Genomic DNA, 66663 nt, shown 5'->3' with positions numbered 1-66663 from the left:
TCCTCGTCTAAAGCACGAGTGGCCTTCATGTTTCCTCTCCCTCCATCTGCCCTCCAGAAGGTGACTAACTTAGACATCTTTGAGGCTTGAGAGGCATCATTTACTTCAGGCCGTGACGAGCCCGAGCAACAAAGAGGACAAAAAGACAGAGGGAAGGAGGGAGGTGTGTTAGGCATACCAGAGAGAGGAGAATAGAGGGAAGCTGAAGTCCCCCCGGCTCGCTCCAGGGTGGGGAGCGTTCCCCTGCTGCCGCATTCTCTCTCTCTCTTTCTCTTTCTAGCTCTGGGATTCATTAACCATGGAGATCAGGAACCCGAAGCCCACTGGAGGGAGGGGGAAAAGGAAAGAGGATGGGTGCTGAGAGACAGGAATGAAATGGATTTCTTTTTTTTTCTCTCCTAGTACATCTAGTTACCTTCCTACCTCCCATATTAGCAGTATATTAGAGGCCTGCAACCACTGGTGCAGATTCAGGGGGGTGGTGGGGGACACTTTTTCAAATTATGCAAGATATTTTGCGGATCGCTTGATGGTTTGTTGAAAAAGTGCATGGCTGAGTTGCAAAGGAGCTGCCAGACATCAATTGTTAACAGTTTAAAACAACATAAATCAAAATAATATTGTTTTAGCTGTATATTCAGTAATGACAAAAAGAAAGAACCTGCTCTCGAACCGTTTTACTGTACTACAATCGTTTGTTGACTGATGCCATAACAGTTATTAATAGTCTTCCCTTATTCTTCTTAATTATCATATTAATCATTATTGGAGATGTTTTGCTTAAACATATATAATGTAGACAGTGCCGGTCCTGGACTTCCTAGGCCTCATTTGTCAAAGAAACATTAAACTAAAAAAGGTTTGGGTAGCACTTTCTATGAATGTCACGTTTGTAAGCATCTATAAACACATTCATAACATGTTATAATGCATTCATAAGGCATCATAACCTATGAATGGCTAGAAATATTTAAAAAAATGTGTTACACATTATAGCCATGCTTATTATGCATTATGAATTGTTCACATAATGCATTATAAGTACTGTTCATAACAAATTATAAGAGCTCATAAGCTGTATTTGTCCGCTCTAAGTAAAGTGAAGCGTGCTGTACTAAAGCCTCCTCCAGTGTTCAGAGTGAGGCTTCAAGTTGAAGTATTTACTGAAGAATTTACAGTAACACTTTCTATGAATGTCACATTTGTAAGCATCTATAAACACATTCATAATGTTATAATGCATTCATAAGGCATTATAAACATGGCTATAAATATTTATAAATATGCATTACACGTTATAGCCATGCTTATTCTGCATTATGAATTGTTCACATAATGCATTATAAGTACTGTTCATAACAAATTATAAGAGCTCATAAGTGGTATTTGTCCGCTCTAAGTAAAGTGAAGCGTACTGTACTAAAGCCACCTCCAGTGTTAAGAGTGAGGCTTCAAGTTGAAGTATTTACTGAAGGATTTACTGAAACACTAAAACATTCACAGTAAAGCACATTACAGGCTTCAAATGTCAGAGTTTAAACTAGAGCTGCCATCAGTGTTTTACCCAATGTGGGAAAGTCAATGTACACCACCGTTAGCTTGGTATTTGTCTTTACGCTCTCCAAGCTGGGACTGACTTCTTTGGCACTGACATTATAACATGTTATTAACACTACTTATAATGCATTATATTAACAATTCATAATATATAATAAACATGGCTATAAAGTGTAATTCATTTTTTATAAATGTTTATAATCATGTTTATATAAATGTGTTTATAGATGCTTACAAATGTGAAATTCATAGAAAGTGTTACCGAATTTACTGAAACACTAAAACATACACAATAAAGCACATTACAGGCTTTCAAATGTCAGATTTTGAACTAGTGATGCCATCAGTAGTGTTTTTGTACTTGGTTTGCTGTGATGTAATGTACTGTTTACAGTGAGAGCGCTGGGTAAGTAAAGGACATTGTAGCAATAATTCTAGGCTGGACAGCCTGTTTGGAGCATCTGAATATTCAGGACTGAAGCCCTAAAGATGCAGCCCTAACAGCAACAACAGCAAGATATATAATATAATGCAATATAAGTAGTGTTAATAACATGTTATACTGTCAGTCCCAGCTTGGAGAGTGTAAAGACAAAGTTGATTTACGCCCTGGGATTCCCAGTATTATATACCTCACCGTTCTATGAATGTCATGTTTGTGAACATCTACAAGCACATTTATAACATGTTATTATCTTCCAAACGTGACATTCATAGAAAGTGTTACAGAAGTTTTTTTTGTTTTTTTTTAATCTTGGAAATGTGATTGAGTAAAAGTACAAGTACCTAATTTCAATAATACTCAAGAAAAAGCACAAATCATCCATAACGATCCCGAAGAGTAGTGATGAATCAAAACTACCTGAGTTTTCCACCCCTGCTTTTTAGACAACCTTTGATAGATTTCTAACATTAGTCACTGTTTTCACTGAATGCTTCCATTGAATGTACCTCTTCTTTTTTTTTTATTTATAATTCTCGAAACTCTCATTGTTATTGTTTGCCTGTCCAGTTTTGACCAGAGGAGGACGGCTTCCCTTTTTAAGTCTTGGTTCCTCTCAAGGTTTCTTTCTCATGCTCTTAAAGACACTGTTGTCCTTGGTTTGCTGACTAGGAGTTTGTGCCAAGTTTCTGTAAAGCTGCTTCGTGATAAAATATGTGATTTGTATAAACATATACAAATATATTTTCATTTGTTTAAACATAATCTGATTCAGGTGTCTCAGAGCAGAGAGTGCGCCAAACTGTGTCGGACCTCCATTACTGGTAATGATGATCCCCTGTTCTACGGCCCTGAATACACCACACAACTAACATTCTAACAGATTATGACAAGACTTTAAACTTTCCGAATGCTTTTTGTACTTTTATGGCAATCAGCACTACATTATTATGATTCACATACAAACCCATTTTCAAAAATGTTGGGACACTAAAACGCAAATAAAAACTGAAAGCTGTGATTTACAAATCTACTTCCATCTGTATTTGACGAAAACCAGTATGAAGACAAGATAGATGGTGTTTTAGCTCATCAACTTCATTGTTTTTTGTAAATATTCACTCATCCTGAAATCCATGCCTGCAACATGTTCCAAAAAGTTGGGATACGGGTAAATTAAGACTAGAAATACTGTGAAATATTAAAAAAAAAAAAAAACATTTTAACCAGGCGAAGCAATTATGATTTAGCAATGCTTAAGCTAAACTTCCAAAAATAACTAGTATAAAAATAACATTCCTCAGCCAGGGACTGCAAGCATTTTAGGTATTTCACCCTCTACAGTGCATAATATCATCAAAGGATTCAAGAAATCTCTGCAAAAGCAAAAGGCTGAAAACCACACATGAGTGTCTGTAACTTTTGATCTCATTGACAGCACTGCATTAAAAGCGGGCATGTTATTGTGATGAATATCACCACATGGGCTTGAAAATACTTTGACCAACCGTTACCGATAGACATTGTTCTTCGCTGTATCCACAAATGCAAGTTAAGACTGTACTATGCAAGTGGAAATCATATGTCAACAGCATCCATAAACACCGCCGACTTCTCTGGGCTGAAGCTAATCTGAAATGAACTGATGCACAGTGGAAACTGTGCACTGTGGCCTGACTAGTCAACCTTTCAGACTGTTCATGGAAATACTGGACATTGTGTTCTCCTGACCAAAGAAGAAAAGGACCATCCATGTTACTATCGTAAAGTTCCAAAACCACGGTCTATCATGGTACGGGGGGTATTATCAGGGAACCTGCACATCTGTGGAAGAACCGTTAATGCTGATCACATTTTGGAGCAACATGTGCCTTTTAGACACCGTCTTTTTCAGGGACACCCAACCTTATTTCAACACGACAACACCTAGCCACATTGTCCACATATTACAGCAGCACGGCTGCATATTTAGAGAGTGAGTGTGCTAGACCGGCCTGGCTGCAGTCCAGAACCGTCTCCCATTGAAAAGGTGGGTCTTATTAAGCTCAAAATATGACAACAAAGGCCCTGGATGGTTGCACAGCTGAAGACTTGTATAACAGAACAATGGCAAAAAATTCACTTTCAAAAATTTCAATTGGTGTCTTCATTCCTCAAATGACTGTCAAATGTTCAAAGGAAAGGTAACGTAACACACCTTTTTAACTTTTTTGGAACATTTTGCAGGCATCATATTTGGAATGAGCGTATATTTACAAAAAACAACGAAGCACATAAGGCAAAACATTAAATACTCCGTTTTTGTACCAGTTTCAATTGAATGTTGGCCAAACAGAATTTATTAATCACTGCTTTCTGTTTTATTAGCATTTCACATATTGTCCCAACTGGGTTTGTACTACATAACTTGTAATCTGCTGCTGAACGCACCAAACCTGAACAAGAACATGTGCTCTGCTGTTACTAGGAGACAGCAATAGAAAAAGAAACAAGGCGCTTTCATTGGATATTGACAGTTTGAGCTGCTGAGCAGCAAACATTCCCAGATTACATCCAGATTCCTGCCAAACATGAACGCATTAGAGCCTGTACCCCTCTAACACTTCTCCATTTTTTTGCATTAGCTGTCCACTGCCCTGAAATCTGCAAACTGGACCGAGAATCAGTCTAACCGTGAATCACTATAATCACGTTGGAACTCGTAATGCAATCCCGGCTTCAGCAACATTGTATGAGAAGCATACAAAGCAAGCGGTGGATAGAATAGCGAGGCAGCAGGGAGATGAGCTAACAGCCCATTTGGACTCTGTAAAGCACTCTGCCTCAGACACAGTGTTGCTTGGTTAAAGGTCGGCTCGTATTTCACAGCTCCATTAGAGGCTGCCCGCGTCCCACGCTGCTACCGTTCCACCGTGAGCCCGGGCTCGTCTCGGCCTACAATTACACAGTCAAACTGTCAGAGCGAGCTGCTAGCCTGAGTATCCACAGCTACAGGCAATGCAGCCATTTTGAGAGCAGCACACAGCTCCACGCAGTATCAGCACTGTAGATCATAAACACTGAACGGGGGGGGGGACACAGCGTTGGTCTGTAGCGTTAGAGGCGAATCGTGTTAAAGCATCCTGGTTAGTATGAGGTAAAAAAATATGTGGTGAGCAACGTCACGTACAGAGCATTCTTGTACGTGCACACAAACGCGTACGCACATGTAGATGATTCCCATTTGAACCAAGAGAAGTCTACAGTAATGGCAGATGTTTTGCTGTATTGTTTAAAAGTGATCACTAAGCTATGAATAAATAATAGAAATTGATTACATTTACAGAACTGCGCAAAAGTCCATGTATAAGTTGTTCATTTTTTGGGAGATACTTCTGAGGACATTAGATATGGGTCACATGCATCAATCCAAACTTTCCACAGAATTTCTGCACTTGTTTTAATGAGCTATGAGTGGAAAATTGATTTTGAAATCTATGAATATTAAAGGTTATTCATTTTTTGGGAGATATATCTGAGGATCCACACGTGTGAGCAAAGGTTAAAGAAAAATAAACGAAAAAAACAAGGGTTTTCAAAAATGATCAGAAAATTTGGGACTCTTAACAACCACCTGGAAGACCTGGTAGACGCCAAAACTGCCCCATCAGAGAAACAGCAGTTAAAGCTGTTGTCTTTAAAAATGTAATCAACCTCTAAGACTGAACTTCGAAGATGTGAAAAAATTTCTTTGAAAAACTGAAAAAAAAAGTCACCTGAAAAGACTGGAAGCTGTAATAAAGGCAAAGAGTAACAGAATAAACGCTGAAAATATGGATATAATATTTACTTGTTGAGGCGTCTTTTGAAATATGCTTTCAGGAAAATGAATAACTTGTACTTACTGGACGTTTTGACTGGAAATGAAATAAATGAATGGTGGTCTCTGACTTTTGCACCGTACTGTACATTCAATTTACATCGAACAATGTTTCAAGGTCAAGAAACGTTAAAAAAACAAGGCTAACTTTTTGTGAAATTCAAATCATAATAAAGTGTCTCCTCTTTTACTTCCAAACGCAAGTGTGGTCTGATTTGGAAGTTCACAATCCAAACTTTCCACAGAATTTCTCCACTTTTCAATGAGCTATTAGTGGAAAACTATCAGAGATTGATTTGGATAACTCTGAATATTAAAGGATAAAGAAGTGCTTCTAAGAATTAAACCACCTACAACATTAGCTTTTGAAGTTTGAGTTTTTTTATTTGTTACATTAACTAACATAAATAATTCTTTATGAACAAAAGGCACACAGTTCAAATATAAACAAGGAGAACATATGTACAACTTCTCACAAATTAAGTATGGAAAGTAGATGGCAGCTGAAGGGGGAGGGGCATGAGTCCTAAAAAAATCACAAAAAAAAGGAAAAGGATGTCAAAGCTTCAACGACAGCGTTAAGTCCAAGTGACGGACCACCAGTGTCTCATAGTCCAGAATCCAGAGGCGGAGCCACAGAGCCACGCGCTCTCTGTGAATGCTGGAGATTATGCACCAGTCCGTTTGGAACCGAAGACGGGCATGACCGCCTTCACATTGTTCGGGGACACAAACACACGCGCCGAAAGCGCCGGAGGATGGAAGCTTGGTGGTCCCTCCCACGCAAACCCTCAGAGCTTGTGCCGTACCATCCAAGACTTCTACACAGAGTGTACGAACAGCCACCCTCACCACAGGCCCCAAGACCAGATGCGTCCAGACTCCTTTCCAGTCCTTTCCGATGTCCTCAGATGGCCACGGTGCTGGCCACCTCCTCGTACTGGATAATAAAGTACGGGTAGCTCTGGTCATCGTTAAAAATGACAAAAATCTGTGGGTCCATCCAGTTATCCACACACGAGTCAAAGAGGTCGCTGGAGGGGTCGCGAGGGCAGAGGGGTGGCGGTCGGCGCATGGACGGGTTGCCCACCGTAAACCGGCCCGTCAGCACTTTGGCCAAGAACATGTAGTGGACGCCGCGGGCCGAGCGCTTAGAGAAGTTGTGCGAGTAGACGGCCTTGCGGGCGAAGTAGCTGCCCTGGCCGAACATGGTGGCGTGCTTGCCGCACACGCGTGGGTCAAAGTTGTGTTTGCAGATGCCCTCCACCACGTCCTGCGAGGTGCCGTGGAACAGGTGGCGCTCGTTCAGAAGCCGGTCCATCTCCGACATGCGCCGAGACATGTACTCCTTCTTCCTGTGAGGAGTGGAAAGAAGAGCAGCAAATTAGTCAAACGCTCTCAACTGAAACTCTTAATGCTGATTGCAACTGCAATATAACTTTAGAGGTCTGCTACTTTGCAATTAGAGGTCTGCTGCCCAGATCTGGGGCCAGATAAAACATCGGGTTTCGGGCCGGGCTTGGCTCAGCTCGGGCTCAGATATTTTTTCAAGCAAGTCCTTTTTATGTAATAGATTTGTGTCTATTTAAAGAATCACACTGACGTAAATTTCCATGTGAGCAGGTCTGGGTCAGGTTTGGGTTTCAGGGGTACCAGCTGGGCCTAGTTGGGCCGGGATCCCAAGTCTCCAAGTGCTTAAATTTCATGCCTCTACCTGCCATGCATTTGATGGCACATGATCAAAGACTGCCCTACGTTATTTAAATGTTATACTAAAATATTCTCAGTAAGCTCTGACACTGATCAGGACGCTCAGAGCACACAATAAAAAAGCTACGATTTGTTTAAGGGCTTATTTGCATATTGCTACTTTCTGCAATACCAGTACTGCCAAAGGCAACATCTCAATAACGATTACTAAACCATTTATCATGCAGTCCGACCCTCGAGTGCTTCTGCTCTGCACGTTTCTGTTTTTCCTGCTCCAGCACACCCGCTTCGACTTAGGAAGGGTGTGATAATTAGCTGATTAGTTAGACTGGGTGTGTCAGAGCAGGGAAAACACCAAAATCCTCCAGGATCAGAGCTGGAAACCACTGATATGGCATTACTGAAACAGTATGCAAACTGTCTGAGCCCATGAACAATATGCAAATGGTTGAACTCGATGCACTACTGAAACTGTATTTCCGAAACACAACCGAGATGCACATTATGTTACTGAAAAACCAGAAACATTACTGGAATGACACATCAATGTGAAACCATATTGCTCAAATAAGTTCTCAAAACAGCACCACAGCTGAAACGCTGATTAACAGAAGATGACCTTGTTAGAGATGCTCTGAGATCCTGAATGGTCTCTGAACACTGTACGTGCTTTAGAGCCCCCTAAAATCTCAGGCTTTGTACTTACTAAGCCTTATTATTCAGTAACTACAGGCACTTCAGTGCAAAGATATTCTTAGGCTATAGAAGTGTGCAATAAAACTGGCCATTTAAGGGGTTAAACTAAACAGCTTACATAGTAGTTCATGAGGAAATCACAGTAGTAACAGAATACTGCACCCTCAGATTAATAACTGAGTCATAAAGGCTGATATAATGTCCCACTGCTGTGAGAATAAGCCTACAGTCCACAGAAAAAAACAAAACAAAAAAAAAACAGGCTGCACGCTCAGGGCACCATGCTGAGAGCTGCCCTTGGGGTAGCAGAAAGATCAGAGTGACCAAAGAGTGGGTCATTGCTCTGGGAGCTGTGAGCTCCCACACCCATTCAAACAGTGTTCCATTAGGCTCAGTCTGCTGCCGTATTGTTGCCAGTGGAGGGGGGCGGGGGGGGCGAGTTTGTGCGTGGTTCAGCCAAGCGTGCCGCCATGACTCTGCCTGACCTCTGCTGATCCTGTAGCTACTAGCCAGCCATAGTCTGCCACTGCACTGAGCCGTGTCTCTCTGATTCACACTCTCTCTTACACACACACAGCCGCACTGACCCCGAACGGCCCCCTTGCAGCTCCTGCATTGCCTGCATTAACAACTCTCTCTTTCTGCTCCCCTTCATCTCTCATTCCCTGAACTGCACTGGATTTTTCTGTCGATCACTTTATTTCTTTATCATAAAGCGCCCCGCCTCACGTCAATGGTGCAGAGTCAGAGGCAGCGTACACTCCTGCTGATGTTTACACTTCACACAAAACATGTACCCTCTAATCCACCAGACCTAAGCAAGTTAAACCTGGCCTCTGGAGCAGTGTTGGGGCAGTTACTCAAGAATATAATGGATAACAAATGACTACATCTCTTAAAATGTAATGGGATTGTTTCACTTATTACATCTGGGAAAAAAAAAGTAATCTAATTACTCCTTACTTTACTTCTCCTTTACTCTCTAAAAAACATAAAACTGAACTAACTCCAATGAATTCAGCACTTTATTTAGAAAAAAAAAATAGCCAGTCAAAGTAATCATTTAAAAGGCATGTCATTATTCCCACCAGTTACGCTTGATTAAAATTATTAGCGGCTGTTTGAAAACAGCAACTAGCCAGGACGCAGCTGCCTCCAAATAAAATCTTTGGGAATAAAATGTAATGATTACAGGCTGTTTCTGAGCGAAAAAGGGAGTCGGACCTGAGTTAAGTGAGCTTGGGGATCTCTCTTCTTCAGCAAAAGGATCTTTATCCTTTAGTTTAATGTTGTAGGACTGGTTTGCGGTGTTTACCTCACTCTCACTGTGCTACTTATAATCACAAAGCCGTGGAGTTAGCTGACGCAGGCAGCACACACCCACCAAAATGACACAAAGTGTGGATAATGTACAGAGGAAATGTATATTTTAAATGCACTGCGCTAATTAATAGTTCTCTGTCAGAGACATATGGGTGACTTTTTACTGCAGTAGCCGGGACACTTTTATACCATGGTAGCGGTGTTTGACTTGGCCATAAGCCAAAGACTTGGTACCATAACAGCTGAGTTTGACTTGGCTGGGAGACAAGTGCTTTTCACCGTGAGAGTGGAGTTTCACTAGGCCATGACGGTGATTTTCACCGTGACTTCACTGTGACGTTCACTGTGAACTTTTCACAGTGGAAGCGAAGTCTGATGAGACCGTGAGCCCTGGACTTTGCACCAGGACAGCAGAGTGTGACTAAGCAGCAAGCCGGGTCACTTCTCAGAGTCAGTCTGACTAGGCTGTGAGCCGGGTCACTTTTCACCGTGACAGTGGAGTTTGACTAGGCCGTGAGCCGGGTCACTTTTCATTGTGATGGAGGAGTTTGACTAGGCCATGAACTGGGTCACGTTTCACTGTGACAGTGGAGTTTGACTAGGTCATGAGCTGGGTCCCTTTTCACCGTGACACTGGAATTTCACTAGGCTGTGAGCTGGGTCACTTTTCAGCGTCTCAGTGGAGTCCGAGTAGGCCGTGAGCTGGGCCACTTTTCACCGTGACGGAGAAGTTTGACTAGGCCATGAACTGGGTCACTTTTCACCATCTCAGTGGAGTTTGAGTAGTCCGTGAGCCGGGCCACTTTTCACCGTGACAGAGAAGTTTGACTAGGCCATGAACTGGGTCACCTTTTACTATGACAGTGGAGTTTGAGTAGGTCGTGAGCCGGGTCACTTTTCACCGTGACAGTGGAATCTTGACAAGGCCAGGTTACTTTTCACCATCTCAGTGGAGTTTGACTGGGTAGTGAGCTGGGTAACTTTAATGTGATAAGAATTTAAGCTGCAAACTGTTACACTACTTTGTTGCAGGAAAAGTAATTACATTACTGTTCTGCATTACTTTATGCCATGTTACCCTCCAACACTGCTCTAGAGACGTCACACACGTCTGCATAAGCTACCTGAAGCTGCAGCATGAGCTCACCGAACACACACAAACATGCACACCCTCCACAGTGAGTCAGCAGCAGCCCACCTCTCTGCCACCTTTACCCCTCAGCCCGTGTTTCCATGACGATGGCATATTAAAGAACAACAACAGCATGGTCCCTTGCACACGGGCAGCTCTTCCTCCCACATGCACACACACAAACAAATGCACACATATATATATATGTATATGTATATATATATATACATATATATATATATATATATATATATATATATACACACACACACCACAGCGTGACTCCTAGCACCTTTTCCTCCCCCACAAACTTCCTCTGAGCATGTTCCACATTTCACACACGCCTCTGAAGTTCATCTCTCACACACCTGCTACGTGCACGCACCTGTTTCCGTCCTACAACAAGTCAGCAAGGACCGTTACCGTGGTTTATGCCAAAGGTAGGCAAAGAAAGTAACCTTACAGTCATCTCACACCCACACTGATGACAACTTTAGGGCCTGTACAGGGGATGTAGGAGCTTAAAGCACCCAGCGGGAACCGCTAGCTCTGTCTCACGAGCTCATGCCTTCACCAACACGGCGCTTAGAGCAGTACTATTATATGCTTTAGTAGGTGCAGTTTTTAAGCACTTGGTCTGGCCTGTCGTGTTGCAACAATTTAATACTGGCTCTTCAATATCAGTCTGTTTTCAATATTTTGTTCCAGTGAACATTCTTTGATTTTAAACGCTTTTAAATCACACAGATTTGGGCAGTTGAGCACCTGAAAGGGGGAATTCCACAGATTTTTCAAAATGTCTGCATAATTAAATAGTTAAGATGTAAACAGAGTCATTTAGAGTGGTTTGGTGTAGAGAAACTTACAGACTCGAAATTGTTCACTCTGGTGGTGATGAGAACCAGACTTGCATGGCATTTTAATACCTCTAAAAGCTCCCTCACTGAAAGTTATTAGATTAAATGGTTAAATACGCTGCATGACGCCTGAAACATTGCTTTATGATAGTTGTGCAACAAGCTTTTGGCCTAAAATGTACTTTTTAAATCCATTCATGGTGGAGAGTTGGACATTTTAAGGCAACACGTCACCCATGAAAAGACACAGAAGGCACGTGTAGGTTAGCTGGCCATTTTGGATAGTAAATAAAATGGCCATATTTGCACTGTAGACATCATAACCCATAACCCAAGTGTTCTTATCATCACTACTGCAGAGAAATCTAGAGAGTTGCTAAGTTTCTCTATTAACCATTTCACATCAAACCACTCAGAATGACTCTGTTTACATCTCAACGTATGATTTATGCAGGAATTTTGAAAAAATGATGAAATTCCCATTACAGAATTACAAAATAGCATGTATACAGAATTTAACCACGCTAAACTACTGTGACTAGCCACTAGAGTGAAAGGTCATGCTGCACGTTAGCATGACGTCACAGCATTGTTTGCTTGGCCTGTCCATTTAGGAACACATCAAAACCTTTAAAAGCAAAGTCATGGTCATTATAGAGCCATAATCACTGGAAGCACTTTTTCCTTACCTCTTGTATTTCTCCCAGAGAAAGGGGTTCTGGACGCGGAGGATCTTTAGGATGCGGAATTTGGTCTCAGACACTGTTTTGTGGAAGAGGTTGTAGACGGTGCGGTAGCTGCGGTCGTCGCGGGAGACGGGCACCTGCATGTAGTCCTGGTCCGGGCTCATGGGGACCCAGGTCTCGGGGAACGGCCGGGGTGAGGAGGTCGACGTGAGGGAGAGCGGCTGCGGTCCGGAAACCTCCAGAGCGTAGACGCCACCTAGCGTTCTGCAGATGAGAACGAAAGATAAAATTTACCAGATTGTTTAGCACATAATTTATTTATTACTTACAGAATGTTAAATTACACAAAACAACATGACCTAGAAACCTCGATCTAGTTAAATAGATACAAATATATAAATTGAGGACAAATAATAAGTGCAGCTCTTTTAAAATAAGCAAATACAAAAAGGGCAGAGCTAAAAAAATGAAGTGCAAATGAGTGCAGAATGATGCGACCATAGGCACTATCTGAGGAGACCATATTTACTGCACAATAAAATAATATTTCTTATATTTACAACTGTAAAGCCAAATATTTTAAGTCAAATTTTGTAGAGTCAATATGCAAGAAAACCATGTCCAGTCAATGAAGTGGCCATAAAGACGCTTAAAATACAATGGTGTTTCATAGCATGTCAGAGGCAAAGTGCTCCCAACTGCAACAAGGATGTTGCTTTCTAACTAATCAGCAAAACTGTACTAAATCCAGACATAACTGTGGAACTCAAAGCAGCTGGACTTCGAAGCAGATCTGTAGAGCTAAAAGTGGATGAGAGAGGAGCCAAAGCAGCTGAGAGTCTTTGCAGAGCAGGTGGGATGGGGGTCAGGCTTAACTGTTCTCTCTGTGTGACGCTGTGTCTTTTTTAGATTCCAGCCAGGTAGACGTGATTGCTTCAGTCAGCGTGACTATCTCCTGAGTCATCCTCTACCTGAGTTCTGCTGAGCCCTGCCCCACTCTCTTTCTCTCTCTCTCCGTCTTTCTCGATCTCTCTCTGCCTCTCCCTTTCTCTCTCTCTTGCCTGCGCCGTGCCGACTGCCGTTCCTAGCATTGCAGAGGATTTATTTCCCATATGTTTCTCAGAAGCTCCCAGTAAGAATGAGGAAATGGAGCGGTGGTAGAAGGAGGGAACAGAAAAGGGCAGAATATGGGTATATTACTGTTTTGTGCATGACTATGCATGTGTATGTGAGCCAGGGAGAGATTTATGCCGCTTGCTGAGCAGTAACTGGACCGGTGTGGGCAGACGTGCAGCCAAGCTGCCACTCAGCCTAATGGCTTCCAACTCTGAGCTCAGGACAGCTTGTTCCTGCCACAGCGGGAGCCTCCAGCTGCGAGACCCAAAGCTGTTCACACCTAGTCCAGACCATGAAGCCACGCGCAGGGGGACGCAACCAACCCTGACCTCCGCAGCACTGGAGGTAACACACTGGAGGAACGCACTTAAGGAAAGATCCAGTAAGACGAAATGAATACATTTTGAGGGAAAAGCTTGGCAAAATGTTTTATTTCCGAACAAAATTCCCCTTTTCCAATCACCAAAGACTCCTGGTGTCTGAGGCTTCTTTTGCACTACGAGGCTAATGTAGCTAACAAGTAGTAGAAGTTAAAGCACACAGAATAGCACTGTGCCAACACTGTGCCTAAACCATCACACACTTGCCTCAAACTGCACTGAGATGTTCAGTATCTCTAATAGACTTGCTTATGTGGTTTCTGACACTGTACGACACACTGTTATCTATAAACATGGACAAAAGTACATTGCATGGCTGAAAACAGTAGTGACAGCCATCCTGAAGCCTGTATTTTTTAGATAACAGTGTCTCAGAAACAACATAAGCCGGTCTATTTGAGATTACTTGAAGGGGAATTCCACCGATTGCTCATAATTTCCGCATGATTAAATGGCATAAACAAAGTCATTCAGAGCGGTTTGATGTGAAATGCTCCGTCTGTTCAAACTGGCGGTGATGGGAGCCACAAGTCTGACATGTTTAATCCTTTTAAAAGCTCCCTTACAGAAAGTTATTACATGAGATGATTACGAACAAGATGCCAAGATTTCGGAGACATTTTTTAGGAAGGCTTCGGCCTAAATTGTGCATTTTTATTCATTTTTTATATCCATTCATGGCAGAGAGCTAAAACAGCACTCAAAGAAAACCTGATTTACCACAATTTTACCACTATTATTATCTGATATAAAAACTCTGACACTGGCGGTTTTGGGTAGTAAATAAAATGGCACACAACCCTCGGTTCCCATCACTCAACCAGACGTTTTATATAAAAAAAATTGGTGATATTACCCTTTAACAGTGCTAATTAGTGTGGGATATGTCTTAGCTAAATCAGCCCCACAGATTCAGTGCAGGGGAATATTGTATAAATCTTAATGCTTTCATCAAACTACTTTTTAAAACTAGTTCTAGGATGTGGTGTAACATGCATGCGTGCACAACCACACTACAGACACTGGACAGAGCTGGGATAGTTTGGTCCGAAACAGAATTAAGTCCATGAAAAAATACACTATACCATTCAGTAATTAAAAGAGGGAGGCTGGTCATAAGATACACTTCCTGCGCAGGCCGGAGGAGCTCAGGAACAGATGCAGCAGGAAGAAGAAAAATGCAAAAGACGCCTGAAGTGAAAACGTCTGGCCCAAAAAGCCCCACTTCCCAAACAGTCACGTTTCTCTCATTCACCCAGCTCCACCAGTCTGGAACCAATTTACGCTTTTCTCCTCTCCTCGTTTCTTCCTTTTTTCGCATCTGCTGCTTTCTGTCCGTTTCGCTCTCTGCCAAACGAGAGCCGGGGTGTGTCTCCAGCCGGCAGCGCCAGCAGGACAGGGCAGGTACGCATGAACGGCAAGTACGAACAGTACTCGGACACATCGGTCAGACGGAGACTCTTCAAACGATCACACTCAGCGAGGGGTCTGGCAAGCATGAGCCATTTGCTTTTATCTGCTCTGGAGAGGGGAAGACAGCTGCCGTACTTTCACCGCTAAAGGTGACTGGCATTATAAAGCGAAAGTGAGAAGTTCATTTGTCAAACAGTTTTGGATGTGGTTTGGATGAATCAGTACAAAAAGGGTTCGTTTTCCTCCCCATGCTTTCACCACTGAGGTAATGAGGGGGAGTTTTACTCAAAGGTAGTGAAGCCTCAAAGAAATGAGCTGAAATTCATCCTCAGCTAAATCTGGACAATCTCCATATAAACAATCACAGCTGCATCAAACCTGCCTAGAAGAAAAAAAAAACAGTTTCTTAAATATACAAGACTGTCGATTCTACTTAGAGCGAGTGAGTGATTGTGTACGACTGCTTGTGTTTATTATGGGATGTGCTGGGAGCCTTTTTTTGGGCCGGGTTTCCACGGATACTCACTGCAAGTACGACGAGAGCCTGACGGAGGACATGAAGAGAGGCCGTTTCTTGATCTGGCGGCGGAAGCCGAAGACGGCGTTCTGCTGGAAGCCCTCGCGGATGTTCAGGATGTACTGGTTCTGTAGCGTGATGAAGCGCACCTCCTTCAGGCCCCGCCCACTCGCCTCCTCGATCAGACGCACCACCGGCTACGGGACAGAGGGAGAGAGGAGAAAGAAACGAGTTAGATACAAAGAGAGACAGAGACAAACAGACAGGGAGAATAAGCACGGCAGCGGAACAGAGCGAGAAAAGAAACGAGATCGAAAAACATCCGACGGAATGAGAGCGAGAGCGGCGCTGAGAGAAGGAACGGCGCATTCGCACAGTTCTCGCGCTCCCACTTGCTTCATCTGGAGTGCGAGTCAGACTGCATCCATCGCTGGAGATTTGGGAAAGGAAATAAATAGCTTTATTTCGAAAAGGAACACTTATGCAACGGTCTGATTTCAGATGGCTGCGTGTGGGCAGAACAGAGCGTTTCCTCTGGTGTGTGTGTGCATGTGTGAGAGCCAGTTCTCACACACACACATAGACATATTCACATCACCCCCCCCGCCAGCCCCTGAAAATGTGGCAGAATATCCCTAATCGCCAAATGGTTTCGCAAACATTCAGGCAAACTTTGGTTCTGGACTCAATTAATACTGATTCTCCATTTAAAATCCTTTGTCAACCAACTTGGAAAGCTCAATAAATGACTTTGCGCTACTTTGATTGTTTCAACAGCTGACATTTACACTTCTCGAAGGTTTGCCTAACACGGTGTGCAGTCGCTGAACGTGAATGGGAGTGCGGTTAGTATATTAGCTTTCCCAAATTGTTCTCCAAGTTTGTGTTTCTGAGTACACCATTTATCTGAGATGTAATACAGGGAGATTCGCTCGAAAGAGGCCCCGAATATTCTAATAACTCTCTCTAGGACGAAGCAATCTGAACGAAACAACATTCAATGTGCTTCTCAGTATATGGAGCTTCGAACAAACTGGGATGCCTCTGCGTCGGGGTGATGAGGTAGGCGCCGGACAGCTGTCGTGACGTTTAACCTCCGTTTGCAGCTTCCGGGTGCATAACCCCAACCCTTTCATGTGTCTGGCAGAAAACGGAGATCACTTATAGCATCGCATGTAATGCAATCGATTACACATACGTCAAGGTATGTAGTGTATTCTTTGGTTCAGATTGCTTCATCCTAACGGGAGTTACCACAGAATATTCGGGGCCTCTTTCAAGTGAATCTCCCTGTATTTCGTAAGTGTGGCTTGTGGAGGACGTTCAGCATCTCACCTCTGAGTACTCCCTCCAGCCAAAGTTGTCTCTGCAGTAATACTTCCACACTGTGAGGCAGCTAGGGGCGGGGTTTGTGCTGGAGGACGTGGCTCCGGAGCTGGACGCCGTGGACAGACGCCTGACGAGGTCAAACTCCAGGTCACAAACCCTCATGGCACTGAAGTCTAGCATGAACACTCGACTCCTGCGTATGAGACAAAAAACACGGTCAGTTCAGACTCTCCCATAGGTCTTTTAGCAGACATACAGAAACAACATTTCACTGGTAGATGTTAAACTCAGTTTCAGCTTTTCTGGTTGGTTTCTCTGACTCGGTGTGTAAAGTGTGAGAGAAGGACAGACCAAGTCCCTTGGGCAGAGAAAGTAAGGCTGACCCCACTGACTGCTCCCCTCCTCCCCCCAAATACACACAGCCACACATCCCTGAGCTTTTTAGGTCACGTCCTGGGCCAGACAGCCCACTCTAATAACAGTCTTATCGATCACACTCACTCTCAAACACAAAGAGGATTAGGGGTCAAGGGTTAAAAGTCTGACCAGAGCTGCCAGCTCAAAGCCAGAGCCGATCAACGGGAACACATGCATGCCTGTTCTTCATTCATGACTGCTGGTCAGGTCAGAAGAGGAAGCCTCTCTTTTTTACGGTTTCTGTAATATAGCGCATATATATATCTCTATGTAAATCATATTCAGTGAGTTCTGCTAAAAAGGCATTAATAGGAAAACAGATAGAACTGCTGGCAAACCACACAGACCCAGTACACCCTAACCCTGCATTCACACTGGTAGTGGTGCGATGCAACGAAGCGGCCGGAGGACGTTCGATTTCAATGAGAGCTGGCGATTTCCGGCGACAGGAGGCGGCGCGAACGTTGGTGATGCAACAAAGTTAAGTGGAGTTTAACTTTATGCAAATAAGGAGCGAAGCGATGTGGCAATAACCAATAGGAATTGAGCATTGAGCAGCATAGTACGCACTTTGCCACTGTCAAATGGTACGCTCCGTTTTTGGTTCCTAGATAATTGTTCCTACCACAGGTGGAATAATGGCTGCGGTGCCTTCGTCGAAAATGGACAGTAATCACAAAGAACAAATAGCGTTTTCCGCGCAAACTGACTGCACAGAATCGGGGATTCAATAAAAATAAGCACACCAGCGATTTTTTACCAGGATTTTTATTTCTAGCGGGAATGCATCTGATTTGTGCTTGGTGTCAGTGAAACTATGGCAACCAACGGTCCGCTCGAGTTCAGAAACGCCCACAGGCGATGAGCGATCTGGATGACAAGAGCCAGAAAGTCGTTGCCAGTGTGAACGTGGGGTAAAGCAGAGATATCTGACCCAGCTCTTGAGAATATCCAGCACATCTACACTTCAGTTTGACAAGGTAACCAAAAGCTGCCCATAGCACATTCACGCCACTCTGAAACATGTGGTCAGTAACAAACCCACTGTCCAAGTCCTGCAGTGATGCAAACCCGAACTCAAAAACTGAAATAGTAGTAACTCATGATTATAGTACGTGGCAGAGAGAGTGAGAGAACGGTCAGACAATGGGCAGGGGTGTCCAATCTTCTCCGCAAATGGCCGGTGTGGAAGCTGGTTTTCTATCCAGCAACGTGATCAACTGTTTGAAGACCGAGACCAACAGATTTAACGAGCAGAACCACAGAACGAAGTGCAGCCCCTTTGAGGACCAGACTGCAATACAGCATGAACCATGCCAGGCCGAGAGAGGTAGAACAAGAGAAGGAGAGAGAGAGCAGGAGAGATAGAGAGCGAGTTAAAGCATGGCAGACGTTGACAGGAAGGGTGGACAATGAATGGACAAAAAAACCCCTCACCAACCAACAAACACACAGACCGAGCAGGAGCTAGACTAAACAGAAGAGAGACTCTGAACGACCAAACAAATAAGGCAAGATAATTAAACAGTGACAGAATCATTCTGGGCACCAGCTCGGCGCTCGGACTAAAGCTGGATGGAAGGCAGCCGCGCAGCCGTATAGCCAAGAGTGGCAGCGAATCTAGCTTTGGACGAGCACAACTGCTGCAATGAAATCCGATTACATCAGGTATTTGCTTTTAAACCAATAAAATAACCATGCAGCCATATAGTATGTTAATGCTTATCACAATATTGCCTTTATCATAGTGAAATCGCATCATGTAAATAAGCCCTCTAACAAATGAGAGAAACATACTGAGTGCTGTGAGCATCCTGACCAGCCCTGGACCTTCCATCGAGATGTCCAAAAAGGTTATATAAACTGGGCCAAACTTTATGTAGGCCAATCTTTAACCATGTCCCATCAAGGGTTCACACACATACTGAACGCGAACACAATATCTAGCCATTTAACTGTTTCTATGCAGAAAAAATCATGAACATTTTAAGGAAATAGATGTTCGAATGTGTATTGAAATGTTAAACTGCATCGCCGATACGCCCCTCACTCTCTACTGACTGAGGGTCTCGTTTGACGTCTTTTATGGAAACTAGATAAGGTGAACAAATTAAAGCAGTAACTTAGACCTAAAGCAACACTATGTAGTATTTGGGGATTTGGAGACACCTCTGGTGGAAATGTGTAATTGCAGGCAAAATGTGGAACATTTTGGGGGTCTAATGAAGTGCAGACATGCTATATAAGGTTTTATATAAGCCTGTTCAGGTCTCTTTTTTGTTTATACCTCTCATAAAGTCACTATTTTGCACAATGACATGCTTTTGATATCATTTTTTTAAAAGAAAATCTAAAATCAATAAGCTGTGTTGGGCATAATTAGAAGAATCAAGACGTTTTGAAAACGTAATACAAAAAATTCTGAATTAAAAATGTGTTGAACCTGAAAATATGTGTATCGCTGCACAAATCATACTCGCAATATGATATTCTGTCCATTTTGTGCAGCACTGGAACTCAAACTGTGGAACCTGCATTATCAAGCCTACACAATCGAGGTTCTCCAGTACTGAAACGTTTGACCCACCTTTGTCTGAGTCAGTCCAGCACTGCCAGCACTCTTAGATCAGACACTCGGTTCTGTTCAGAATGTCTCAGGACGTCGTGCTGTCGTTGTTGTTTTTTTATTTCTGCCTGGTGGGCAGAAGCCTGAAAGGCTGAGCTCTTAAGCAGCCATCTGGCAGAGAGGTGAAACGGAGAAGAGATGGAATGATAAGTACGTGAAAACGCAGCAAGGAGCACATTCGCTGACTAAAGTGGCCACAGAAAGGGAAATGAGAGCGCACACAGACTCAAGGAGAAGAAAATGAGGGTTGGCCTCTCTCTCTCTCCCTCTCTCCCTCTCTCTCTCTCCCTCTCCCTCTCTCTCTCTCGCTCTCCCTCTCTCTCTCTCTCTGGATTTGACGCTGTGCCATGCGAAGAGTCAGATCTGATGTAGAAAACAACACAAGCAAAAACAAGCCATAGCCCATTCTCCACGTACACAAGGAGGGGATGGGAGAGAGAGAGAGAGAGAGAGAGAGAGAGAGAGACAGACAGAGAAAATTGAAAGAAAGAGGAGAGACAGGGACACAAATAAACAGGTAAGTGAGAAAGGCAGAGAGAGAGAAGGGAGAAATGAGAGAGAAAGAGAGAGAAGAAAGAAAGATGAAGACAGAAGGGGGACAGAAAGACAGAGAAACAAGAGAGAAACAAAGACAGAGAGAGGGAAGAGAGAAAGAGAAAGAGAGGAGAGATGGAGACACAAAGAAAGTGGTGAGTGAGAAAGGCAGAAAGAGAGAAGGGAGAAATGAGAGAGAAGAAGAATGAGAGAGAGAGAGAGAGAGAGAAGAAAGAGAAACAAAAACAGAAAAAAGTAGAGAGAGAAAAAGAGAAAGGAGAGAAAGAAAGATGGGAGAGAGACAAAAAAGATGAGTGAGAAAGGCAGAGAGAGGAAAAGAAAAATGAGCGAGAGAAGAAAGAGAGACAAGAAAGAGAGAGAAACAAAGACAGAAAAAAGGAAGAGAGAAAGAAAGAGATAGGAGAAAGAGCGAGAGAGACAAAGGGAGAGAGCGTGAGAGAGGCCGAGAGAGAGAAGCGAGAGAGTGAGAGAGACAGAGAAAGGCAAGGAAAGGGGGGGCATACAGACAGAGAGAGAGAGACGTGCGAGAGAGAAAGACAGAAAGAGATAATTATCGCTGCAGTATGTCACCACTGACCTACTGAATTGAATCGAAGACAAACATACGCGCACACAGCCACACGTAGCTGCTCAGACATCTCTCTCTCTCTCTCTCTCTCTCTCTCTCTCTCTCTCACACACACACACACACACGCACACACACACACACACACACACACACACACACACACACACACACCTCTGGGAACATTCCCTGTCAGCACATGATAAGGTTAAGCCTGAAACAGCTTTAGCCTTCGAGCTACACTCACACACACACACTCACACACACACACACACACACACACACACACACACTTACCATTACAACACTCGCCAAGGGAAACAAACACACACAATGCTTACACTCACACACACCCATTAACCGTGGGCACACACCCCGCAGACGCAGAGGAACAGGCACACACTCCTGCCCAACACGTCCAGGACTTCCTGTGCTGGGCATACACAAACACCATAGTAAAATAAGCAAGATAAATAAGTAAACATTTGTCAGAGCTATATCTAGAACCTGTCTCACCAAGCATGCTGCACTTGCACAGGGTTCCTGGCTGAGCATCAAACACTGATCCAACTTTTCTCTCCTGATACAGATACCTGATCCTCAAGTATCTGCCGATACCGAGTACCAATACCGATACTACCTCTAACCCGGAGGTCGGCAATCCAGATGAATCCAGAAGAGCCATTTTGTCCTTTCAACAAAAATCAATCCACCTTGGCAGCCACAAGATTTTATGTCCATTTCACCATCTTGCCTGTAAAAATGCCTCTGTATGTGCTGATGTGTTAGTATAGGCTACAAATACAAACACAGACTTACTTTGCTCTGCATTAACCTTTAGCTCTGCTTTTCTCGCATCTCTGGCAGGAAACTTTTACTCAAAGGTGGAATAGTTTCTTGTAAAAATGTCTCTCAACTTTTTACGAGGCTAATGTTGCTTCTCATTGGACAGCTTCTTGTTCAAATTTCCCCTTCCACCTTAAATGGCACCAGAGTGTAACTGCTGTACCATTTAAGGCGGAACGGGACAATTCGAACAAGAAGCTGACTTCTGGAAACAAGTTGGAGTGATTATAAATGCAAATAAATCCATTCGTTTCCAAATTGTCAATTTTCATTAGCTGCTGGCTGGGCGAGACTGTGGTCTGCGTTGCTGTTGTGATCAGCGGTCTGCCCGCCAACCCTTCGGGTTAATGGTCAGTGAATTAGCAATTATAGGCGGCATTAACTCCAGCATTTAAGGGCATTTGTTGTTAAAACTGTGTCAGAACGATCATCGGACAGAGTCGACAGTTGGAGAGAGAGTCAAGTCGTGTTTGAGGGGCACAGACTCAGATTTTCAGCCTCCCGTTCACATTTCAGAACAGTCAGAGTTTATCAAACATGTTTGATTTTCTCGACCTGACTCGGAGTGAAATCTAGTGTAAACTGGTCAACGACTCAATCTGAACAGATTCCTGCAACAACCAATGAAAACTGAGAGTGTGAAAGAAGAAACTACAGCAAGTAAACAAAGAAAAATGGTGACAGTCCCTCACGTGTGGAGCAGAGCTTTTAAATCAGCTGAGTTTAGAGCACGAGCGCAGTCAAGTTTATGTACATTTAACTCTAAAAATACCAAACATTTTTAAATCCATGAGCCCTTAAACAGGTTTACCTGCTGCTTCTTTACCGTGTCAGCGCAAAGGGCAGAGAAAGCAGCAGCAGCAGCTCACGTTTGTTTATTTGCGTCTCCTAGTAACAGGAAAACGCAAGAGTTCGCAAGTTCAGTGAGTTCCGTTTGGTTCAGCAGCAGCTTAAAAATTGAGTTGCGTGTAATTTCAGTCGCCCAAAAAACCTGCAAAAACAGACAGTGTGAGATGCCCAGTCCTTTTACAATCTGTTAAGACTTTACGAGTCGTGTAGTGAACCCATGGCTTAAGTGTACTTATTAGAGTAACAATTTTTGATATCTGTGTAGGACGCTTTGCTTCCTCTGCTGATATTTATCATGCGATTAAGGCCACAAATGACTCAAAAGAGAAAAAAGTGACCCAAAAAAGAGGAGGGCCGGTTTTCATCCCTGATTGGCCGAAGGCTTGTCTCTGAAAACTCTTTATGACCCAAAATCCTGAACTTAACCTGCCCTCAAGCAGGTTAGGTGTGCAGCATAAGCTGCCTTGGAGACATAAAACGTGACCCACCGTCATGAAACAGAAAATCCAGGGTTAAATAGGAATAAGCTCAGTTAGCTGGCTAAGCAAGAAATCCTGCTTCGTGAGACAGACCCCTGCAAAGCCCACAGCAGACTGCAAACACACCAAGTACCAGTATCAGCAAGTACCAGTATGGGTGAGCTAGTAGTCACAGTAAAGGCCAGTCTACACAAAGGCAGCACATGAATAGGAACTGAAACATCTCAGTGCTCAGCTTGCATTTACTGACTAAACACACCATATATGACCAAAACAAATCAAACAAAATGCAAATTAGACCATTTTTCTCGTCACTGTCACACTCTGCTGCATGCGCAAAAACACACAGGCACATCCTGAAGAGTCATCGGCAGGTCATCAAAGAAGCGAAACTCGAGCTGTGACTGGTCGCGAGTTCCTCATCTGAAACCGCCCAGTCACTGGGTTTCACACCCGAGAGTGCTTTGCTGCAAAACTGCCCTGTCACTAGTTTCAGCACGGAGCTGCTGAGTCACGGAGTGTCTTCCAGAAAAACACGCACTCGCTCGCCGACCGGCATCAGCGTCCGCATGAGTCTGAGCGTCTGTGCGCTCTAGATGGCTGATGTAAGCTTGAACACTCACGTATGTGCTACTGATGTCAGTGCAGTTATAAATATAGCTTCCACTTCTCGATAGCCCAGCCGTCGGAAAGCCATTGCAAACGTGTGTGATATATTGTGCAGCCCTGCTTTGAGCAAATGGTTTTTGGTCTTGTGCTTTACTGTAAATACAGCTGGTCTCGGGGAGGGGGGGAGGGGGGGGGCAGCAGTGCAGGAATAAGGATGTGAGTGTTCAGGTACGAGAAATAAAAAAAACAGAAGAAACAAAGAATGAAAAAAAGGAAGCAGGACAAAAGGACCAGGGCAGAAGGCAGCGGGGTCGGAGCGTTTCACAGTACGAGAGCCGGAGAGAGAGAAAGAACAGGGTGACGTGCCACGGAAGAGTGCGTTCCTCTCTCCGCACACGCTGCTTTTGTTCTGAACTCTCTCTTCCTGTCCCTGCGCACAAAGAGAGGGAACAGAGAGCGCAGGATTATGGGATGAGGCTGAGTGGCGTGTTCCATCAGGAGGGCTCCGTGTACAAACGCTCAACTGTGTGTGCCAGTGGGGGTGGGGGGTGGGGGGTGTCAAAAGATGACACAGTGACACACAACGGAAATGCACGCGCACACACACACGCACACACACACACGCACACACACACACGCGCACACACGCACGCACACACACACACGCGCACACACGCACAAGCGCTGGGTAATTTATTTATGCTGTGTCACTCGATGCTTTGTGACTGCAGTGCAGCAGGAGGGAACCAGAGTAGCAGAAGAGAGAAACCACGCAGCTTCAATTTCACAACACAGAGTAGTTTCGCACACGCACACACACACACACACACACACACACACACACACACACACACACACGCAAACACACACGCACACACACACACACACACACACACACACACACACACACACATATCTGCTCTCATGTTTCCATCCCAGTCACACACAAACAGCGGTGGTCACCAACCCTACCTTCCTTTCTGCCCAAGTCTGAGGCCCTACCATTGAGCTCTGACCCCTCTGTTTTGCAAATTCATGTCTAAGGGGTAGGGTGTCCAGACTCTTGTTGAGATAGAGGGGTGGGGCAAAGTGTTGGGGCTACACGGCCCTCCAAACGGAGGCTTTTCAGACTCCAAACAGAGTGTTATGTGAAAAAAAGAAAAACTGGCAAGATGGCTGAACAAGAGACCATTTAAGGTGGAACGTAAAAATTCAAACAAGAAGCTGGAGAATATCTGACTTCAGCTTCGTATCACTGAAGAATTAGCGGTGGGTGATAATAAACAATTATCTCATCCCCCTCTTTGAAGGCACATGATGCCCTAAATGTAACTAAAGCCCAGCAGTGAGGAGCTGAACTTTACCCTCCTCTGCTGTCACTGCAGACTGGCAGGGTCGCCTACAGAGCAGCGCTGGTAGCTGTTAATGAAGTAATGCTCTTTTTATTTGAGGGTCCCATTTCATAGGGAAGATTTCAACCACTACCACTTGTAACTCAGTTCCAAGGGGCAAAGTGACACTCGGAAACAAGGGGTAGGGGTAAAAAGAAGAAATGGGATTGGGCCAAAGGCTGGGTTGATACTGCATACACCACCAGTATGCACTGTATTATTGTACGCTACTCTTCATAGCAGTGTACAGTATAGTATCCAGTATACGACAAAAGCCACATACCATATTACAGGGAAGGCATGCGACTAGACCGTCAACGTCAGGGGCCAATCAGACCGATCTCAAGACCCGCCCTGTTCTCTTTAGGTAAAAACATCCATTCTGCTGTCACACACACACACACACACACACACACACACACACACACACTGCTCTCTGGTGCCTCCTCTGCTCTGAAAACGTGAAAAACAGTGCAAAAGCAGCCGACCCAGGAGAGAGACAGAGAAGGTGAGAGGAGAGAAAGATCAATGAAGAGATCAATGAAGGACTGATGGAGAGAAAAGAGAAAGGGGGCATGCGGCAGACAATACGCTAGACAGTGAGGGGACGAGGAGTGGGGAGAGCGAGCGAAGCTGTATTGCTATATTGCTCTGCTGTCCAACAATGACGTTTAAATCACTGTTCATCTGGGCTGTAAGCGTTTATGTGCTCCTAAAATATGAATATTAGAACAAATAGGAAAAAAATAAGTAGTCATTTTATGTGTCGATGCATTTCAGGTTTAACTAGCATCTCCTCAAAAAAGCCCGATAGTAATTAGAGTAATCAATGCTTAAAGTTAAAGCAGTTGTGCTGAAATCGGAAACCAAACCGGTCTGAGCTCCTCTAAGACGCACATAAGAACTGCATATATGTATATATATATAGATATATGCATACACACATACATACATACTTGTATATATGTAAAAAGAAGTTTAGCTTTAAACTACATATCGCTGCTGTCGGAACTAAACCTCGTATCTTATTATCCTTTTATCGTATCTTGTATATTTTTGTTGTTTTTCAGTTTTTGATATAGTTTGAAAGCAGCTGTTGTCCTTTATATTGTGTGTAAATTTCATGATGAATGGACCAAAAGAAACGGCCCAAAATGACTTGGCAAAAAGTCTGGTTCCATTGACTTACATTAAAAGTAAGGTATGTTTTTTCCTTCTCCTGTAAAGTCACCATTTTGGAGATACGAGGTTTTCTTCCGACAACAGCGATATGCTTTGTAAACACTGTGCTTGAGACAGTGATACTAATAAAGGTATGTTTAATTAAATTGAGTGAAAGAAAGAAAGAAAGAAAGAAAGGAGAGAGAAAAAAGAGAGAGAGACTTAGGGAGAGAGAGAGAGAGGGAGATGAGTGCAACTTGACAGCAATCTTTTGACCCAATCACTAAGCACAGTGCTCACCTCACGGTCACTCTGACCTGTACCTGCCCGCTGATGACTGTTGTCAGGAGCCAAAAGCAGCCACACACACACAGACACACACACACACACACACACACACACACACACACTGCACAACAAAAACAATCCCGTAAACGGAACAGAAGCGGTTCTAAAGACGCTCTACTTTGCTGTGTTCACTTGAACAGAAGAGCAGCCGAACTTGAGTGTTTGTTTAATGGAAGCCCAATTTGTTCACTGCTCCAAAGCTTCGGTCAGTGTTTAAGATGGAATAAGTCTGAACGTCCAATCAGGTTAAGCAGCCTTCAGCCCTGTTCTCACAGTGTACTGCAGATACACACACCAACACACTAAAACAGAAAGGAGAAAGCAGAACAGAGATGAGTGAGAGAGAGAGAGAGAGAGAGAGAGATAAAGAGAGGGAGAGAAAAGAATTAGGACACAAAAGAGCGAGTGTGAGATAACAAGAGATCACAGGAGGAAGAGAGAGAAAGAAAGGGTAAGTGAAAGAGAAAGAGAGAGAGGCCTGCGCTCCCGCTTTGTGAAGGATTAGTGTCTATAAAGCAGCAGGGAGGCTGTGGAGCTGAACTGAACTGAGCATGCCCAGACCTGAGGCTGTGTGTTGTGCTGCATAGCTAAAGGAGACAAGAGAGAAACCCTTTCATAATTAGCCTTTGACCCCCATAACCCCTGCACACACACACGGTTTGTTTTTGCACCTTTTATGGGGTCATGCATATGTCCCATAAGTGTTATATGTATATGTAAGTATCTATATGTACTATAAGCACTCTGTATATAGTTTTTTAGATTTTTACATGATCTGAAAATCCCAGAAATGGTCTGAAATTGCTTAAGTTATAGCTTGTTCCATTAAAATAGGCATGTTTATATATGAAAAATAATATATATGTGTGTGTGTGTATATAAATACAGCTGTTTATATGCATATATATATATATATATATATATATATATATATATATATATATATATATATATATATATATATATATATATAAAAATGGTAACTTTTACAGGAGATGGAAAAAAACCTACTTCACTTTTAATGTAAGTCAATGGAACCAGACTTTTTCCAAGTCATTTTAGGCCATTTCTTTTGGTCCATTCAGCATGAAATTTATATTTTTATATTGTTTAGCTCTACCGCCCTTCGTTCCAAAATACAGTATTATCCCCTTATTCTCCTTAATCTGGTCTCACGCACAAACGCACAGCCTAACAACTTCCTCCTAACTTTCTCATGCACAACAACCTGAGCTGCCCGCATGCCACCATCACTCACACCCACCTACAACGTCACACCTGGACAAGAACTAAACACAAGCACGCACACAAATACACCTGAGCCCAGACCGCTGACCCGCAGATAAAGCAGTCGTGTCACCTAGAACCCGTGGGTGGAGAACGTTACAGTGATATGCACTCAGCCAATACATGCGTGCACAAACACGTGATCGCTCATTCAGGAGCAAAGGGCATGGAGGAACTCTGCATTAAGGTATGACTTCAGCAGAAACCGCACAGGTCGTTACGGTGTGTGACGATGCATGACTGTACATGATATTACGACAATTTCTGCCGATTCGAGCTAGCCTGAAAAGCTAGTTCTACAAAACACCGCCACAACCGAAAACACATACAGGTTCGATTATCTTCCCACATGCAAAATAATCATCTGAGACGTTTTCGGCATGTGAGGCATTTCGAACTCTCTGTTAAAGGAACAGTGTGGAGGAAAATCAATGTTGCACTAATTGTGGTTGACTTGCCACGACATGCTTGGAGTCTAGGGTTTGCTTCATTAGTTCTGCAGTGGAGCTGTGAGGCTAAGCTCATGGAGGCTCATACCATATCAATTAGCACCGTATGAAATACAGACACTGTATTGTTCAGAGCTGCTCAGTAATTTCCAAACAGACTTGCTTATCTGCTTTCTGAAACTGTGTGAGGTATTATTATCTTGGGACGCCTGATGAATCATATTAGCATTGGTGAATATTTGCTTTAAAAAGCCATTCGCCTATGGATGTTTCAAACCTGCATTTGAGGCTTTAAATATATGTTATAGTCCAGAAGAGCGTGGCCTACTGTGTTGATTAATATATCTCCGAAATTCTAACCCAGGCAGTGTTCAGGAATCTGCATCAGTATGTCGTATGGTAACTTTACAGGAGAAGGAAAAAACCTACTTTACTTTTAATGTAAGTCAATGGAACCAGATGTTTTTCCAAGTCATTTTGGGTCATTTCTTCTGGTCCATTCATCATGAAACTTACAAATAATATAAAGGCCAACAGGCATTTTCAACGTATGTCAAAAACTGAAAAACGGCAAAAATGGAGATACGAGGTTTTGTTCCGACAGCAGTGATGTACATGAAAAATATAGGATATCAGCATCGGCCAACATTTCCCATCTCAGCGGAAATCTAAAAAAAAATAAATTAATAATCGCTGCAAAACCTCATATCTCCAAAAGTGTAACTTTACAGCAAAAAACACTGTTAACTTATAATGGATTTTTTTTTCCTGTGTCATTTTGGACCATTTCTATTGGTCCATTCATTCATTTTGACACAATACAAATGGAAACAAGAACTTTCAAATTATTAAAATAAAAAAAAAGTAAAAAAATAACAAAAATGGAGATAAAACATTTTAACGCTGCATACAAAAAGCTTTTATGTCATGCAGCAACTAATACTGCTGCACAATGCTACGACACTAGAGCTGGGCAACAGAACAATATATACTGATATCGCGATAAATTATCACAATATGGATCATATCTTCAACATGGTCAGTACTTAAACAGTGACCAACTGCCAGCTTCACTATAAAGAGAGCAAAAATAGCCCCGTTTAAGTGGATTTAGTGCAACACAGTATGCAAAACACTGAATGCCAATACATCTAAAAAAATATTGTGATCGTTTATCGTAAAGATTTCTTGAAGTATCGCGATATTATATTGTTGCCATATCGCCCACCTCTATACCATACTATGCCACGCTATGCTACAGGCTACTACACCTCTGCTCCACTGGTTCTAGATCCTGGTCCTGGAGTTCCACAGCCCTGCACAGGCCGTCCAACACTCACGAACTAATTAACTGACTAACTAACTAAACTGGGGGGTTAATGCAGGGAACACAACACGCAGAGCAGTGCATCGGCGCACGGTTGTGGCACCTTAACAAGAAAACTGAACTCTAGTTCACAAAACAGCTGATCTTGCGCGGCTCAAGCACAAACGAGAAGGAAATCAATCGAAACTGCCGGACTGAGAATAAGCTGAGTGTGTGTTTAACTCCGTACCAGCAACCGAGCTCAATCTCAGCACCAACGTATCAGCAGAATGCAAATGACACAAATTCAGCATTAATAGCGCTGACGTAAATGAGAGTAATAAAGTGTGAGTGACAGCTGCTTGGGAAGTGCTCAGGGCTTTCCTCTCTTCCTCCTGAGGAGATCTGAAGGAATGAAGGAGCTGCCGCCAACGCTCCCAGCTTCCCCTTTTTGTTTCCTTTCTGGGCCAGAGAGTTCGGCGGCTCTCGCTTCCTCCGCATGAGCAGAGAGAGTCTCGGAAAGAAGAGTCTTAGAAGTTCATGAGCCTAGAACGCGCTCTGCTGAAACCGACGGAGGGACGGTCTGTTCGACCAATCCAGGATCTATTCGTCTGTTTCTTTCTCTCTTTGTCCTTCGAACACTTACAAGCTGTTCCACTCAAAACGTCCTACTCTCTGCATGTGCTGTATGGATAAACACCACGAAAGGGGAAGAGAGTGAGCGAGAGGAAGAGAGAGAGACTGACTGCACACTTCAACATCTGACTTTCCTCACTATTTAACTCGCAAATTAGTTTCAGAGAATCTGTAGATTTTAATATTAACCGCTTAAAATCTGACACTAAGTCTTATTACTGAGTAACTACAGGGACTTCAATGCAAAACTGGTTGAGCTATTCTTAGTTTATAGAAGTGTAAGAGGTTGAATAGCCAAAGTGATTACCTGGGGTCCACTTATACTGTTTAGGTGACTTCATACACCAAAAACAGTCAGCGTTCACTTTAAAATGACCTCTCTTTATGCCTTACAAATAAACAGGCTGACTGTGTCACTGTGCCTTCAAGATTTATATATCGCTGCTGTCGGAACAAAACCTCATCTCCAAAATAGTAACTTTACAGGAGAAGGAAAAAACATACTTGACTCTTAATGCAAGTCAATGGATCCAGACTTTTTTTCCTGGTCACTTTGGGTCGTTTCTTTTGGTCCCTTCATTTTGAAATTTACATACAATGTAAAGGCCAACATGCAGTTTCAAATTATGTCAAAAACTGAAAAACGACAAAAACTTGAGATACAAGGTTTTCTTCTGACTTCTTTCTTCTAACAGTGATTGCGCTTTATAAGGAGGTTGAAACTCTCCTTATAGCTTCACATGAATGTGCAGGACTAAACTGCTGCTAAAAGTTTTTGTGACATCACAAAAGCAGCAAATCCCAAATTTTTGCAGCTTCATTTTTTATATACGTACTGCAGAGTTAATGGTATGTTCTTAAATGTTAACAGCGTTTAGATACTATGTCAACTCTTGCGTCCGCAAATTTTGGTTTTCCCTGACATGGGCCCTTTAAGACAGGGGTGTCATACCTAACCACTAAAGGGGCCATTTTAAAAAAAAAAATATCTCAACAAATCTGTAGGCCAGAGAAAAAATGTTTTTAATGTTATTTTTAGTTAACGTTGTGCTATAACACAAACTGGCCACTGTTTATTTAAAATATGGAAAAACCTCAACAGTAAAATGCAGACACTTGTAGTAGAGCTTAAAATATTACATAAACACTTGAAATATTCAAAATTTAATGGAGCTCGGTCTATTAAACCTACCTATTTGCTGGAACTAGACACACTGGCATCCTTAATACTTGGGGGGCTCGGTTTCTGAGCTGCTAAGCTGACTTTAAGTGTTTACTGGCTGAACTGCAGCTAGTGTTTGGTGATATGACTGGTGTGGAATTGAGGTGTAAATGCCGTCCCATAGACTGTTGCTGGAGTAGGAGAGTCAGAGCTCACATTACATTGCAGTGCATGCTGGGGACTGTAGTGCAGCGCATTGTGAAATAGGCTAATATTAACAAAAAATTAAAACACTTTTGCGGGCTGGACAGGATTGTGTTGCGGGCCTGATTTGGCTCGTGGGCGTTGTGTTTGACACATGGGCTTTAAGGGGTTAACCAGTTAACAGGGAATTTCACAGAGGACGCTGTCTGATGAGAAGGCAGATCAACCTCGCCTCTGTGAATCATTCCATGGCCTGTCTGACACGCTATCTCCTCCACGCTCAGGCATACACACTCGCACGGATGGGCGCTGGCACAAACACAAGCCCTAACGCACGCACTCGCGCACGCACGCTCGGCTTGGTTTCGGGTCACCGTGCCCTCAATGCTTGGCGAGAGAGTGTCGCGCTGTCCTATCACTCTCTGCCGTTCTCACGGAAACACAGCCATAAGGGTCAAAGAGCAATGCACTTGCATGCACAAGCAATGACACCGGGGTCATAAAATCACCAGCTACTGGTTACACACTAATGTCCTCTCCTCCGGAGTTTAGTCAAAGGGAGTCACTCGAGTCGCTCTAATTCAAAGGGCCCTTGTCCTCTTGTATTTTATTACATTGTCCCCGCTGAGGTCCACTCTCTGACCATTTCCCAACCTCTTTTTATCTCTTAGAATTAAACGTTCTGTGCATGTAAGATGAACATTTTTCAGTTTTTGACATAATTTGAAAATACTTGTCACCCTTTACATTGTAGATAAATTTCATGATGAACAGACCAACGGAAATGACCCAAAATTACTTGGAAAAACGTCTGGTTCCATTGACTTACATTAGAAGAGAAACAAGGTTTTGTTCTGACAACAATGATGCAACAAACTGCTGTGGGCTGAATAAATATTTGCAAATGCAAAGGTTTTTAGACATATCACAAGAACAGTGAATTCAAAATGGTAGCTCCCATATATGGATGGTATGGACTGGGGAGTGAATGGTAGCTTTTAAAGGTTTAAAAATACTACAATACACACTACATTAAACACTTTCCTTTCAGAAAAACAAGGGAAACATGATATGGGCCCTTTAATTCAACTCATATTACACAGCTAAAGACAACCAGATCAGACTTGCAGGCAATTCCAGCGACTTGCAGGCCTACTATTCAGTAACTACAGTGAATTATGCAAGCACTGCTACACAACTAATAGGAGAGATGTAGTTCTCGGGGGACGGAATCACTGCAGTTAAAGGAACTGGCTTCTTTGTACACTTGTGTCCATCCAGCTACTTTGCTCTGCAAGACTGCTGGCAAGTAATGCTGGACTTAGGTCAAAATATACGGCAGCAACGTGACACCTGATCAGGCGCTCAGGTAAACGTACAATGGACTCGGCCGCAGAAACGCTCGCACACTCACGCTCACACGCACACCTCCATAGAAACATATCAACACACATACTCCCAAGGTCTTTCCTGGAACTAGGCGTAGTATCGACCATATGGAGTCAGCGCACCAAACAAACAAACCCCCTACAGCTGGCAACTGCAAACAGGGAGACAAACAAAGCAACGCTTATCTCCTGGAGCCCCCCAGGGGTCCCCATTTCACACATCCCCCACAAATACACACGCATATGCACAGTGGGGGGCTGAGCCTAAACACTTAACAGCTACTTCTAAGGTGGCGGAGAGCCAAAGGTAATTAGCACGGCCTTTAATGCAGAGGGAAACGGTGGACGTTCACTGGGGACACCTTTCATGACACTGACTGAAAACAGCCAACACTACAGAGCGGTTTAAGTCAAACCTACAAAAAAAGAGAAGGAAAGTATGGGGAAAAAAGTACTGATCAGGAATCAGAAGCCCTGTCACAAATATTACATTATCGGCTAATTGCAATAATTTGTGATGATCACAGTTATTTAATCTGACTGCAGTCGTTTTCTATAGTTGTTGGATTTCACAGTTATTACGCCACAACATGTAATACATGCGCTGGTTTGAGCCAAATAAATGTTTATAAAAAAAAAAAAAACAATAAATGCATTCAGTGAGAAACTAGTAACTCGGTGCTCTAACACGTTTACAGGGCAGCATGAGTAATGTTTGGTTAATTAACCAAACCCAACATTTTTATCATGTGTGTCTGCAAACTTAGCGGCTTATATTTTCACTCAGAGCTCTTGACTTTACCCTCCTATTATCTTCAGGGTCAGTTTGACCCTATTCAGTGTTAAAAATCCCTAAATAAACGACTGCTTCATATTTATTGACTTGTCCTCATTTAGTGGATAAACATAAAAGTCACATGATGGTATGTCTTCAATGTCGTTTACACATTTAGTACACATCAGTGCTCTCTGGGGTCAGTTTGACCCCAGGCTGTTGTAGCTGTAGGAAATATCAACATTTGTTTTGGTTGTTGTGCTGGGTCAAACTGACCCCAGGCATAAAAGTATGTAAATGTGAGGATAACAGAAGAGCTACACATGATTCTGTGTAACAGTAGTTGTTCGCTGATGTTGACGAATCAGCTAATTTGGCCTCTTTAGGCCTGTAGTTTAAGAGCTGCATACAATAAACAAAAAACTTATTAACTGCAATTATTGATGTGGCAATTTATCATCAGCTACAACTTCTAGATAGCCTTAGGAATCAGTATCGAAGAAAAGGTATTGAAGACTTTTGATCTAAACTCATGGGACGTTACGACACACGAATTAAATTTCACATTTTGATACTGAGGTTGTGAGGCAATAGCCAAGTTTACATGCAGCCTAATAATCCATTAATAATCCGACTAATAGCTCAATCGGAATAGTCTAGTCTGATTGAGGCCATTCGGAATACAGTTATTGTAAATAATCCGTTAAACAGAAGAATAATATCCGTGTAAACGCCTGTATCTGATTACATTCCCTATCGGAAAGTTTAAGTCCGTTCTGATCATGTTCGTCACGTCATAGTGAAACTGTATACCGTTCAACATGGCGGAGCAGAAACTGGTCTGCAGAGGAGACGAAGTTTATGCTCTGATCTTTAAAAGACGGCGGTGGGACGGACGTCCAGGTTATGTGTCTCAGATCATGACGTCTTCCTCTCGGCCTTCTTTAATAAGGACATGTGAAGGACGTTTTCCTGAGTCTGACATCATTTTAAAGCAATTAAACACAGAAGCGCTGCTCACTGCTGCTCGTCTCACTCTGACTGGACTCACGTGATGCTCATTGTCATGGTAACGTCTACACTAAGTGGTTTTCAACGCGTGCATGTAATGCTGGATCGGGCTACTTGTGTTCAATCGGATTGGCAAAAATCCTCGCATGTAAACACAGACAGTGTGTGATGAAATGAATTCAGTTTAGTTAGCGATATCAGTTTTCCCTGTTCACTTAATACACTATTAAATTTCTCAACAACTCAAGAAAGAAATCTACACTTTCTCTTTCTTTAAACTGTCTAAACATAATAATTCTGACTTCTCTGACACTCTTCTGACACTCTGACCAAAACAAAACAAGTTATGCGTACTATCATAGTGCAGAAAACACAATACATATCATATCTTAAAATCTGAGTATCGTCACATCCCTAAAAGAAGCTTTACGGGTCATCACATGGTCATATTTCCATGACTAGTCTATCCTAAGGGAGCTGTGTCATTGTGAGAATAAAAACTGGGCTGCTCTGTCAAAACCAAATGCCCTTCGTCCCACAGAGACTGTTTGCATACAGATTCACTTCTGGGCTTAAAAAACCCTCCTTCTAAACAAGAACAGCCTTGTTGCTTCGAGCCGAGCTCTCCGCAAGACCCACTCGGCGTACGAATACCCCCCGTGGTGAGTGTGGTGCATGACTTAACCCTTAAACTCTGCATGTGGCCCACATTTCAGGTTCTTCACTGTCATAACCAGAACTGGGTATCATTAAAACCACATATCGATACTTCATTTTAAAATACATACATTCATTTTAAAACTGAACTTCGCTTTAATTATTAATCGAAAGTGGCTTAAAATAAATGAATATGAAGTGCTGGAAGTGGGTGTATTTACAGACTACACTAATCAAGAAGTGCAGATGTAGCTAATTTAGACAGCCAATCAGCAGTCTAGATTTCAGAACAAGCATGCTTATTGGCTCACGGATGCTAAGCCAGAATAATCTGAATAATTCGAGTACCATAAAGGTATTGAATTTCAATACGTCTTACATATTACATATTAATTTCATAGTAGTTACTTAATAATAACAACACTTAGGATTAAAGAGCCCATATCACAGAATTAATTTTTATTTTATTAATAATTCTTAACGTTTTTTATTTAATATTTCTTAAGATGTAGTGTGTAAACCCTGCTAAGGTTTCTCCAAACGTACCGCTCACTCTCGAGTCCATGCTGAGACTATGCCGCAAAAAAAGCCCATGATGTCACAAAAACCAACACATTTACAGATATATCCACCTATTCCGCCTTTTACAGCCCACACTGGTGTTTCAGCCTATGCTGCTTTTCAAACAAGGCCCTACACAGGGCAGCCAATCAGAACAGAGCTCATTTGCATACACCAGTCTTAAAGGTACAGACTGTTTCATTCTCAGGGATAAAGGGAGGTTAGAAAATGGTCTTGGAAAAAAGAAATTATGGCTGTTTTTGGTACATAAACCCACCCATATGTCATAAAAGATATGGAGGATTTGGGCCCTTTAATAACTGTCGCTTTCAAAGGGTGAATCTGCATGTGTGAGCGAGCGTGACTGAGAGAGGCAATGTGCTCTCCGTCCTACACCAAGGCAGAATTTGCATAAGCTTGCTGAGTGGGTACATAAATGTGAGCCTGTGTTTGTGCGTGTGTGAGACTCATTTATCTGAGTGTGTGTGAGACACGATCCGTGCAAGGCTCGGCTCTGTCTGCGTGAGAAGAGCGTGCGACCGTCCCCGCGTCACTCGCGGTGACTCTGTGCGACTTTGTGTGCGAGTGACCGCATGAGGCAGAAACAGGTCATGCAAGTTCACGGCTTACAGCCGTCAGCGCACTTCCCCGTCTCGGGGCAGCCGGCGGAAGGCTTATGAGGGGGGGGTGATCAACATGCACTCTCTCGCACACAAACAAACTTCAACCTGAACTTCCCGTCAGTTACACACACACACGCACCTGTTTTTTCTTTCCTGTGACCCCACTGCTGCCTCTATCACACCCCCACACACAATCCCTCCCTTCAGCACTAATGCTCTTAAATATGCCTCCCTTTCTTAGTATGCTTCCCTAAAAGTAGTCTATCCAATACTGCTACTACTACTAACCCTTTAAAGCTTATTACACAGTTATTAACCTCTTATAATCCACATCTGAATTGTCATACAATCCCTCCCTTAGGCACTAATGCTCTTAAATATGCCTCCCTTTCTTAGTATGCTTCCCTAAAAGTAGTCTATCCTATACTGCTGCTACTACTAACCCTTTAAAGCTTATTATACAGTTATTACCCTATTATAGTCCATGTGTGAATTGTCATACAATCCCTCCCATCAGCACTAATGTTCTTAAATCTGCCTCCCTTTCATGCACTTTACACTAAGTTATGCTTCCTTACTAGTAGTCTAGCCTATACTTTTATTACTATCAACTCTTTAAACGCCAAGCTTATTACACAGTTATTAACTTATTAAATCTATTGAAGGCCATATCTAAAATCTGCCTCCCTTTCTTGCACTCTACACTAAGTTATGCCACTAACAGTAGTCTAGCCACTACTGGTACTACTTTACAGGGACCTTTACAGGCCAAGCTTATTACACAGTTATTAACCTATATAAGTCCCTATCTGAATTGTCACATATAATCCCTCATTCGGGCACTGTTAGATGCTCATCCACAGTAAAACTATGCAAAATATCACCTCTTTAATCCAATCAGATGCTCTGTGACATTTTTCCTTGACTTGAATGGGTTAATCTTCAGGCTTATAAGCTAGTAATTACTATAAATAATGTATGTTATGTATGTAATCAATGAGGAACGTAAGTCTGGCACTGCCTTCAAGTTAAAAAGGTTAACTAAGCTTATCCGTTATCAGTTATCAGTGATTTCTGGCCACCATAAAGCAGGAATAGAATGTAAACAAAATAGGCACTTACAGAAATTTAAGCTTGACTTGCTCATTGTCCGGATTGCAATAGAGTCTTTCCAGCTGTTCCTGGGCATCGTCCGATATGCTCTGCCAGCCGTGCGTATCCGAGCGCCGGATCTGCCAGTGGTAAGGCAGCACGGTGTGGTGCCGCTCGCAGTCGCTGCCGTAAAGGCACGCGCCCTGCAGGAAGTCAGCGCAGATGTCGATACCGTCGCCCTGGTGCGTGTGGTACTGCAGCTGGGTCAGCAGTTCAAACACGAGGTCCAATGAGGCCTCCTCGCTCTTGTCCCGAAACATCTCACCCTCCTGGGCCGCAGCGCCCCCTAATGGCTCAGCGGGGGCGAAGATGTCGCCTAGCGTCTCCGAGGCTACGACAGCGGGCGCCGACGTCACATCCGGCGTCATGTCCGCCGCTACGTCGCCCGTCTGCGCCTCCGAATCCACGGTGTCCTTTGTCTGTACCTCGCTCATGGTGGCCTGCTTCTCAATGGTGGCGGCGGCGGCGGCGGCACACGGGGCCACAAACACCCCCTCCCCGGCCACCAGCAGCGTGCTCAGGAGCGGCTCCTGCAGCGCCCGAAGGCATTTCCTCTGCGCGTGCTTCTTCTTGAAGCAGGGCTTCACTAGAGGGATCTTATCCACGAGGCCCAGCCGCTGCTCGAACTCCCCGTCCTCCATGGCCAAGCTGAGCGTGGCCTCCTCCAAAACTTTCTCCCCGTCGCTGCCTTCCGGCTCCTGCATCACATGCAAACTCTTCTCCATGGACCCTGTTGGAAGAGCAGGTAGAGGAGGCTAATGACTAGTCACGTTCGTGTAGCTACACGCACGTAGGTGTAACACTGACTGGATTACACGATCAAATTACACTACATTCACTTCTGCTCAAGTGCACTTGTTAGGAAAGGGACCTACATTCTTCAGTTCCATTTCTCTCACAGTTGGTTCCTGATTCCTTTTTTGGTTTAACTGAATTCTCAGGTGATTTTAGGGTTATCACGATAAATTTTAATTTATCTGGTCGTACAGTCTGCGTGTTTCATTAAAAGATCAGATTTTAGTGCAGCACAGTGTGTAAAATCGTGAATGAAAATCACTGGACCCAGAATTTTTGATAGCTGTTTAGAAATATCATGATGTGATATTCTAGCTGTATCGCCCACCCCTAACCGAATTCTCTTCTCTTGGTTCAGAACCAGGACTGCTTGACTGTTGCTCACAGCTTTAGTGTTCTATTTCAGTACAAAAGGATCTCAAAAAGAGAAGGACAGCAGTTCCTACGCTGACAGATGCTGGACGTTCTGTGAAGTTCCTCTGTACTGACTTCCACTCAGGCTGTATGTATGCTACACTCTTAAAAAAGATGGTTCTTCAAGGGTTACTTAGTAAAGGCAATGACTGTATTTAGAACCACGAGCTCTATATAGAGGCATTTCATGCTTGGTTCGTTGCATAATGGTTCTTCAGACTGAATAGAATGTATAGAACCACATATGGTCCCGGATTTGTCAAGCTTCTAACAATAGAAGAACGCTTTTGGTGCTATGTAGAGCTATTTTCAAAAGGGTTCTATAGAGAATCTAAAATGGTTCTTTGCACGGTGAAAAAGCTCTTCAGACTGACAGACAATGTGTTGCAAATGGCTCTTTACAGGTTCAACCATAGAACCTATACATCATAGAATCACAGTCCATATAGATTTTATATATATATATATATATATATATATATATATATTCTACATTCTTAAAAAAATGGTGCTTTAGTAGTTCTTCAGTAAAGAAAATCATGATCTCTCAAAGAACCCTTTGCATTATAAATATGTAGAACCATTTCCGTAACTAAAGAACCCCTGAAGCACCATCTTTTTTAAAGTGTGCACAGTTGCATATGGTTCCATATAGAATCTGGGTCCTGAAGCTACGATGTCTAACTTGCAAAAATATACAAAACTACTTTCAAAAAGGCTCTACAGAGAACCTTAACTGGTTCTTTGCATGGTGGAACAGCTCTTCAGACTGATGGAGAATGTGTTGCACATGGTTCTATATAGAACCATATGCTATACAGGTTCTATATTTTACATAGGTTTCATAGTACCTATACATTCTACACAGGTTCTACACTCTTAAAAAAAGATTTTGCTTCAAAGGTTCTTTAGCGAAGAAAATGGTTCTATGAAAACTCAAAAAACTCTCTGCGTGATTAAAGGGTTCTTTGCATCCTTGAGTGTTCATAGAACCACTTTTCTTCACTAAAGAACCCTTGAAGCACCATCTTTTTAAGAGTGCACGGTTGCATGTGGTTCTACATAGAACCTAGGTTCCTCTGTTGTGACAATGTCAAGCTTGTAACGTTAGCAGAACCCTTTTTACTGCTACACAGAACAATTTGCAAAAGGATCAACAAACTCTCCACCAATCTGAAGCACCATTTCACCATGCAAAGAACCATTTGAGCATGCAAATGGATCTATGTGGAACTCATGGTTCTAAATACAGCCTAAAGAAACCTTGGAGATCCAGCTAAGAGTGTATCTGAGTCGCCACTGCACTGCAACAACTTTTGCAGCTGGGGCTGATCTAACGTTACCTTCCCTCTGGAAGCAGAAGCAGTCGGAGCGATCAGACTTTGGTCCCCTGTCAGAGTCACCGGGCTGTCATATGCTCTGAGCAGAGTCTGATCATAAGTCATCAGCGGGTCAGGTGAGTGAGTCAGAGCTCACGCTCTTGTGCGCTCGGGTGTATCAGCAGAGGCGAAACCTCACCTTTCCTTTCCTTTCTCGAGAACAGACGCACCGAGGGGTGGCACCAGTGAAACAGAAAGCTCGTCCCTCCTCTACCCCCCCACCCCCACCCCCGCCAGCCCCCCCAACCACCAACAACGTCCAGAGAGCGACCGGGCTGAGTCAAACCGAGCGGCTCGAGCGTAAACAAACCTCGTTTCTGTCTCGTTTTTTAGCACCTGACTAACCAAACCGGCACAAACCAGCAGCGATGCAGCCTGAGCTTCCCATTTCTCGCTCGAGTCCCCCCCGTTCCACCTTAAATGCCGCACCATTTAAGGTGGAACGGGAAAATTCGACCCAGAACGCTGGCGAATAGGGAGCCTCGCGCTCGGCGCTGGTTGCTTAGAGGCGCTGCTGCCTACGTGCCGGTGACCGAGCTGAGCTCGAGCAGCTCCGCACGTAGCGCCTTTCGCGCGCACACACACACACACACATATACACACAATGGCCTCTTACACACACAAAATAGCTTATACGAATAAGCATAAAACACGAACGGACGGGTCGTTCGGGAGAGCCAGCGCCGTTCCAGTCTGCGAAAAAGACGTGTAACGCTAATTAAACGACGACGCGTCCCGCGTATAGTCCTTTTCGCTAAACGTACGCGTCCGCGCGCAAGCGCTCGTGCTTCGGTTACCTGTCCAAACGGTCCCCGTTTTCTTCTCCTCCTCGCGCTCCGCCGTCCCGTCGCGCAGAGCAGCGAGAGAGACAAAGCGCTCATCCACCGAGAGAAGCGGCTCTGCAGCGCACTGAACTCAGCTCCCTCTCTCCGTCTCTCTCTCTCTCTCTCTCTCTCTAGCTCTGTCACTCTCTCTCTCTCTCTTTCTCTTGGTCGCTCGTTCGTTCTCGCTCTCTTAGGGGGCGGGGCTTGGTCGTGACTGAGCGAGGGAGCTCCAGCGTGCGCTCTCTCTCTCTCGTTCTCTCTCTAGGTCTCTCTATCGCCCTTGCGCTCCACGGGGCGGGGCTTGGTCGCCAAACACAGAAACAGGAAGTCGTGTCGGCGTTGATAGTGCGTGCGAGTTCATGGCAAAGCACAAACGAGACAAAGAGCGCACAGAGCTTTAAAGGGCCAATACGGTCCCTTTCTTACATGTTAATTGACATTTTTACATTTTCTCCCTCACAGACAAACAGGCCGCTTTTTCTCCGCGCGCCTTTATGGCTGAGGCATGTAAATAAGCTATACTTTAAACAGTGAAATCACACCTGGCTGTTAAGCATTAGTGATGTATTTGATATGTTCAGGTCTTTATCAGTGGTTACATATAGCATAAAACTCATTGATAAAAAAAAAAGGCCATGATATGGGTCCGTTAATCGTTTATGATTTTTAATGACCGAAGCAGCTGCTTTTTAGATAATATATTAGGGGAATTTATTAAAAATGTGGAAAATTAAGGGATTTTACAGCAGGTTTGTGTGGAATAATCTTTATTAAAATGTTAAACAATACATAGCATAATTACATCTGGCTATAATGAAGAACTACAGAAGATAAGAAAGAAACAGTGTAGCAAAAAGAAGGGGATATATAAATATCAAAATAATAATAATAATAATAATAATAATAATAATAATAATAATGACAATAATAAAGACAATATATGTAATTTATAGTCTTTTTATTGGAGGAGTAAATCACATAACTTTGGTCTGAACTAAAAATAAAATCTCCTGCCTCCACCTTGTGAATGTGTGTAATGATGACAAATAAAGCAAGAAATACTCACTCACTGCAGGGAATTGGTTGCAGAAGCGCATGGAACCAGGAGCCCCCTACTGGACAGGGAATTTATGAAACCCAAGCCTGCGTGCAAAAGGGCCTGATACAGCTAATGCTGTTTACAGCCCCAGGACACGCTATAGGAGACCCACACACACACACACCCAGCCACTTTACACACACACGCACACGGATAAATAAAGGGTGTACTGAAAACTGCTCCTGAGTTGAATATGTGATTTTGAGATTTTTATCCGGGACAGGAGTGGCTAAAATAACAAAATGAAAGCTCTGGAGGAAAAATGCCTTCAGTCCTAAAATTAGTTAGCCTGGAATATTATAAAGGATAACAAAAAGAGGAAAACATTATAAAATAACATCGTAGCTGGGTTGGGATTTAAAGGAATACAAGTATTGGAAATACAGAAATTAAGCATCTGTATTCAGCCCGAGTTACATTTTGTATAGGCAGTATTCAAAATACGGTTATTTTTACATTTTTAGGAGAATACTTTCAAAATGCTTACCCACCAAATTCAAAAATACATCTTTTAAAAACACCATCAGTGCTTGTTTGTTAACTATTTTATAACCAGTGCCTGGCAGGTAAAGGTGTACTCTAAAGAAGAAATAAAAAACAGCTTCTCTACAAACACTGAAGCTCTGCTAAAGCCTGAGTAGACTGATAAATCAATGTGATGATCAGTTATTAATCTCAGTGTTACTGAGCTCTGCTAAAGCCTGAGTAGACTGATAAATCAATGTGATGATCAGTTATTAATCTCAGTGTTACTGAGCTCTACTAAAGCCTGAGTAGACTGATAAATCAATGTGATCAGTTATTAATCTCAGTGTTGCTGAGCTCTGCTAAAGCCTGAGTAGACTGATAAATCAATGTGATGATCAGTTATTAATCTCAGTGTTGCTGAGCTCTGCTAAAGCCTGAGTAGACTGATAAATCAATGTGATCAGTTATTGTAGGGTGTGTATGTACTATAAAAATGACTAGAATTATTATATTTATGACTGATTATTATCAGTAAGGATTGATTTACCTTTTATTTACCAATGGAAGCAGCCTGTTTTCCACTGTGCCAAGTAATGGTCCTTCCCTAGCACTGTGTACTAATTCTGTACTGTTCTTGGCTCTGGTCTGGTTCCATTCATGTTCTGTCATGTTTATCCTGCTCATTTTGTTCTTTATAAACACGCTACCCCTGTCTGGACGTCTGGGTCTTTGACCTCCTGACCCGCCTCATCTTCAGGAGCTGAGTGCCCATAATCAGACATGCGTGAGGCAAGCTGGTGAAGGATTCTAAGGGGACCTGTTGCTTGTTGGTGGGTTTATGAAAAGCAGGCGAGGGGGGAGGGCGGAAGGTCTGAGGGCAGAAGCTTGCGGTTAGGGTCAGGATGGTGGAGGTGGGGGTGGGGGGTGGTGGGGGGAAGACTGGCCAAAACAAAGAACCTCCCGTTGTGCCTTTGCCCAAAGAAGGCAGGAAGAAGGAAACAATGCCCCGTTCTTGAGCTGTCACAACCCCCCTCCTGCACTCAGGCTCATCTGCACATGAGCAGAACACCCAGCGGGCGCTCACATCGCCCTGATCAAAGCGGCGGCCTGGCTCTGCCGCCCTGCTCTAGGGGCCACCAAAGACGTGGGGGGAAATGAAGGTTAAAGGTCAGCCCAAACATTTTGAAAGCCAAAGCCATCTCTCTCCTTGACCCCAAGACCCCTCCTCCTCCTCCTCCCCTCCGCAATGTTTCAGATCCACCTCCCTTCCAGAGCTTCGCCTCATTTACGTAACAGCGTGACTCATTCCCCTCTTCTGCTTTGTCATTGTCGAGACAAAAGGCAAAAAGGCCTTCGGAGTCTCCTCGCAGGCCGACTGATAGCAGGATGAAAGCAAACAACCCGAACAGGTTTCTGGGGAAAAGGGCAGAGGGTCATGAAATAGAATGGGAAAGATCTGGACAGGTCCAGGTGGTAGCTGTGTCTTCACTTACAACGAAACAAATATTTGAGCTATGTAGTTACGTTAAGAATCAAAGTGAGGTTTAAGGCACTCAATCAGGCTCCTGTATACAAATCTCAGCCTTAATCACTGTAAAAACTGATCTGAGATCAGGCAAAAGCGGCTTTAATGCGTTCCAGCAGCAAAAAGCGCGGATGGACAAGAGCCAACATGCCGTGTTTAGTGGCAGCGCAGAGAGCTGGAATTTTAATGACCCTGTAGAAACCCGCCCAGCAGGTTGCTGTCTCCAGAATGCCACGCATGCCTCCAAGACAGGCTAGAGAAACCCGGGAGGGAGGAGGCAGTTTACCTGACTTTAGCCCTAGAAAAGCACTCAAGTTCACAGTGCGCAGTCAGAAGGAGAATAAAAAGCAAACTCATGTTTTGATTAGTCATCAGTAAACAGAGGGCAGTCATTTCTGACCTGTGTACGTCTCAGCGACTAATACAGTACCAAAAATGATACCAGTGAATTTGACTCCTCACACTGGGACGTGAGAGGAATGGTGACACAGCCTTACTCAAAGTGTGAAGGGAACTAATGGCTCATGATGACTCGAGGAAGGGCTTCCATTATTCAGACAATGAAACTTAAAATGGGCCCTCAGTTTACCAGAAATCACACACTGAGCTCAGTGAAGATGAGGACCCTCATGGTATAAATGTTTTGAAAGACCCCTTATATTCTGTAAAATCATCTCTCACTCAAAGCTCAGTGGAACAAGTGGACGAGTTCTGTACAAAAGTACATCATCTAAACTTTCAACCCGTAACAAAATTTAAAGTACATAATTAAATTTATACTTTATTATATTTAATTACATCTTAAGTACACAGTTAAATGTATAATTTAATTATATTACAAACCATAAGCATGAAATAGTTTAATGCTTAAATTGTTTTTCAGATTGATAGAGAATGTGTATATGGTTCTATCTAGCACCAATACGGGTTCTGCTACTGTTACGATGTCAAGGTTGAAACAGTAGCAGAACCTCCTTTGGTGCGATATGCATAGTATAGAACCATATGCAACACATTCTCCATCCATGGTTCTACTTAGTTCTATGTAGAACTATTTCATGTTTAAATGGTTCTACCAAAGAACCATCATTTTTAAGTGTGTATATTGCTTAAATGGTTCCTCAGACGTGTATGTGGTTCTATATAACACCAAAAATTGTCCTGCTATTGTTTCGATGTCAACCTTTTTTGGTGCTCTATGGAACCATTTTCAAAAAGGTTCTATACAGAACCATATACAACACATTTTCCATCAATCTGAAGAACTATTTAAGTATGAACTGGTTCTAGACACACTTAAAAAAGAAAAAAACATGCATTCTATGTAGACCTATTTCATGTTTAAATGGTTCTACTAAATAACCCTAGAAGAACCTTTGTTTTTAAGTGTGTATAGAACCATTTCATGTCTAAATGATTCTTCAGATTGATGGAGACTGTGTATACTGTTCTATATAGCGCCCAAAAGGGTTCTGCTATAGTTATGATGTCAAGGTTAAAACAATAAAAGAACCCTTTTTGGTGCTATATGGAACCATTTTTGAAAATGTTCTATATAGAACCATACAACACATTCTCCATCATTCTGAAGAACCATTTAAGCATGAATTGGTTCTATACACACTTAAAAAAGGGTTCTTCAAAGGTTCTTTAGTAAAGAAAACAGTTCTATATAGAACCATAAACACTCACTGAACACGCCTTTGCATGATTAAAGGGTTCTTTACATCATAAAAAGGTTCTTCGGATTGATGAAGAATGTGTTGTAGTTGGTTATATATGCACTTAAAAATGATGGTTCTATAAGGGTTCTTTAGTAAAGAAAAAGGTTCTATAAAGAACCATGGACACTGTAAGATCCCTTTGCATGATTAAAGGGTTCCTTGCATCATGAATGTTCTGTATTGAACCTTTTTGAAAAGGGTTCTATATTGCACTAAAAAGGGTTCTTCTAAAGTAACAAGCTTGACATTGTAACAATAGAAGAACCCTTTTTGGTGCTATACAGAACCCTTTCCGAAAAGGTTCCATAGAGAACCATCTACAGGACATTCACTCTGAATCTCAATCTGAACAACCATTTAATGATGCAAAGAATCCTTTAATCATGCAAAAGGTTCTTTGAGTGTCCATTGTTCTATACAGAACCATTTTCTTTACTAAAGAACCCTTGAAGATCTTTTTGAAGTGTGTACAAGATGAGATATTTTATCAGGCTTTGTGATTGATGGAAAGGTGTGTGTACAGTTGCTTTGCAGAACGTAGAGCCATGTTTTTGTCTTATCTTGACCTCAAAATAAACAGAAAAATTCCCAAACTGTCATCACCACTGAGCAGCTTTTCAGTCGGCAGCTGAGACAGAAGAACAGCTAAACAACCTGGAATCAGCCAGAAATGAACCCAACACCATTCACCAAACTAAATGGGCTGTAAGATGCTTTACAGACTGGCTGGAACAAAACAACATTAATATTGATCAGCAAAAACTGACAAAACTGAGCTAAACTTGATATTGCTGTCAGTTTTATGGCTCAGTCTGATTTGGTCAGACTCTGAAGATCAGACTACACTAAATTCCCAAACTGTCATCACCACTGAGCAGCTTTTCAGTCGGCAGCTGTGACAGAAGAACATCTAAACAACCTGGAATCAGCCAGAAATGAACCGAATACCATTCGCCAAACGTGTAGTCTGATCTTCAGAGTCTGACCAAATCGGACTGAGCCATAAAACTGCCACTATAAAAAACAAAAAAGCTGCTCAGTGGTGATGACAGTTTCAGAATTTAGTGTAAGGAGCTGGAGAACGAACTGCCGGCTGTGCAGCGAGTGGGCGGAGCTCGTTACTCTGACGTAGCAACAAGCTGCTCGTTAAGGAACTATAATTTGGTGAAGGAACTGCGAACATTAAAACATATTAAACGCCGCGTTCACGGCCCAGTTTATTAATTTATTACTGTATTTATTTAACTGTTGTATTAAAGTAATAGAACACTCGAGGAGTGTGTTATCACTATAACATCACAGCTGTGATGATCTACGGCGACCAAATCACAGCCGTGATGTTATTTCGCGATAACACACTCCTCAAGTGTTCTACTGCTTAATTAGTCTGCTGTTTAACTGGTTTAAAACAGACAACTGGAGTCATAACCGTCAACGTTCGACTCAGTGAACTCTTGCTTCCTCAGTCTCAGGATGACAATGCTGTATTAATCTTCATTTCTCTGTTTCTCTTCAGCTTTCATTTCTCCAATTTGTGGTGTTTGGCATGGTGAAGGCCGTTTGGCCTGCTTTAACAGTGAGTGTGCGGTGTAGGTAAGCATTACTTTCCTTTCTCTGTAGGGCAGTGCTTCACGTTGGGCTGGCCGGACCCTTTCCTTTCTCGTGTTTGTGCAGGCATCAGGGATAAACGAGGCCCTTCGGCTTATCTTTCTCCCCTGTCATTAGCACTCCTGAGACAAGCACATTAGCTCGAGGATCCCGTTCCAGTCATCTCTCAGGAATGCTCGTCTTACGCCACGCAGCTGGTTGGGCAACACGGGGTGAAGCACACACGCACGCTGAGCTGAGCCTAACGCAGGTGTAGGGCCTGTTTGTCCAGTGAAAAGTCAACAGCGTGACTGCACATGGCCGGGGCCTGACGTCAGGCGGCTCGCACGCTATCCCCACCTCCTTCCTTTCCTGACACCTTTCCTTCCCTGAACCTGAAGGGAAACGGCTGAGCAGGCAGTAAACCAGCCCCAAACAACGTCTCAACTTTTTCCCGGAAACAAGCAGCGCTCTGAAAATCGACCGCTAATCATGATGAACTTAGTAAATCAGGCCCTTCTTAGAAAATGAGGAACCCTACAGAGAATTCAGCTGTTATAGGGAACACAGACGGTCCCATTATCACTTTCATAGTACTAGTCCTTACATTAGAAATTCAGGGCCTGTATTCACAAAGCTTTTCAGAGTTGGAGTTCTGATCTGAGATCAGACTTCTCTCTTATTTACTGTTCCTGCACTGGAACAGGTCCTAGATCAGCAGTCTGAGTACTCTGAGAAGCTCTGTGAATATGGGCTCTATATAAGGAACAATATTCTCTACATTTGTGAATTTGGAACACTAAATGGAACACTATTATAGGGAACAGAGATGGTCCCCCTACATTTGTGAATCTGGAACACTACATGGAACACTATTATAGGGAACAGAGATGGCCCCCTAATTACTATTCCCTATATTTGTGAATCTGGAGCACTACATGGACCACTATCATAGGGAACAGAGATGGTCCCTTTATCACTACTCCCTACATTGTAAATATATGGAACATTATCATAGGGAACACAGATGGTCCCCTAAACAAATATGAAGCACTACATAGAACGCTGTTATAGGGAACAGAGATGATCCGATTATCAGTTTCTTATCACTACTTCTTATCAGGGCCTGTATTCATGAAGCTGCTCAGAGTCCAAATACTGAATTTTATTGCTACCTTAAAGAGAGTTCCACCTTAAATCTGTGCCACCTTAAATTTAGTGCTATGTTAATTGAAGTTCCACCTTAAATTCAGTGCCACCTTTAATTTAGTGCTACTTTAAAAAATCTACCTTACTGCCAATAACAGGTCGTAGATCCGCACTCTTACTCTGAGAAGCTCTCTGAATATGGGCTCGGGAGCTCTGTACAGAACACCATCATGGGGAACAGAGATGGTCCGCTAATCACTGTTCTCTACAGTTGTAAATCTGGAGCACTATATGGAGTGCTATTATAAGGAACAGAGATAGTCCCCTTATCATTTCTGTATCACTAATGCCTACATTAGAAAGTCAAGAGCACTATATAGAACACTATTATAGGGAACAGAGTTGGTCCCTAGTAACTATTCCCTAAATTGGAGCACTATAGGGTCCCCTAATCACTATTCCCCACATTTGTGAATCTGGAACACTATTATAGGGAACAGAGATAGTCCCTTTATCATTTCTGTATTACTATTGCCTGCATTAGAAAATCAAGCACGCTATATAGAACACTGTTATGGGGAAGTTGGTCCCTAATCACTATTACCTATTTTGAAGCACGGTATTGAACACTATTATAGGGAACAGAGATGGTCCCCTAATCACTATTCCCTACATTTGTGAATCTGGAACACTATTATAGGGAACAGACATAGCCCTCTTATCATTTGGTCCCTAATCACTAACCCTTTTGTCAGAGCACTGTATAGAACAGTATTATAGGGAACAGAGATGGTCCCCGTATCACCGTTCCCTACATTTGTGAATCAGAGGTACTATTTAGAACACATTAATAGCAAACATAAATGATGCATAATCACTATTAACTAGATTAGAGAATCAGGAGCTCTATATAGAACATTATTATAGGGAACAGCGATGGTCTCCTAATCACTATTCTTAACATTTGTGAATCAGAAGTGCTATTTAGAACACATTAATAGGGAACATAAATGATGCATAATCACTATTACCTGTACTGGAAAGTCAGGGGCGCTATGTACAACACTATGACCACAGAGGATATTCTGGTCATGTCAAACATGGCCTCACAGGGTAACATGGAGCTCTGCTGTATTAAAGCCTATACTTTTCAGAGATGTTTAGCAAAACCTTTCAAGCCAAGTGACACAGTGATGTTCACCATTATGGGGTTATAAGAGTGTGCTAGATATTCTTCACTGTGTTTCTAGACACCGCTACGAAAAGGCTCCCAGAATAGTTGACTGCATACAGCGAATAGTTTTGAACACAGCCCACGGGCCTTTCCTCTTGAGGAGGTGATGCTGCCTTTACCTGTCTGAGCTGTTGTGAAATGGAGCTGGCAGGTCCGGTGTAGCCGTCTGGCCAGGTATGATCTCGTAACAAGAACACATGTTTGGGTACAGCTTGTTGAACCTTTGGTGCTGGATTGCACCACTAACAAGGGTACAGCCTCTCTAAAGCCTGTCCCCAAATTCCTCGAGTCTCTGCTCTTTTAATATTCACAGTACAATCGCTAACACAAGCAATACAAGACATTTAATTAAACACTGTTTGTTGGCTAATGGAGATGTTTGTCCCCTGCAAGAGGTAATGTTTATTTTTACACCATGTAACATGTTCCTCGCACAAATCTACTTGCTTAATTGGAGTTTTTTGAGGATTTCAGCCATACTAACTTATTGCTGTTGTCGGACGAAAACCTTGTATCTCCAAAATGAGAACTTTACAGGAGAAAGAAAAAACCTACTTTACTATTAATGGAAGTCAATGGAACCAGACTTTTTTCCAAGTCATTTTGGGTCATTTATTTTGGTCCATTCATCATGAAATTTAAACACAATGTAAAGGGCAACAGGTATTTTCAAATTATGTCAAAAACTGAAAATGTCAAAAATGGAGATATGAGGTTTTCTTCCGACAACAGCGTGATGATACATCCGGAGGCTAACAGAATATTTGTCCTACTGAATGCGGACTGGTTTAGAAATTTTACTCTCAGTTCGTTCCCTCGCTCATCAGTCCTTTGCCCAATCTAATTCTCTGGATCCTGGCCCCCTGGCCTCTGGTCTCACAGACCTCGGCCCTACGTTCTGTGATGCTCACTGGTCAGCAGCTGAACTCACTTCCACGTTTGATACAGACACCAAAATCTGCATATTTGTGCATGAATTGGGAATTACTTACTTTGGAAGACATTCTTTGTTTGTTTATGTAAAAAATATTTTTCATTTTTTGGAACTTTTCTTTTTATGCCATCAAGTGTTTTTTGCTGTGAATTTTGGGTAATTCCATAAGCTAAGTCTGCTGAAGCCTGCATTCCAAGTGGCCTTCTTTGGAAGTTTGCAGAAAGGCAGCATAATCCCTCTTAGGGCCTAGAATTTGACAGCGCTACAGCTCAGTGGACTGTTTTGGTAACGCGCAGCTGAAGTCTGCGTGCCTGCAAGTCCGGCAAAGACCGGGGATTTAGATTGGGCATACGTTTCTAACCACATTTAGCCTGGAAACTCTCACTGCTGGCCTGAGATGTTGTCGTTTACAAGATCACGTCTGCACCTGCAAGACAAGCCTGGAGTCAGAGATGTTTCAGCAGTGGAGGCCTCACTCACTTGCTTTGGGTGTCTGTGATGTAGTTCTATCAGCCCTTCAGACTGACACACACACACACACACACACACACACACACACACACAGTGGAACAAACTCTCTCATCAGCCTCAACTCTCATTCTGTCTCCCAGACACAGTGAATGGGGGGAAATATGACGAAAGACTGGGTAATATTACAGAAGAGTAGGAGAGAAAGACAGCAAGGAAACAAGAGTGGGTATATGGATGGATGGATGGATGGATGGATGGATAGATAGATGGATAGATAGATAGATGAGAAGAGTAGGAGAGAAAGACAGCAAGGAAACAATAAGTGGGTATCTGGATGGATAGACAGATAGATAGATAGATAGATAGATAGATAGATAGATAGATAGATAGACACACTGTCTTCATTATCTCATTAAAATACATAAAAAAGTAACATTCAGAATATATTTAGAATACATTCACAATATATATTGGTATGGAGATTAATAACTGATCATCACATTGATTTATCAGGCTATTCAGGCTTAAACAGGAACTTTTTTGTGAACAAGCCAATGATTGAGTTTGTCTAACAAGTATGTTTGCTACATGTTGGGAACTGATTATAAAATAGTTCATAAACAAGCACGGATAGTGTTTCTTTTGTTTATATTAGATTGCGTACTACTTAGTGAGTGAGTATTCTAGAAGTATTCCCCTAAATAAGGTAAAAGGTAACTGTATTTTGAATACTGCCTTACTTAATTTCTGTTTTCTGACTGTGTATTTCCAATGTACTCCATGCCATCCCAACCCTGTAGATAGGTTAGGTTAGACAGATAGACAGACTGACTAGCAGGACAGAACAACAGATAGACTATCAGCCTAATGAACATGACTGTTGACGTGCGAGAGCAGAGTAGAATGACAGATTTATGGAGGAGATCACGCTATGGAATAGGCATCCACATTCCTATGCGACCTGCATGGGAAACAGGAAGCAGGATGATTCGTTCATAATTACTTTTTTTTGCCCCCAAATGGACACAACTGGTGATTTCGACAACAAACAGTTTGTTGCCATGACAAAGATCCATGGTCGCTTCCTTAAGAGTGAATGTTCCATTTGTGCTAAAAGTTAAGGAAAGTCCCTATGAAGGCCGGCTGAAAGGGCTACTCTAAACCTGTATGCAAAGTTTACAGATAACGTTCGCTCTACCAGACGTCAGCTTGTATAGGTCAAAGGCCAACGTCTAGTCACGGTTTGTCAGTGAGGACTGAAGGGCTGAAGAATTGTTTTTATACTGGAATCTCGATTTGAAAGAGCGCAAGTGCTGCTATCTGAATAATATCTTACATTATTCAGTGTTGCCTTAAGAAGCTTTAAATGGAGAAATTTAATCTGATAACACAGAGTTTGTGAACCAGCAGTGTGGCTACTTTCAGTATTCAGGCCTGAAAAAAATGATCTTCTTAAAAATAAGGCCTAATTCATTGAAAGTCACAGTTGTGATATGGAAAGAAAAATCACAATTAGTCATTTTCCCCAGTTGGTTAAGCCCTAGAAAGGATATTACATTGTATGCTATAGTATACTATATAGCATAGTATGGTTCTACATATATTATAGTACATACTTTAAAAGATGTAAGTTATTTCAATTCATCACCTAAAATTAATCTTTGTTTTAGATGCATTTGAAAAAACTGATTACAATTTCTCATTTTTACAGAGCAGTACAGTACTGGCAATTTATCGGCTCAGGAAAACATAAAACGATCCTCCTTTGCAGTAAAATAAAGCTCTGATGATCGTTTGACACAGTCAGTTACAGTTAACAATAAACGGTCTTAAACTCTGGAGTTAATGTAGAACTGTTAATTCACCCTTTAACCCTGAAGGTTGGCGCGCAGACTGCTGGTCACACAGCAATGCAGACAACAGTCTCGCCTAGCTAATAGCTAACTAAACGGCAAAGAGAAGGATTTAAGATGTATATCGATACTTTGCAGATGAATGGACTTATTTGCATTTATAATCACTCCTGGTTTCCTGATACGTTTAATCTGCAGTAAGAACCTATCAAACACTAAAAAGCTGCGAAGCTGAAGTCAGCCGCTCATTCGAATTGTCCCGTTCCACCTTAAATGGTGCAGCAGTTACATTCTGGCGCCTCAGGCACCATTTAAGGTGGAATGGGACAATTTGAACATGCAGCTGGTGAATGAGAAGGAAGAACTATTCTACTATTGCGGGAAAAGTTTCCTGCTGGAGATGCGAGAAAAGCAGCTATAATTGAACTAAAGCTTAAAGCAGAGCAAAGTTAATATGTGTTTTCATTTATATTACATTTTTTTTTATTCTATACTAGTACATTAGCATATACTGGGACATATTTACAACCAAGATGGTAAAACATTACTTAAGTAAATGGACATAAAATGTTGTGGCTCTGAAGGGGGATTGATTTTTGTTTAAAAAGACAAAATGGCTCTTCTTAACATTTGGATTGCCAACCCCTGGGCCAGTTCAAAAGAAATATAAACATTATGTGATATGGGACTGCTGTTTAAAAGTAAGCTAAAAAGGCAACGTTTCCACCAAAATCAATGTTATTGATAGATACACACCAATCAGGTATAACATTATGACCACCTCCTTGTTTCTACGCTCTGATCGGTGTATATATATATATATATATATATATATATATATGTGTGTGTACGTATATAGAAAATGCCCCTTTTTCTACACTGCAGAGCAGCACTGTCTTGTACTTTGAATGAGCTATTAATGTGTCACAGATTGCTTTGCCCACGCCTTCCCCTGCAGTGTCTCACACGGGCTAAAATAATCAGCCAAGCTTAAACGGAGTTCACCGACTTTGGAGGCCTTGGCACACATTTCCACGATGATTCTGTTTTGCCCTAAATGGATATGAATCACTCCGATATGAGGGAACTGCACACGTTCTCAAATCTGCCACTGTCTCACTGCTAAGCCTGAGAACACTACTGAGAAACCCAAAAGAGCAAACCACTGCGCCATCTAGTGTGCAGTGGCTGTACTTGTAGAGCACTGACCAACTGTGTTCATTATACATAGAGCAAAACTAGTCCTGTTTAACTGGATTTAGTGCAACCCTACCAAACATTGAACAAAACTCATCGTATTCAAATCGGTTCTGAGAGTATTTTTTAAAAATGTGGCACAACTACTTTTTTTTTTCTCTGTTGTCTGTTCTTGAAGTTTCACAATATTATATTATCGCCCACCTCTACCCTAAACCCATACCCAAGTAAGAGTGCCTTCTATGAAATAATGACTTAATCAAAATGACCTCTTCAAAAAACAAGTACAAAATTATCAGGTCCAAAATGTAGTTAATTACTGAATAACTTATAGAACTGTTGCAGAGCAACTCAGTAAATCAGTATCTATCAGCACAGGAAGTGAAGTGCTATTCGCTCCATTTCTCTGTTTTGTGTTGCGCTATAAGTCTAAAACAGAATGATAAACCTCAAAAGTCAGAGCTGCGGTCAATCGCAAAGCAGTACAGATGCTGCTACCGACATAAGAGAAAGAAATGAAACACAAAAAAGGAATTAGCAGCTACAAAACTTAACATTACTTCCCTCACAAATATAGTTGCTTAGAAGTAAAACCTTCATCAGAAAATACACCAAATAGTCCACTTCAGTACATGAAACTGCCCAAATGCAACTTGTTACTATCTACCTCTGGTTAGTAGTGCCCAGCATTCACAGTAAATGACCTTAGACATTTAAGACTGTATTACATTTTAGGAGCTGTTTCTGTTTTTAACTGTCACGAATTTAAATTTCAACTTCTTATCGTCTTTATTTTCTAGTCAAATTTTCAAGGTATCATAGGAAGTCCATGGCCTGTGAGTAGGCTTCAAATTTTACATAGTTACTGAAAGAGAGCCAATGGGAGGGTTTGCTGGTGTGAGAGGAACCACTCTTAAAGGAACAGTCTAAAGATTTTACTTGAAGAACACATCATTAATCCACTTTGTTTGTTTTTTAAACAATGTTGATTTGTTGTGAAATGCTTTGAAATTAAGTTGCCGTAGTATCCCACACAGGGTTGGGATGTAATGGAATGTAAGTATTGTGAATACGTACTCAGAATACAGTATCTGCGTTCAGTCCAAGGTATGTTTTGTAAAGGCAGTATTCAGAATGCAGTTACTAAAGCCTGAGTAGACTGATAAATCAATGTGATGATCAGTTATTAATCTCAGTGTTACTGAGCTCTGCTAAAGCCTGAGTAGACTGATAAATCAATGTGATGATCAGTTATTAATCTCAGTGTTACTGAGCTCTGCTAAAGCCTGAGTAGACTGATAAATCAATGTGATGAAGTGTGAAATTTTCATGGAACTTAACAGAAGAATTACATGTAGAAAAAAGTGCATTTCCTGAAGAAAATGCTGAGTGGCTGCACAGCTTAATCAATTCCCAGGCAGTTGCTATGGTATTTTATCTGCTTGCTATGGTGTCCCCACTAGTTCTATAGGAGCTCCTAAGTGCTATGGTATCCCATGTGGTTGCTAGTTGGTTGCAATGGTATCCTGCATGGTTAATTGGGTGCTGGTAATGGACTTGTATCATTATGATATAAGTTGTGCGCACAAACATTTGCACCCCATTCATTCTTATGGAGAAAAACAATCGCAATTTATTGCTGATTGGAGGAAAACCATACATCACCGCACACCATTCCAGATCAGACCGAACATTCTGTCGATGAAACTGTGTCAACATCTTGAAAATTGGGCCCAGAGAAGGTGGCGGCATTTCTGGGTCCTGTTTATATGTGGTTTCTTCTTTGCGTTTTAGAGTTTTAACTTGCATTTGTTGATGCAGCGACGAACTGTTTTCACAGCCAGCGTTTTTTTTTAAAAGTGTTCCTGACTCCATGCAGTGATTTCCACTACAGAATCATGTCTGTTTTTAATGCAGTGCCATCTGAGATCCCAAAGATCACGGCCAACAAATACTGGTTTTGGTCTTGTCCCTCACATACAGAGATTTCTCCAGATTCTCTGAATCTATTAATGTTATTGTGTACCGTAGATGATGAAAAGCAAAAGTTCTTTGCTATTTTATGTTGAGAAACGTTATTCTTGAATTGTTGCAGTATTTGATTGTGCAGTCTTTCACAGAGTGACAGCCTCGCTCAAGACTGGGATGCTTTTTTTATACCCAGTCATGTTACTGACCTGTTGACAATTAACCACCAGGTGTTTTTTTTTAGCATCACACCACTTTACCAGCCTTTTGTTGCCCCCATCCCAACTTTTTTGGAACGTGTTGTTGGCATCAAATTGAAAATGGGCAAATATTTTTCAAAAAACAATGAAATTTCTCAGTTTCAACTTTTAATATGATGTCTTGGTACTATTTTCAATGAAATACAGGGTTTCAATGATTTGTACATCATTGCATTTTTTTTTATTTACATTTTGCACAGCATCCCAACTTTTTTGGAAATGGGGTTGTAAAATAGTCCCAGGTGATTTATAAATCTACATGCATTCTATTCCTTATAAGCTCCTACAATAAAGGAAAAAAAAAACAGCTACTGCTGGAGAGTATCTGTAAAAGCTGTAAGTAGTACGGTGGCCTAAAATTCTACAGAAGGTCATTTTTACTCCATATCTTACTTTAGAAGCACTCATTCCCATTAATGCCACAATAGCCAAGCCTTGGGCGCTCAGCACGCCACTCACTCCCTCCCTCCGTTTCCCACATCCCTCACGCACACGCAAACACTACTCAGGTCACACAATAGGACACAGCCAGAGCGCATGCGTGGAGATGCATGCACGTTTGTCTTGTTGACACAACGTTACACACACACACACGCACGTGGGCTGGTCACTTTTTGTTCACTTCAAGCGCACGCAATGGCTCGCACGCGCAACTCTACAACCCTGACATAATGTGAATTATTGTCCTTGGAAAGCAGACAGTTTTTTCTGTTTATATCTCTAGACCCTTCTATCTAGGAACATCATTCAAGTCATTGGTTTTAGTTATATGAGGCCAGCTTATGGTCGAAGTTGATTGGCTATAAAATCGACACATTTAATAGAGAATATTAGCTGGCCTTTCAGCTGGGCGACCTCTTTATTAATTAGCGCACCTTGGCAAGAATCCGTCAGAGTAGAATAAAGGCACACCTCATTCTTTACTGTTGTACTGTGATCCTTATGTATGTCCTTAATTGTTCGTAAACATTGTATTTCTTTTGCAAAGAAACTTTTGTTGCCAGTTGAATTTCCCTACTCAGGCATAATAAAGGTCAACTTGACTTGACCTAACTTGTCATATGCGGTCCGTAAATTAACCATCGTTGCAATTTACTGGCTAGACGTACTGCGGCCTCTGTCAGTGCTCTCTCATAAAGAAGTAGTGCTTTTAAAAGCCCCCTCCTCGTTACTTTCTACGTATAGGTTGTTCTTAATTGGCCTACCTTAAGGCAGAATTTCCATCGTGGCCTATAAGTTTTCCGATGCAAAAAAATTCAACCCAAATACATATGATGGGTTGCTGACATGAGTGGAACTACTGTTAAAGACGTAATCTTAAACGAAAAACGTTTTTAAGACAGTATGTGCCACAAAAGCCATAAATTGCTGTTCATCCAAAGCTATGAAACCCATTTTTTAGGTTACAGTTTGCACTTCGGCACTGTTTGTGGGTTTTTCCGTCATTTCAAAAACTGAGGCTACAGACGACTTTAGCGTGTCAGCAAGGACTTTCTGCTTCTGCTGGTTTTGAGCAGGATGTCGGTCATGTTTTCGGGTTGAATTAAGCTGTAATAGGGATGTTCTTAGGTGTTAAACATTCTCTAGATAAACAATGAAGAATCACTCGTCTCATGTCCTGTGTAGAAATAGATCCACATGGCCGACATTTTCACTGTTGATCTACTGCCGCTCAAACTGTTTGAACGCATCTGAAGTTAGCTTCGTATTTACCAGCTTCTCATTCGATTTTCACATTCCACCTTAAATGTAGCGGTGGCTACATATGTATATACATACAAATATGCTCCTGACAAGGGTGTGGACTCGAGTCCAACTCAAGTCACGAATTTGATGGCTTTAGACTCAACACGAGAAAATCAAGAAAGACCTGAGACTCAACTTAGACTTCAACACCAGCGACTCGGACTCTGACTCGTACTTAAGCGACCTGACTTGGAAAGACTCAAAGTAAAAGAAACGTGGAGAGTCTGACTGCAGACGGGACTCTCTACAAAGTTTATCATTTTTTATGTGAATGACTTCATTTCCTGCTGTAAATTGAATGAACAGCAGCACTGTCAAATGTCTGTCACTGTGCTTATACGCGGTTTATTTTATTTCAGAAGACGAGAGAAGCGCTAGAGCTCAAGTTCGCCTCCATAAGCTGGAAACAAGCGAAGCGTCAACAGCATCAATGCGCCCAGCTCAGCACTGAAACTCTAGTCTTACTGGAGAAACTCACCAGGCGAACTGACCACCTTCCTCATGATAGCCAAACTAAAGAAACACAGCTCTCTCTGTTCCACCGATTTTAACAGCTTCTCCACCACGAGGCTGAAGTTGACATTTTATTCGTCAGCTTCGTACTGGAATTTGTCTTTCCACCTTAAATGATACAGCAGTTGGACACCAAAACATAACTGCAGCGCCATTTAGGGTGGAACGGAAAATTCAAATAAGAAGCTGGTGAAAAAAAGTCTTTGCATTTTGCTGTCTTTTCTACAAACTTTGTTCAGCTCAGCCATTTTGGTTTCTGCTGCCGTCTAAATTCTGTTCAAACTAGCGGTTGTTTTTAGTGCTGAGTTAATTTTCCCGAAAATCTTCAAATGTGAGTTTTTTTTTAATTAAATTCAGTAGTACTTTTAAAATTCTTTTCATATGTAGTGCACTATTCTTTGTGTATACAGTAGGGCTATCATGGTTATCTGTGTTTCATGAGTTTTGCATTTTATTTTGAAGGGTAAAAAAATAATTATATACAGTCATACACTGCTTACATGCTGTCATAAAGAGGCTACAGTACTGTTACTGATTGTTTAGGACTCAAAGTTCAGGACTATTGACTTGGGACTTGACTTGAGACTCGCCTGTACTGACTCGGGACTTGATTCGAGACTCGCCTATCTTGACTCAGGACTTAAATATGAAGTCTTGCGACTTACTTTTTACTTGCAACTTAGTAACTTGTTCTCACCTCTGCTCTTGACTGATCACAGTGAGGTGGAATTTCCATACGCTTCCCAATCTAAAATGCTTATGATACACCAGCAGTCCCACATAGCCCCTCTAGGTACACGCCAAGATACGGATCACAGCTGCAGCTGACAGGGAAGCAGCGCTATCAAAGTCCCCAGCAGCAACAGCAAGCAAGTCAAGGTCCTCTCAGACACAAATAGAGAAACATGACTCACTGGTCTTTGTCTCTTATCACAATAGGAAATTCAGTACTGGTCCAAAACAGGCAAAGCCAACGAGCAGCGGTTTCAGAAGCAAAAGCAAAACATTCATCTCAAACGCTCAGCCCTATTCTGCCCGCATGACAAAGCTTCCGCGATACACAATGCCGCTGGCATGAATGATCAGATATGACTGAGGATATAACAGTTTAGAGCTGCTTGATAACCATTCTCATGGTGATAATGAGCTTCCAAGAATGGAAACATATCTTGTGAAGTCTTGAATGATTTAAGCTTCCATTATGTGTTATGTATTACAAGTTAGAGCCCTGATATATCTGCCTCCCTCTGTCCAGTCTGTATCATATGAATGGCAAGACTAGTGATGCATCGATACCATTTTGTTCGGACCAAGTACAAGTATGAGTACATGTTTTTTAGTACTGATACTTTAAAAAAAGGGTACCATAATGACTTACCTACTCAGAATTAAGTAGCTGTCAGTATAAATGAGTGTAGTGTATGTTAGCAGTTGAATTACTAAAATCTGGCTGGTTTTAAATGTGCATTAGCTAGCTATGCTACACAAGTTACCTTGGTTAAGTAGCGCTGCAGTAGGAAGGGTGTTTTTTTTCCTCATCAAAAAAGCACCACTGCATACCTCTAAGTAAAGTACATTTCATAGTTTTGATCCTTATCTATCTCTTTTAATAATAGACTCTTTAGCACTGTGACAGGAATCATATCTGACGCTAATGCATCCGAAGAGCTCATGTTTCAACATTTACGTCATCTTCTGGTCTTTTGTTTGGTTAGTTGAGCTGTAGTTGAGTGTCCTCAAAAGCCAGGCATTCCCTGAGTGCTTTTAGAAATTCTTCGGTGACCCACACTGTCCGTACATGATGGTCTATTCAAACATACAGTGTGAGTCACCAAAGAATAACATTGATGTTTGAATAGACCATCATGTACATACAAAGCCTACGATTTATATACTCACTCTGAGCGAAAATGCTCGGTCCACGCTATGTGAAACGCAGATATACAGATAGGTCTGTCTATGAACAATTTCCAATAAAGCTGTTTCATTCATAAAAAATGCTGTACACCTAGTACCGAGCAAACATGCTGGGAAACTGAGCTACAGCAGCGCTGCTAACACTGTGCACTGAAGCTAAAAGCCAGGTAGTGATGTACACAGTAGGCTAATGCAGTCTCTCTAACCTATTTTACAAAAAAATCTCCATATTAACATTTATACTTCATAATTCTAGTCAGTCAAACAGTGTATAGTTGGCATAGACCACATGTGTCAGGATCCAGTCCTTGCGGGCCAAAACACTGCAGACTTCATTACATTGCCTCACACCTGATTCAGCTCATCAGCTAATCAGCAAGGCCTTGATGACCTGAATTTACAGCAGCGGATGAGGGTAAACATTAATCTCCAGAGCACTTTGGCCCAGAAGGTTGCCAGTTTGACATACCTGGCATAGACAGACTTTGTAGCAAACGTCGAAATTTTTTCGCCTCCGTTTTGTTAGCCTACATGTCTCCACCTGTACTGGGGAACCTCCTCATTCACTGCCAGCTTGTGCCATTTGTTCATTAGCAAGTCAGCGTACACTCTGCTTACGTCACATGGTATAAGCTGGTATCGGATACTGGTGTCGTTGAATTTTTATGAATGAATGAACCCAATACCCAATACCAGTATCAGTATCAATGCATCCCTAGCAAAGACTAGTACTTTTATCTGTAAAAAAAAGCTTTGCCACATAGTGCCTTGAAGCAGATGAAGATTTTCCCTCAGCAGACCAATCTCTGAAAGCATCCAAGCATGTATGGATGTAATTTCTTATGGTAACAATCATGAAAAACGCAATGAAGCCACAGTCCATTCCTTTATGACAAAGCTGTTCTAAATTTCTAAAGCGGTTCCCTGCCTTTTTCAGTCTATGGCTAGGCCTGATCTTTGACCCAAAAGTCACTGCTAAATCTCTGCATTTGTGATGAAAGACATCCAGACGTGTTTACGATGAAAGAAATATGTGTGCGTGTGTGCAGATAGTTAAGCTTGGAGTACACAAGGTTAACGGTGGTCATAAATCCAGGGTTACAGAAGTTTTGGGTTGCCTGAGGGGGAACTAGGAATGTAAAATGACCACTTTCCCAATGGCAGAGCGCTATCCAACCACAATCTAGTTTTAAAACCCCTCCCTAAATACATGTACCACGACCACCCCCTTTTCTTTCGCTTCTCAGCTGAATCATGAGCTATTTGAAAGACAACACACACTTTTGAGACATTTTCCGCTGTTCTCAGCCCCCATTGTGCCCTGACATGCACTCCAAGGACACTACGTTTCCCAATCCTGGCCTTTCCCTCCACACACATTTTAGTGTCTCCTCTATCTATCATGCATATTTTAACCTCCATGGTGCCTTTAGATAGGAACCTTCTTCTGATGAATCCTGTTTTATCCATTTCACTAGAAAACCCAGAAGTTCTTCTGCTCTATTATTATACTTCTCATGTTGATTCTGACTTCTAGTGGCTATAAGGGTAGAGTTTCTCCAGAATATCCTGTTCTTCTACTTAAACGCTTCTTCTACTGAAACGCTCTGTTCTAGAGAAGCCTGAGTCAGAATTGTTCATAATGGGGGTGGTAGGAACCAGACGTCTGAAACATTTAATGCCTCTAAGCTCCCCCACTGAAGGTTATAGCAAAATGGTTGCCTGATGTCTGAGACATTGTGAGGTACAATGTGGCTTAAAATGCCAGTCCTGGTGGAGAAGTGCAGGTAAGGCATTGTAAGGCAACATAGCATCCAAAAAAAGCTTTTTTCCAGATTTTTCTTTATTTTACCATTACATATAAAATCAGGAGACATGTGTAGGTTCCCTTGTCATTTTGGATATTAACCAAAATGATTATATTTGCTTTGTAGACATCCCCTGGTTTCTATCATCACCACTATAAAGACATCAGAGTCAGTAAGTTTTTTTTACAATCCATTTCACATCAAATCACTCTGAATGACTACATCTCAACAACTGATGTAGAAACTCCCATTTAATGGTCTGTTCGTGTTTTCTTTGATGGTCTCTGTCAGCATTTTTGCTGGCTGTCCTCTTCCGCTATTACCTTTAACTGGTTTCGTAATATGTCCAAAAGAAAAGAGCTACAGTTCAGATATCTGGCCTTCAAGATGATTGAGAGGTGAGGTTTGATTTGGTCAAGGATCCATGTCTTTTCTTTGCCATCCAAGGTACTCTTAAAAGTCTTCCCCACCACCAACGTTCAAAGGCATCAGTGTTTTTCCTGTCTGCTTTTTTATTGTCCAGTAGTGCTGTAGAACTTGAGCCTGGTTTCAGTCTAGGTCATGACATCATTTGGACTTGGGCTTGTCTCAGTCCCGGGGTACGGTGGACTTGGAAAATGTTGTCGAGACCAGCCGAGTGCGATGCTTCTGTCTGAGGTAACTGGAATTATTGACTATCAACAAAACCAGAATAAATAGAATAGAACAGCCCCTTTTCTACATCAGGGGTTCCCAAACTTTTGTGACTCACTGCTCACACAAAAAAACACAAAAACTTCCATGGATCCAACTGATGAGATTGTCTTTTTCTGACTCACTTAATGAGAAGGCTGATTAAGCAGCTACTGGGTGCTGGATGTCAGGCTGAAAAGAGGACAACTGAGACGTTTCGTCTCATTTGGACACGTTTAGATACATATTAACTGTGTTTAGTCTCTGTTGCGTTTCAAAGGGTCATTTAAAAAGACCCCTGAGCAAACAGCACAGAGCGGTGTAGCTACTCAACTTTTGGTTCTGACACAGGTGAAGCCCAGAGCTACATACTCACTGCTGTATTTCCTTCATTTCAGTTATTTCAGTATAATATATACATAATTAGTTGCCACTTTGCCGGAACAATCAATGAGGTCAATATGTTTACTTTTGCAAATAATCAACAATATTTGTCATATTTTAAATTATGTTTGGTTAAATGTGTATTGTAACAAATTATTACAATTATTACTATGTTCTCATTTAACAATAGGAAGGGATGTTGTTTAGTTTATGTTCACAAAATATATTATAATATTATGTATTAATATGTATAATGTATAACAATTGATAATGAATATGTAATTAACTACAAATGAATTTCAGAGTTTACACACATACACACACATTTATATATATATATATATATACATATATATATATATATATATATATAAAGATGTTTATATATATAATCACATATATATTCATATAAAAAGATTCATCATTCAAAATGATTTATTTCACTTGTCGCTGTACTCACAGCTCTTTCAGTGTGATTTTGGAGATCATCCAGTGTTGTTGGGAGTGGCACATAAACAGAATCCTTAACGTACCCCCACAAAAAAGTTACATGGTGTGAGATCTGGTGACGCTGGTGACCTTTTCTTGGAACTGTTGGTACCAACGACGAATGTCTGAGCTGTTGGAGGTTCACTGTCATACTGACAGTCTGAAACTCTCTTTCAATTGGATTGTGATTGGTTCCTACGTGCCTCACGGTTGTAAAAATATGGCGCTTTGAAATCGGATGAATCTTTTTGAATCACCCTGTATATGCACACACACACACGCACACGCACACACACACACACACATATATATATATATATATCATATATATATATATATATATATATGTATATATACACCACTGTTGTCGGAAGAAAACCTTGTATTTTTGTCGTTTTTCAGTTTTTGACATAATTTGAAAATGCCTGTTTCCTTTTGCATTGTGTGTAAATTTCATGATAAATGGACCAATAGAAATGGCCCAAAATGACTTGGAAAAAAGTCAGGTTCCATTGACTTACATTAAAAGTAAAGTAGGTTTTTTCCTCCTCCTGTAACGTTACCATTTTTGAGATATGAGGTTTTCTTCCAACAACAGCAATTTATATATATGACTGCTGGAACTTTTGTTGTTAATAACTGTAGTAGGCAAAGCTGTCCACAACTTCCACAGTCTCTAAAATATCACACGCTATTACACAACCTGCTGAACGATGTTAACACCACACAGCTCTATTGATGTCATCACAGGGTCTGTTATTGCCTTTCCCAGTTCTGGTGTGTGGGATTAATTACTGGAACACAAGCTTCACGCTCAGCCAGCCTGGAGCCGTTCACAACTTCACCCACCGCCTCTCCATCCGAAGGCCACATCATAGTACAACTCTCCCTGCTTTTGACCAGCTCAAGATGAAAAGGTCCAAGCCAGTGGTCTGACTTACTTCCTCCGCGCTCTCTGTTTTGTAAGTTTCCCCACTGGGTTGTTTTTGCTTTTCAAGCGGCCACATCAGGTTTGTTTTTCCATCTCCTGCGTTCCTCACATGCGGAGCCGACGCTGCAGCGAAACACGGTGACCTTTCGGGGGAAGATAGACGAGTACGCTTTCCTCCGCTGCCAAAAATGTCAACACCTTGTGTTTTTATTCGCTTTCTTTTTTCGTTGTTTGTTTTCAAGAGCAGCTTCGCCAGGCCAGGGTGACCTCGTGCCTTTTCACGTAAGCAAACCATGCACAGCTATGTGAGTCTGAAAGAGGTGCAGGACAAAAAACATCTAATTTCCCTTAAATATATAGGATGACAAGAATTACAGTGCAACCTAATGAGGACGTTTATCCTGCTTTAATAATCTGCCATTAAACTCTTTGCTAACTTTTATGAATTTTTCAAAATCACTGCATAAATCAGTCATTGAGATGTAACCAAAGTCATTCAGAGTGGTTTGATGTGAAATGGTTCACACTTAAAAAAGATGGTGCTTCATGGGTTCTTTAGTAAAGAAAATGGTTCCATCTAGAACCATGAACACTCAAAGAAACTTTTGCATGAATAAAATCTTCATGAAACGTTTTTCAGACTGAAGTAGAGTGTGCTGTATATGGGTCTATATAGAACGTTTTTTTTTATTGTCACGATATCAAGCTTGTAACAATGGGTGCTACATAGAACCCTTTCCAAAAAGGTTCTATGTAGAATCATCTATATCACATTCCTGCACATTTTCCCTCAATCTGAAAAACCCTTTCATGATGCAAAGAACCCTTTAATCATGCAAAGGGTTCTTTGAGTGTTCATGGCTCTATAGGGAACCATTTTCTTTACTAAAGAACCCTTGAAGCACCATCTTTTTTAAGTGTGTACATTATAAACTAAACCTACTGAATCTCTTTACAGTGGTAGCAATAGAAACCTGGGGTTGCAATAAAGCACCAAAAAGGGTTCTTCTATCATTAGAAGCTTGACAGTGAAACAGTAGAAGAAGCCTTTTTGGTGCTGTATGGAACCATTTTCAAAAACATATACAACACATTCTCCATCTCACCATGCCAAGATCTATTTAAGCTTACAAATGGTTCTAAATAGAACCATTACCTTTAGTAAAGAAGTCTTGAAGAACCATCTTTTTAAGAGTGTGGTATGAACTTAATGTAATATTGATGATGGCAAAAAAGTAGTAAATCCAA

General features: G+C 42.1%; 1 protein-coding gene across 1 annotated transcript; it reads right to left on the bottom strand.

Moving 5' to 3' along the window:
- Positions 1 to 6221: 6221 nt before the first annotated feature.
- Positions 6222 to 41612, bottom strand: LOC118818037 (TCDD-inducible poly(ADP-ribose) polymerase). The gene is made up of 6 exons (XM_036585141.1): positions 41460 to 41612; positions 38045 to 38804; positions 17024 to 17210; positions 15698 to 15885; positions 12266 to 12526; positions 6222 to 7213 (listed from the first exon to the last, which is right to left on the bottom strand). The coding sequence occupies exons 2-6, from the start codon at positions 38797 to 38799 to the stop codon at positions 6766 to 6768; spliced, it is 1839 nt and encodes a 612-aa protein (XP_036441034.1). The 5' UTR covers positions 38800 to 38804; positions 41460 to 41612; the 3' UTR covers positions 6222 to 6765.
- Between the last annotated feature and the right edge of the window lie 25051 nt (positions 41613 to 66663).

This window comes from Colossoma macropomum, unplaced genomic scaffold (genome assembly GCF_904425465.1).
Source record: "Colossoma macropomum unplaced genomic scaffold, Colossoma_macropomum, whole genome shotgun sequence".
In the NCBI taxonomy this organism is placed as follows: Eukaryota; Metazoa; Chordata; class Actinopteri; order Characiformes; family Serrasalmidae; genus Colossoma; species Colossoma macropomum.
This window is presented reverse-complemented; position numbering and strand designations above follow the sequence as displayed.

Coding starts and splice junctions, on each gene's coding strand:
- LOC118818037 (XM_036585141.1), bottom strand. CDS start 38,799: ATGGAGAAGAGTTTGCATGTGATGCAGGAGCCGGAAGGCAGCGACGGG. Junction 17,211..38,044: donor CAAGTCAAGCTTAAATTTCT/GTAAGTGCCTAT, acceptor TCTCATACGCAG/GAGTCGAGTGTTCATGCTAG. Junction 15,886..17,023: donor GCTGGAGGGAGTACTCAGAG/GTGAGATGCTGA, acceptor TCTGTCCCGTAG/CCGGTGGTGCGTCTGATCGA.